At 40.7% G+C, this 71437-nt stretch overlaps 3 protein-coding genes across 5 annotated transcripts in view; 2 read left to right on the top strand and 1 right to left on the bottom strand.

Annotated features, from left to right (window-relative positions):
* The window catches only part of cxcr3.1 (chemokine (C-X-C motif) receptor 3, tandem duplicate 1), a 2219-nt gene extending 138 nt beyond the window's left edge, over positions 1 to 2081 (bottom strand). Inside the window, exons 1-3 of the mRNA XM_038284496.1 lie at positions 1972 to 2081; positions 921 to 1303; positions 1 to 822 (exon numbers count right to left, since the gene is read on the bottom strand). The exon at positions 1 to 822 is cut by the window's left edge and continues 138 nt beyond it. Of these exons, the coding sequence (XP_038140424.1) occupies positions 82 to 822; positions 921 to 1295 (1116 nt within the window). The 5' untranslated portion in view covers positions 1296 to 1303; positions 1972 to 2081 and the 3' untranslated portion in view covers positions 1 to 81. The remainder of the gene's footprint in view (positions 823 to 920; positions 1304 to 1971) is intronic.
* Positions 2082 to 19600: 17519 nt separating this feature from the next.
* Positions 19601 to 34508, top strand: trim35-28 (tripartite motif containing 35-28). 2 transcript variants are annotated; one of them, XM_038284277.1, is made up of 7 exons: positions 19601 to 19722; positions 19803 to 20312; positions 25285 to 25380; positions 25595 to 25825; positions 25939 to 25961; positions 26077 to 26195; positions 33670 to 34205. In XM_038284277.1, the coding sequence occupies exons 2-7, from the start codon at positions 19902 to 19904 to the stop codon at positions 34203 to 34205; spliced, it is 1416 nt and encodes a 471-aa protein (XP_038140205.1). In that variant the 5' UTR covers positions 19601 to 19722; positions 19803 to 19901. The 2 variants fall into 2 exon arrangements, with proteins under 2 accessions (XP_038140205.1, XP_038140206.1); XM_038284278.1 differs by lacking the exon at positions 19601 to 19722 and having other exon boundaries at positions 19902 to 20312; positions 33670 to 34508.
* Positions 34509 to 36203: 1695 nt separating this feature from the next.
* On the top strand, positions 36204 to 64686 carry megf8 (multiple EGF-like-domains 8). Of its 2 annotated transcripts, none has more exons than XM_038284275.1 (44): positions 36204 to 36474; positions 37370 to 37562; positions 40222 to 40385; positions 40520 to 40729; positions 40858 to 41038; positions 41310 to 41398; positions 43505 to 43718; positions 43797 to 43980; positions 44174 to 44319; positions 44400 to 44510; positions 44612 to 44763; positions 44868 to 44969; positions 45264 to 45411; positions 45755 to 45918; positions 46237 to 46440; positions 46711 to 46908; positions 47061 to 47321; positions 47445 to 47563; positions 47672 to 47803; positions 47878 to 47991; positions 48110 to 48193; positions 49952 to 50191; positions 50326 to 50510; positions 51133 to 51346; positions 51452 to 51695; positions 51812 to 51944; positions 52029 to 52279; positions 53784 to 53894; positions 53998 to 54116; positions 54219 to 54456; positions 54558 to 54726; positions 54859 to 55022; positions 55123 to 55258; positions 55343 to 55574; positions 55668 to 55794; positions 55866 to 56076; positions 56829 to 57043; positions 57131 to 57326; positions 57428 to 57596; positions 58766 to 58958; positions 59046 to 59216; positions 59308 to 59438; positions 61516 to 61645; positions 61753 to 64686. In XM_038284275.1, exons 2-44 carry the CDS (start codon positions 37382 to 37384, stop codon positions 63247 to 63249), a joined length of 8634 nt encoding a protein of 2877 aa, XP_038140203.1. In that variant the 5' UTR covers positions 36204 to 36474; positions 37370 to 37381; the 3' UTR covers positions 63250 to 64686. The 2 variants fall into 2 exon arrangements, with proteins under 2 accessions (XP_038140203.1, XP_038140202.1); XM_038284274.1 differs by having other exon boundaries at positions 36204 to 36715.
* Positions 64687 to 71437: the final 6751 nt, after the last annotated feature.

The following is a 71437-nucleotide window of genomic DNA, read 5'->3' as shown; positions in this document are numbered from 1 at the left end:
GCTTTGCAGTTGATGACGGACGCTATAGCCTTCTGGTTAATTTATGTCACTTGTCTTTTTAGCTGGTTTTATATTATACATTCAGATTGCTATGGAATTTGAGGTTTCTCTAGAGTCAGACCAAATGGAGCTTTTCCTGGTGAACGATTCTGATTTTATACGGGTCTTCAGTTTGCAGCTCATAGACTTCAGGATGATAACCAGCTGACGGCGGAACTTCACACCTACAAAGGCGTACAGAATAGGATTGAGGCTGCAGTGAAGGTATCCCAAAGAAGCTGTTACAGTCAGAGCTTCTCCCATGGATGCCATTGAGCTGCAAGTTGAGATGCCTGTTGAGTTGTTTTGAATTGTGTCTGCCAAAAGTACAATATTATATGGTGTCCAGCAGAGAAAAAAAACTCCCACCACAGCTATTATGACTTTAAAAGCTCTTTGCTTTTGGAGGCTTTGGGAGCCACATTGCAGTTGGAGCAAGATGCAGGAGTAGCAGAAAATCAGGACAACTGAAGGAAGCAAAAAGCCCACAGCATGGTATAGCCATCGTGCTCCCATTCTTTGGGTCTGTATTTCTTCGGGGATGCTGGTAAATTTGGAATAATTACGAGTACACTGTTCTATGTTCCGTCTGTCGTCTGACACAACCTCTAAAAACAGCCAGTCAGGGATGGAGAGGAGCAAAGAGAAGACCCACACCAATAAACAGCTCATATGAACCACCCAGGACTTCCTGCGGTTGTACATATGGGTAGCGTGGACAATGGATAAATAGCGATCTATGCTGATACAGGCCAGGAGAAAAATCCCAGAGTAGAAGTTTATCTGAAAGTTAAAAAAAAGGGATATTGAGTTTTTTTTTTTTTATATATATATAAAGAGTATATAATCTGAGCATGCATATCAAAAGGTAAAATCCTCACCGTAAAAACAGTTCCAGTAGTCTTGCAAAGGTTAGAACCAAATTGCCACCCCGAGCTACTAGCAGCCTGTGCAGCCCAGAGGGGTAGCGTGATCAATAGCAGGATATCTGACACAGCCAGGTGAAGGATGAAGGTGTCTGTCACACTCCAACTCTTCCTGCTCTGAAACAGGACTCCCAACAGCAATCCATTCCCCAAAATACCAACCAAAAATGCCAGCGAGTACAGAGTTGGTAAGAACACAGCTTCAAACTTTGGATTTAGGTCACAAACATCCCCTTCATCTTCGTTATAATCAAAAGTATAGCTTTCATTCAGATCTAATCCCATCCACCATTGATATTCCTCTGTTGAACTCTTAGCAGCTCCCATCATTCACCTCACTATGAAAGAAAAAGGGAAATTTTATTTTAGTTGTTTTTGTTTGTTGAGTTTTGGGTCCAGCCACAAGGGGGTGCTGTCTGTCTTTAATGCACAAGATATGCTTTTACATAGATTTTGACTGAAGCAGGATAATGTTTCTGCTTGTAAAGAGAAGCAATATGTTTTATTCAAATAATTACAATAAATCAATTAAAAAATGCTGATGATAGTTTTAGTTGCTTGAGTCATAAAAAGGACATGAAGGTTTACATTCAACATAAGCTAAGGGGTTATATATAAGATCATATTTTTATTAGCTTTTCCATGTGGCCATTGAAATAATCCTACTCTGCTAGAATGACTTTCATTTTTCAGCCTTCTATTATTAAAGGAGGTCCACATGCTTTAACTCAAACCATTTTACAGAACCTCAGGTTAATAAAAAAAAACTTTACAAATACAATCTATCAACTACAAACCTGTTCGATTAAATCACATAACTTATAAGAATGACTCGACAAAACATAGACAGAAAGGCATTTATATTAATGTAATGCTTATAAATGCCTAATGTTAAGCAAATTGCACCAAATAAACTCTCATTAAATTTAAAGACGTTGTTTTTTCTATGTGTATGAGGATGAAGTGCAAATATTCTATAAAAGAAAAGGATGAAAACAAAACTTACTCAATGGCTCAGTTCAGATGTTGCAGTTCATACAGCTGCTCTGCAGAAATGAGCTTGAGAGAATAGAGGACTGCACAGAGGAAACAGCGAAGCCAAAGAAGAGACAGCTGCATCATAGGGTAAATCAAAGTGCCAATGGTGCGGGGTGGGTGGGGGATTAACAATTGTAGTTTTATACATTCATAAACTTTGAATATTTAAAATAGTCTTTAAAGAGGTTGTACAAATTAAGGTTTGTTAAAATAAAAAAAAAACAGGAATAAAACAACAGTTAACAATATAGATGTGTGTACTCAATGCTCAGTATATTTCAAAAATAACAAAAACTGCAATAAAAAAAACTGGATGTTCAGGAAGATTACAAATAATTAGGTTTCAATGACTACATACTATCAATGACTAAACTACAAAATGAAAGAATCAGTCTTGTCTGCTTTTTAAAGTCTGACTATTGAGATTATTTTAACTGGCAAATATTGTTTGCAATAAAACCTTATCTAAATAATTTTTTCAACTTATCCTAACACACCACCACCTTGCCCTTTTAAAGTGAACTGGAACTGGTATATACCTCTTAATATGTGAAGATTTGGCATTGTGACATTTCCCTGCTATAAACACACTCAAACAGAGATTGACTCATTAGTTTCATGTGCTTACAAACTGTGTTTCAGATTCTGAACCAGTTTAAAAGAAATGCTTTGCAAAGAAATACCTGTTCCTGTGTGCTGACATTGAACCTATGTAGATATTTTCATCTGTCATCATAATTAATCCAGGACGTACAACAGAATCTTCCCTTTAGGGCTATTTAATCCTTTGGAAAGTTACATTTGTATTTAAAGTTGAGACCTTTTATAATATTTACAATCTCAGAAATATTGATTAAAAGACAATGGACCACATTCATTGTAATATTTTTTGGAATTTAAGTGTTATACGAACTGTTATTTTATATGATCATCAATCTTTCATGTTAAAAAAACACAACTTTAATTTACCAATAGAATGGTTTTGATCATCTTTTCTTACAGGGACTTTGAATGGTTTTATAAATTGGATCATGACAGATTCTGTCATGCTACACTGGATACAAAGAGTTGTTTGTTCAGCTAAATTAAAAAAAGAAAATAATTGCTGATCGTCCTTTGAACATAATTTTAGAAAGTGAACAAGATTTTTTCACAGATTAGGAAGAGTTGAGAAAAGAAAGCGACAACAGTGTAGCAGAATAGCCAAACAATAAAAGCGGAAGAATGATGACATAACATTAAAATGTTAAAAAATAGGGTTCCATGCATAATGGCATAAAGAGAGGAAATAAGTAATGATGCAACTTCAGCTCCAATTTCAGATCGTTAGGTAAAAAAATCATATTGTAATTTAGAGAGAGGGAGCAAATAGGAGAATTGTATACCAAGAGCTATAGCTTAAGTCCTAGGAGTTAAAAGCTCTTTGTTGGGAGGCTATTCTGATTGTGACCATAGTATTCACGTTTTCCTTTTCAACACTGATATTTAAAATTCTGCAATTGTTGCAACATTCAGGTAGATGTTGTAACTTCTGCTCTCATTCTGACTGGTTGTTTAATCTTGTTTACATGGGTAACTGTACTCCCTTCTCTTCTACCTATGTTCACTTACTTAAAATTGCTTGATCAGATTGGAATGTGTATGGGTAAGCGAACAATTAAAGATCCCGTCAAGACACGCGGTTATGTTGACCAGGTTTTTTAATTCCAATTCACATTTTTATTCCAAATACTTATGTCTATGTTAATATATTTATAGTATATATAGTGTTTTTGTCCTATAATCAGAATCTGTGTTTTTCTTGTGAAGCTAAAATGTTTTGCCGTAATGTAACTGTCAAAACTGTTGGGTGCTTTCATGCCCTGCCATGTCGCTGAATCTCTATAGCTCCAACAGCATTTAGCTTTCTCATTATAGGTAAATAATTGCATTTCCTAAATAATGAATAGGTAACAAACGAAAAAAGATTAAAATAGATTAAAAGACATTTTAGATACTGGAAGAACAATCAGACTGGACATGTCCTCAAATACTGTCCAATTTATTTGATTTTTGTAGAGAGAAAAATAAAGGGAAAACATTTAGCTTTAAGGCAAGGCAAGGCAAGTTATTGTGCACCACAGTTCCGAGCCAAGGCAATTTTAAGTACTGTATATGATTTAAAAAAAAGAAAGTAAATAGAAAGTAACACCTGAAGTAAGTAGTAGTAAAAAAAAAAGGACATTTAAACATATAAAAAAAGATTAAATTATTGATATTTAAAAAAAAAAGATTAAGTGATTCAGAAAATTACAGAGCATTAGAATGGAAACCTAATAAATCATGATTAGACAGCACACGTTAAAAGATCACTCTAAATAAATTTGTTTTCAAACTTGATTTAAAGTAAGTAAGGATTTGGTTCCTTTTACAGGTTTCTGGGACGTAGATTTGAGGGGCATTATAACTAAATTCTGCTTCTCCATGTTTGGTTTTGGTTCTAGGTGTGCTGAGTAGTAGAGTCCAAGATTTTGGACACTGAGACATAAAGTAAAGTAATCCCAAACCACAAGTAAAAAAATGTTTATTCCAAATACAGGTATTCTATTTATGAGCGATATTTGTACATTTTAATGTAAATTGAGAATATTGTTAAGTTATCTATAACAATTTCTACCAACATTTTAAAAAGACTAACAAAAATAATGATAATTGTACACAATGAAAAACTGTAAGAAAAAGAAAGACGACGACCCATTTTAAGTACAATCATGAAACTTAGACATGGCATTTTTAGTCATAACGAAACCTTTTTTGTCTGCAAATGAAACCTGTATTCCTGCATAGGTTCTCCCCTTTAAAAAAATCACTGTAGGTAAGACAAATGTGTTTGACTGTATGGTTGCTTTGTTTTTGTAAATTCCAAATGTTAAAACTTACAGATAAAAAAAACAGGACAGATTGCTCCGCTGTCTGCTGTAACTGTGAGCTACAAAACCTGAAAGCTATCGAATGTGTCCTTGAGAGATGTTACCTCAGCTGTTACGGTAAAACTCTGCCCACAAACAGGCTGAGACATGCTTCCACAAAGGCCATTCATGTAACATATGCTCCATCTTTGATTCTACCATCACCTAAAATGGTCCTGCTAATCTCATTAAACTTTTCCATACAGTAAACTACTTTTTCCATCTGAAAAACTCACATGGAAAAAAAGAGACAATTAGAAGAATTTTATTGATACCATTATTTTAAGACTTTGGCTAGCAGAGTGGAAACATTAGCGCTGAATTTTTCTTTAACATGCATAAGCAGGTGTATGAGAACAGGAATTTCCCCCCCCCAGGCCTGAAACTGGTGGTCTAGTGGCGAGATGATGGCGAGATGATGTGCTTGAGCTGTCTTAGTGAGATCCAGTAAACCGTGTGAGCTAATACTAGTGCTTCACTTAGAACCTGGAAGATAGATATCCAGCTTAGGTAAACACAGGTTTGCATGAACCTGTCCATGATGAGCAAGCATGAAGAGCCAGTGGAGAGAAAAAATTCCCCCTTGGAAAGAAACATCTGGCAGAACGAGGCTCAACATGGCGGTCTTCCGCCTGACAGGTTTTGATGTGACAGGGAATGCAGTAAGAGTCTGTGAGTAATTACACTCTTAAAGGGACGATGATGAAGAAGCACCATGAAAAAGCCAGAAGGAGCTTAGCTACGATGGTGGAGAAGGGGATGGAGGTGGGTTGAATTGGGGTCATCTGAGTGAAAATCAGACATAGCAAAAAACACGGCTTGCGCTGGCTGGGTAGCAGGCAGAGTCGTGGATTTGAAGACCTTTTAAAATTAACTCTGGATGCTGATTCAAAGGTGATTGGTTTGCGTCAGAGGCAGGTGATCCTCTGATGATGAGGCAGGTAGTTTCTTCAGTTGAACTTCTGCCTATAGGCTTCATTTCAATCTGAAAAACTCACACCGAAAGAAAAAAAATTAGAAGAATTTTATTGATACAATTATTTTAAGACTTTGGCACTCATACCTCGGCAGGAAACACTGGCGCTGAATTCTACTTTATTCCTAACCAGGTGTATGAGAACAGAGATGTTTCCTGTTTTTCATTTTGTGTACTCTTTGTTTATACAAAATGACAATAACATTTGTATTAGTCTAAGTCTAACAGGGGCAACATGGACAGGGGAAAATAGAAAAGAGACAGTTTGAGGGTAAAACTAGGATTTTTAAAAGGTATGCTCACATAACAGCTTCAAGAATCTGCTGGTTACCAAGTGGGAGAGCCAGGAGTATATAGTGCTTCTTCCAGGTGCAGCAATTAATGGCAATTGGAACTGTCGCAGGTGTAACTGCTCAGACCTGATTGCCAGTGTAGCTTAAGGAGTGGGAGGCGATGTCATGGGACTGCACACAAAAGCTTAACATGTAGGAACACACAGGATCCATTACAACCTGATCACAAAAAAAATCCTCACACATTTAAAACACAACTTGGCAAAAATTCAATCTGATTCTTTTTTATTTTATTTTGAAATGTAAAAATTGAAACAACAAATATTACAAAAAGTCGCAGTCAAATCCAAAACAGAGAAACTGTAATGAATGAGGTTATCTTCAGGTGATCATACTGAAAGTGCAATCAGTACACTTTTAACCGATTTTCATATCTATTATCTGTGTTAAATCTCTCCTTAAATGATGATATCAAAATACTTTAGAGAGGCTGTCAGGTTTTCCAAAACCCAAAAATATTATCACACTTTTTTTTTCTAAGTATTGCTTTCCTCATCTGCAGAGCCACAGAGGCTTGCATCATGACACCTGTTAGAGCAGTGCATTTAAAAGTCTCTTCCCCTTCACTTAGCTTGTGCGTAAAAGGTTCCTGTTTTTATCACACCTTTTCTCTCCTGCTTTGCTCTGCAGCATTTCTTCAGTTTGTGGTGAGAGGGACAGGTGGAGACGTGAGTATCTGTCTGTGACAGTCAAAGCAGTGTTCTCAAATCTGTGTTGTTTTTTTCAGCCCAGGACAAGACATGACATGTACATTACAAAGCAGACACAAACATTAAGAGAGAAAGTTTGAGCAAAGCTCTTAATATATCTTTGATAAGATCAGTGTTATGGTTAAGAGGAAGACTTGTATCCTCTGTGTGGTTTCAACTGAGTGGATTATCAAAAAAGCATCTTTTACACTCTTTGATTGAATCTGTCACCAATGATTGACTCGAAGATTATCAAGAAGAATGCTATTTTGCATCTGTGCATTTTTGTCTGATTAAACTAAATTGCACAGATATTTAAAAAGAACAGTATGTTTTTAATATCTGCTTCTAGATGACTATAGCTTATGAGGGTAAATCATGAGGTCTCTACAAATAATTTGTAGTTTTGAAACTATGAATATCTATAGCAAGGTGGAAGTGAAAGTACCAAAGCACATGCTAGTTTTATTTCCTAAAATCTAGTTTTGTTTTTAGTAATGTGTAAAATCTAAAAAGACTCATTATCTTTGACCAGATCCTGCAGATTAAACTGATGAAAATGAAAATGATATTCAGTTTTATTTAACTCTCTGCAGTGATGCAAGGTTGGGGTCACATAATCCTAATTTGGCTTTAGTGGCGGCTTTAATTAATCCATGGTATGATAGCTTGGTATTATGAGACAAAGTACATTTTTTCAATTTTCAATTAGCCAAATATTTTCAGTCTCTGTAATCCACAAAACAGGCTTAAATTAGACACCACTGGACTTTTGCTAAATAACTTGCTTAAAATAGCTACTTTATCCAGAATGCTTGTGTAAATTCTTAGTCATAAGTGTCATGGCAATCACAAAACAAGCTTAAATTGGAATTTCTTTTCTGAAGACGTTTCAACATCTATCTAGGAGTCTTTTTTATTGGCCCGCACCAGAACAATTTGTAAATGGAGCTCTGATGCATTTAAGCAGCATGGAGGTCCATCCTTCAAAGTGCATTCCAAGTCAGATACAAATCACATGGCCATCCATCGTTTTCCTAAATTGCTGAAGTCTATTGTTGTGCATGGCCTATCCACTCCCTCTGTTTCGTTTTTTCTCTTTTAACAAAGATAGCTTAAAGGAGAATTCCGGTTTTTAACACTTTTAGCCCATTTTCTGTAGTGTCCAGGATGAAATCGAATGATCGACACCAAAATTTTGACAATTGGTCCTGTCTCTGCTTTTTGGCTCATGCAGAATCCCCCCCTGGCTGCTTCAGAATGGCTTCCATAGTGCATGTCCGATAATGTCCTTAAAACAACCTTAAACGTTCTTTTTTTTAAAATATGCTACTCACCGTGTCGTCAGCGCTGTTCAATGACGTTCCAAAAAAGTTTCGTAAAGAAAAAACGTTCCTGTAGTGTTTTATTTAGCATTTTGTAAATCCCATTGAGTTCTGTTGGAATAGTCAATATTCCCCTGCCACCGGAAACGGAAATGGGGCCTGTTTACACAGTTGTAGTCTTTTCGCTTCACTCTGTGTACTCCGACGTCGAGGTGCTAACGTCTTTGTTAAACACTTTAAAAAACTCTGAAAATGGAATACGAAAGGTGGATTCTTGATTCTCGACGTCGGAGGTCTGCACTCTGGACTCAGTGGAGGAAGTGGCTGAGAGGAGGGTGCTGTCCAAGCTTACATCCATCATGGACAACTCCTTTCACTGCACCAGAGTGTAGAGGAGCCAAGCAGCTCCTTTAGAGAAAGACTTTCACACCCTGTTTGAAAAAAGGAGCGCTACTGCAGGTCATTCATCCATGCTGCAAATAGACTCTAAAATGTGACTCAACAATGCAACACTAGAAACGCAATAACTTGTGCAATGTATAATGAGCAATTTACTATTTAATACCCTGTGCAATAACATGTTTCACTATATGTAACACCCAATGCAATAACTATATATATAAATATAAATATCCATCAATATTAATACCCACATAAACACTCAATAACCCTATAAGGATCCTAGCATAAATAAATAAATAAAATAAAAAAAAGCTGTCATATACGGACGCACTGTATATGTACTTTATATATCCCATGCCCATTTTTCTTCCTTTGGCACAATGTTCTCCCTTAAATATTTGAGCTCAATTCAATTCAAGTCAGTTTATTTATATAGCGCCAATTCACAACACATGTCATCTCAAGGCACTTTACAGTTCAACCAGATCATACAGTCAAATTGATTCAAAGTTTTCTATATAAGGAAAACCAGTTGATTGCATCGACTCATTGACTCAAATACAATCCCTCACACTAAGCATGCTTGTAGCGACAGTTGAGAGGAAAAACTCAATTTTAACAAGAGGAAACCTCCAGCAGAACCAGGATCAGTGTGAGCGGCCATCTGCTGAGGCCGACTGGGGTTCAAGGAGACAGAAGCAGAGATACAAAAAGCAACTGTAAAAGACGGCCATCGATGTAACCATTCAATAGCTGATGTAACGAGTACATTTCTCCACTGTGAGATCAATTAAGTCAAACAATCAATCAATCAATCGACCTGACCTTACCAGTATCTCTTTAGTGGTAATTAAAGATTCAAACCTCAGACGTTCTTGCTGTGAGGCAAGAGTGCTAACCACTGCAACACTCTACAGCCCATTATAGGAGGCTGTACAGACCTCATTCCAGTGGATCTCACAAACAGGGCTGCTCAGCTTTGGTTTGAGGTGTTCTGGCTTTAGGATGCAGCAGTTTCTGTCTGAGTGTGTTGGTTTTTTTTTGTTTTTTTTATATATTATTTTTATTTAGAGTTTTCATACATAAACACAAACAAATGAAAATGAACAAATACTAGACCCCCGACCCCCCTCCCTTGCTCATTCAAAAAAAAAAAAAAAAAAAACACTACAGTAAGTACAGTAAGGCTTGTTGGTTTACACATTTATACATATATGGTCCAAACAAGGTTTCCAAATTTTTGGAAACATTTTGTAGGATTTCCTCAGGTAGTATGTTATTTTTTCTAATGGTGTGCCACTGTTCATTTCTCTGTACCATTTGTTGTGTTTTGAGAAAATCCTTCTGAGTTTCTCAGAAATTTGTGGCATGGAATATGGAATTACAATGTTTTTGTGTCTGTCTGTTTTCTCCTCTGTGTTAGATTATTATTTTTTTTATTTAACCAGGGAAAAAAATCCCTTTGCGATTAAAAAAACTCTTTTTCAAGGGAGTCCTGACCAAGAGGCAGCAAAGTTATATAATAAATAGAGATATATTAAATTAAATGACAGGTAAATATAGAAACATATTGGCAGAACAAGTATGTGTGCATGTGTGTGTGTGTGTGTGTGGGGGGGTGTTGGTGGATAGGTGTGTTGATTAGTTACAGTTTGTGAATGTGCTGGTGTTCAGTCTGTTAGACTGCTACATAAACCTGCTGATGTGGTTTTTTAGATGTAAAGAAAAGGAGACCATGATGAATCATTTCAGAACCCCACCAGCTGAATGACACCTTTAAGATAAAGATATTTTGAGGCTGTTTCATAACTCCTATTTTCAAAATACCTCAGCTTAACATGAAGTAATGTAACATCAGCAAATGATACTGCTTCTACAATACTTTATGGTGATCTTTTGTGTCATCTACACAGTTTTTGGTGACATTTCTTTGGATGCATGCCCCAAAAGTGCCTGTTTAGTCTATTATACCATATTTCAAGAATAGTTCTTGATAAAGGTTCAGACTTGAATCTAAACCTTATGTGACATGTATGTATGTGTTTAAAAAACAGGAAAGGAAGAGGATACAAATCTGGGATAACAAGAGGTTTGCATTAACTTGAGTTGGTCCTAAGTATTTTGTAATTTTATTTCCGTTATTTTATGTAATAGATGAACCCATGTGTACACTCATAGTGTCCATTCAGATTCAGAGGCAATGGAAGTGTTTTGCCTTTTCTATAAACCAGTCATGTCTACCATGCAGTATAACACCTACATGAAAGTGTCCCTGACAGTAAATCCCCAAGTGAAGACTAAACTCTTAAAAAGAACAAACAAAAAAATGTAATTTGTAGAGCCTCACAGAAAGAAGCCACAGCTGTCCTGTGGATTTCCTGTGAGACATTTTGTGCTGTTATGACTTCAAAAACACTTCGTTTTACAGACCTGTCCCAAACACCTAAACTGAAGTTACAACAAAAGTGCTGTGTATGTTAAAGCCACAAACAATGCATATTATTGGGATATTATTGATGCTTTAACAATGCATAATTGTGAAGGTTAAGGAAATAGTGCTTGGTTTTTTCAATTTTATTTTAGAAATAATATTTAGTAAAATATGGCCTGCATTTATGTTCAGCATCACATATTCTGATCCTCCTAAATAAAAACTAGTGTCACTCATTCTCTTATGTGATATACTAAATTAGAGTCCATCTGCACATAACACCATGTAGGTGAGGCGGCTCTTGATTGTTACCTTAAGACCTAAAGGGTGAACAATCAACCACATAAAGACCAATGAACATACCAGGAAGGTAGGGGATGAGGTTTAGATAAGTTAAAAAGGGGAATTGAGTGATAAAATGAGGGATGCTCTATACTGGAATTTTGACTAATATCCTGTATGACCATATTTTACACCTCAATTAGTCAATAATCAATACCGATTATTTGTTTCCTGGACTTACTTTTAAAGACGCATCCAAACTACCAACACTTTAACTTCAACATCTCATGTGGCAAAAGCATACATTAGTTGGGTTCATGTGACCCTCTAGCAATGCAGGCAAAATTCGAACTTGTTTATCTCAAAAACAGTGCCTTTTCTATCCGTGAGTAATATTTTCAAAATAGCTGATATTGAGTTTTCCAGATAATGTCTGCTGATACCAATAAGATGACGATAATCCATTCCATTCATATATAAAATGTTACCCCAAGGTTTGAACATAAGAATTACTTTTTCCAATTCGTCTGAAAAGTTTAAAAGTATAGCTCCAAACCTCCCAATAACCTATGATAGGGTGAGCAATGGGACCATTAATAGAATTAGTTCCCATTGGTCCAAATGTTTCTCTGCAGGAGTTGCAGAGATTTCTTGGTTAACAGAGAAGCTGTTAACCATCCAACTGTAGACATGCTCCCCAGAAGTTTAGCGTTCCTGCAAAGGTTGCAGAAAGGATGTTTCTACCAAAATGAAACTAGATCCTTTTTGCATTAAACCACAAGCTTTTTAGGGGGTTCGCCAAAGATATGAAAGGTGATCTGGTCAAAGGAAACTAAAACTGAAATAATAACCCACATGGTAAATGCTATGTAACCAACACTGCGCATGGTATCCTGACCTCATACCATGGCGAAGCATGATGCTAGAATGCTTTTCTAGCTACAGGGTAATCTAAGAGGAAAATCTGCAGGAAACTGCAAAAGACTTTAGACTGGGCTAAAAGTTTCTTTTCCAGAAAGAAAATGGTCACAATCACATAAGAAAAACAATGAAATGGTTTAACTCAGGTCCAATTCATATTTCCGGTGATCAGGTTAAATTCTAGCTCTAAATTTAGCAAAGGATGAGCAAGACTTAAAGAATATTTCCGGGCAATCTAAGATTAAGTGATTTCTTTACAGATTAATGCGCAAACAAGCTATTTCTGAAGTTGGAAGAACAAAATATGTGCAATCAAATTAGCTGTGAAAGATGTTTTAAGATATAAACTCAGATAGTGCTAAATACAAATGGGTGATACAATTTTTAGATTCTTATTTATAAATAAACAAAAAAGAATAAATGATTTTTCTTACTATGTCACAACTAATCTATGTGGATCCATCAAATTGCAAAAGGATGCACTGAAATTTCTAGGAATGTAATGAATAGAAATCTAAATAGTGTGAAGAATTTGAAGAGCCATAAAACTCCTCTCTGAATATTTAGCCCTGTTAGTTACACATGGCAAAGTTGGAGTGCATGTAGTGTTTGTTTTTTAAAGAATCCATTCAAAAAAGGTAAACTTTTTGTCTTTTTCTTAGAGCATCTTATGAAAGTCTGATACATTTACCACATTTTGCTCCTCTGCCATTGACAAACTATGTTGCATTTTAGAATATTAGTAACTGACTTAATGACTAAAGATTTTATAAACATGATGTTGGCATTAAGCTAATAATTAGGAAAGAGAAAAAAACGGATGTTCTAAATAAATGTGTTGGTGTGTTTTTAACCATCTTATTATAATCGCATCCCTCATATGTGCAAATGGAAATTTAGGGGGTGTAACAGAGAAGGTCTAAAGTACTTAGTTAATAACATCTGCCTTTTTTCCTTTAGCTTTCTGGCATTTATAGCATGAGGTTTAACACATAAACGAAACTCTCCAAAAGCCACATTCATCATCCTGTCAGCGGTGTACTGCTGCACAAAAAACTGTCACCAATAAATAAAGTTTCCTCAGTGAGTAGTGGTATCCTATTTCTTCTGTCCTGCTGATGTAAATCTCATGCACTACTGATTTTTTTTCTTTTTGTTTAAATAAACAGCGAAGCATCTTGTTTTAAAAGAAAATCATAACATTCTGATAAAAATGAAACTTGCCGCTGCCTTTGCATGACTCATTGTTGGTATTTTCCCATGTTGCTCATCCAGATTTTAGTGAAATGTGGCAATACTGCTGCAGATCATCAGCTCAGTGTGTCCCTAAAATGAAATTGTTTAATAATCTACTCAGGAAGCCTGTATTCTTCATTCTCTTTTACAATTCTCTTCTGTGCTTGATGACCAGCTTACAATAATCACCTGCAAATAGTTTCATAATTAGAAGAAAAAAAATCAACTTTTAAAATATCAATTTTTTTTTTTGCAGTAATGCAGATCTAATTTGGGAAACCTTAAACATAATTCATAGAACTAGTTAGGTTCTATTGCAGCTTCTTAACTGAAGCTCTGACTGTAAATTTTAACTAGGATCACAAATGAATATCTATAAAAATTTTACTAAAATAGTAGTTTAAGTGTATTACAAATCTTTGATTTAGAAGATTTAAGATTTTAGCTAGTGATGTTAATTCACACAGTGGGATTTTCATGTCAACTTAATGCATGCAGCTATGGTCACAAGCAATGAAGAGCCCCAACCACAAAAGTCACACCCTACTTTAGGTGCAATACTTTGAGTGCATGGCACTGCAAACATTGCAACAGGCTGTTCTTCAAAAATTCATCAAGAATTAATTTTTAAGCAGACTAGTTGTGTGTCAGAACAAAATAGACAAAATTGCTGCATTAAACATTATGTTACTGGGGGGTTGAAGTTAAATAAGAGAACTATGGGGCCTCATGTGTGTCTTGTGCTGTGTTTTCAGTTTAAGTGAAGAGTGGAAAATTGTTACTTCTCCACATGTCTTTCTTTTCTTACTCACTCTCAGAAAAAAAAAAAAAAATGTGAACAGTGGTTTGGATGGATCCCCCACTCAGTTAAAATGATGATTTACGCTGCCACAAAGGTCATGCCCTCTGTGAATGTACATAAGTTTTAGCTAGTAGGGACTTCGACAAACACAAAATAAGACCAAAAAATGAAAGAAAATAAAAAGGGGGCATGTTTGTTAGCCTACATATAAAAACACCACACAACAACTTAGGCTTTGGTGTTGGGGAGCTAGTTTTTAACCACCTAGCTTGTGGAATGCTGCCTACAGTCCTACAAATAGGACAGATAAGAAAAATAAATTAAGTTTGTGCTAAAAACATTGCAAAATGTTAAAATATTCCAGATGCCCTTTTACATTTTGCACTGAGTTCCCTGAAAAGCAGGAATCTTGCAACTCTGATGTTCTGCTTCAACAAACCTGAATCAAGGAGAATGTGGCTGCATACTGAGGAAGCAATAGGCAACATTTATTTAATTGAGGTGTGCGGAAGGAGAGATACATCGACAAGTTGCAGGACACTAAAACTGGGGGACCATATTTGAGGATCCCTGCTTTAAACCTTAACCCTGGGGCATTGATAGCAGCTGAGAGTTTGGGTTGTTGAACAGCAAATAGGTCATAACCTATATGTTTGACTTCTGCTTAAAAATGTTATGTTACAAGACTTAAATTTAGCATGCTTTATTTTTTCCGGTTTGTTATATATTTTAGATGGCTGGTTTTAACCATTCAAATAAAACTAAACCATGCAACAGCTTTTGAAAAGTAAAATGTATATCTCTGTTTTTTTGTGCATTCCACAGCATCATAAATCTTTTGACATGATCTTTAAAAACAAAGCTATGTTTGTAACATTTTACAGTGTAAATGTTGATCTTTTCGCAGTAGTTCTGCAGTTTGAATAGTAAAGTGGCGCCACCTGCTGACCATAGCTCACTGCGGAAAAAAAGCATTACAATTAGCATTATTTACTAATATGTAGCCTATATAATTTGTGAAGAAATTATTATTGTCCCAAAGAGTATTGCAATCCACATACAAATACAAACTTGTACAGACATCACAAATGTAACAAATGTGTGCATTGTAACTCAATATTTTTGCTTTTAGACTTCTAAACCTGTTAAATAGTTGGGTTAAATGACTACAGTATTAATGAAGTAGGGGTAAATGTACCCCTATTAACACATGCCTGAATCACTTGAAGTTTAAGTACTAAGATAACACATTCTTGCATAGTTTGCATGTACACAAATCGCTGTTTTTATGCTCCCTCCTCATGGTCTCATTCTCTTAATACTGTTTGACATCCTTTTTGTTTATGAGCTCAGTTTGCTTCAGCTTTGTGTAAAACAAAGTTCACACATTTACAAGTATCTTAACATACTTTCTTTTACGCAGAGCACCATGCCCAAAAATGAATGTTTATATATATATATATATATATATATATATATATATAAAAAAAGAAATTATGTTGTTAGGTTAATTTAGATTAGATTAGATTAGATTAGATTAGATTAGATTAGATTAGATTAGATGAGCTTTATTGATCTCACAGGGGAGAAATTCCCTTGTCACATATTGGCATAGAAGTCAAAGAAGGTGCAAACAAGGAGGAAAAGGGTGCATTAAGAATAAACACTATATATACAGTATATCCAGGTATATACAGTATATCAAGATAAATAAGGATTAAGGTGCAAGTGTAATTTGCTTCTATAAATTCCCCTTAGGTATGAGTGTGTTTGTGCATGGATGTTCTTCCTGTAAATGGGTATAGTGTTGTGCAGGGGCATTATTTTTTTCTAAAGTGGAGAGGGCGGGTCTTTTAAAACATTTGCTTGTACCTCTAATTCATAATTTCAACTCTATTTTTACTTATTTAACAGGTCATAATTTTGTATGTTGCATTTTAATAAGGGTAAAATTACTGTAAAATGTAAATTGGTATAAATATAATGTACATCTACCTATTCCGTGGTAAACTTATTCATCTAAAGGGAAATACACATTTATATTGTCTTCATTATATATTATAGTCGATCCCAACCTCCACTTTGGGAAACTTTGCCCTACACCAAACAGTGCACTTATGTAAGTAGTATCTTACTAGTATTAAGTTATTTTATATCTTCCTCATAAAACTCACCCAGTTCTGATTAAATGTGTATTTTACATTTTTAAAAATTCAAAAAATATTTCATTTCCCTTTGGGATTCATAAAGTATTTTTGAATTGGATCAGTTGTATCAGTTGTACCTCTTCTATAGATGAATTTGCTATGAATCCAAATACTTTTTGGGATGGTCATTGAAATTACATTACAGACGTTAATATGTATTTTCTGTCATTTTTGTGAGGGAGCATCATTGAACAGTTATATATCAGATTGTAAAAGTAATGTAAAAGCAAACAATTGTTGAAAACAACAACTTAAAATAAAATATGAAATGTGATTCAGTGAGGAAGTTCTCTGAGGTTAAAAACTCCAAGAAGGTCTTACAGCAAACTAAGGGGGAATGTTTGGAGGGAAAACCTTAGCTACAATAAGTATGGTGGAGGTTCAGTCAGAGGCGCACCTTGTCAACAGGCAAACCAAGCAACTGCTTGGAGCCCCGAGCCGCTGGGGGGCCCCCGAGAGCCAGCTACTGTACACCCGGTAGATAAACAGCAACAGGTGAGCATGAAGTGGCACGCTATAGTGACCGAGGAGATGCACAACTGCATTTAAAAATTCTGATTGGATGGAATGTTGATTGACATTGGCTTTGCCCAGTCAAAATCCAGCCCAGCCCAGGTGGATAACTTCCCTTAATAAAAATGAACGTAGCCTAGCGAATGGGTGACGTTGTAGGCCTATCGTTCAGTAAATTGGAAAGCAATTATGTAACTAAGCTGAAGGAAAATTATTAATTTTCCATGTCTCAAGAGAGACTTTCAGGACTGGTGCTTATTTCTATAGAGTATAGCGTGCGAAGGTCTTTGGATCTGGAGGACTTAGGCCCCGTCCACACGAAGTCAAAACGAACACGAAACGCTAATATTTTCCAGAATGTTTGTCGTAAAGACGGAGACGTAAAATAAATGTGAGCGTCCACACGAATGCATGAAAACGCTGCAAAATGTATGCCAGGCCTGTAAGTGGCACTGTGTTGCCAAAGCAAAAATAGGTGACGAAATGTTGGGCATGCGCACTAATATTTATACATGGTTGCCCTGCAGGTCCATTTTGGTGGTTCAGTCAAACTCAGGTGCTGAACTATGTCGTCGATATTGCTCTGTTCTTCCTGGAGATATTCCAGAAGAAGAAGATTCTGTTGTAAGCCCGACAGCAGGGTGAGTAGCATGAGCAGCAACCATTCAACACAGTACGGCGCCATTGTTGTTGTGATACTGTGTCGCGCATGCGTGTTTAGAGGCGACGCTATGACGCATGCGTGTAAAAAAAAAAAGAAAAATGCGGTTAGAGCTTAAAGATGGAAACGCGAAAACGGCGTTTCAAAATCTTCCCACTCTGAAGGCTGAATAAAAAAAAAAGATCGTTTACAGACCCTGAAACTCCGGCTTCATATGGATGAGAGGCTGGTTTGGTGAAAAATTTGTGCGTTTAGGCCAGGGTTTGACTTCGTGTGGACGGGGCCTCAGTGTCTGCATTTGCACAAGCCAAGGCCCGTAAGCAGCAATTCTGGAAGCAGTATAGGACCCCAATAATTTCACTACACTTACTATACTTTATATTTTGTGCAAAGTTTATATTGGGTTTTTAAAGTAATTTACTGTTTTTTTTTATTTTATTATACATTTATTTTAATTTATTAGTTTATTTTTTACTTTTATTCTTTTATATTTTCCAAAATAACAAGGTTGTTCATGTTTAGAACATTTGGAATAAAAAAATGTTTTATTTAATACATTTTTCATTGGTGTCAGATTATTTATAGCCTAACATAAGGGTGATGAACACGTGTCAGCCCCCTAGGATTTTTTGCTTGGGGCCCCCACAGACTCTAGAATCGCCTCTGGGTTCAGTGATGCTGGGGGCTTACATCTCTCCTAAATCCCATAGTAGCCTTACTATGGCACATTCTAGATTTTGCATACAGATCTTTTAAACTGAAATTTGTGATACACGATTTTCTTCAAGAGGGCAACAATCAAACACAAAAAGAGCTAACCAGATGCTGAATCACTTCACCTTGGTGGCCTTATCTGTTCCCAGACGTAAGGCCCCCACAGAAAATAACAGCAGAATGGTGAAAGACCTTTTCTGCTTGCTCTATAAGTTTGTGAAATACCTTTGGAGCAAAAACATGTTTTTTTCTTAAGCAGCTGTTCTGTTGGTGGATTTTATGCAGATGGTTTTGTGTCAAATATAAACCTACTTACATCAAAATGTTTATTTTGAGCAATTCTTGTAAAAAAAAAAAAATGCAAAAATAAAAGTTATTCATTATTTCTTGTAATCTATTGCTGATATAAATCACAATCTCCTTCAGAGACACCATACATGCAAAAAGATTGTAAAATACTGGCAACAAACATCCTCTGACAGTGTGTGGTTGTGTGACATTTCTGTGTGTTGGGGGGTATTTTCATACCTATCTTCAACTCTTTGAAGCTGCGTCACACTGTAACCTCACCACTCGCCCTTTCATCCCTGACTTACACTCACAACATCGATAACACCCAATTACACATAAGCTCACACTTGGCAGGTCCTGAAAACACACAATTACATGGGCTCCGGACACACATTTTATTAACACTCAATTACACACACGCATGAATCACAGACAAACTGTGCACCAAGACAAACTGATATGTGAGGGACACGGGTTTTTTGCACCTTATAAAATGATTATCTATCTATCTATCTATCTATCTATCTATCTATCTATCTATCTATCTATCTATCTATCTATCTATCTATCTATCTATCTATCGTCAAGGGGCAGTGAGTTTCAGTTTGACAATTTGTACAAGAATAACGTCTGCATAAAAAATAGTAAATATAAAATCTTTAATAAATATATATATATATATATATATATATATATATATATATATATATATATATATATATATATATATATATACATTATTTTTTTTGGTGAAATAAACTGCATCAATTATAGATTAATTAACCAAATTTAATTCCAGGATTTCGTTTTGATGATTTTTCTTCAATAAAGCTGCACACTAGTTTGCATTTTGACCTCCATATCCACCAGGGGGCAGTGTGGTAAAAAGAAAACAGGGGGGAAAAAAACGGTTGGAACAAGTAAGTATGACTTTAGTCAAAGCAACGCGGAAGTGGACTTCATAAACGGTAAAACGTCGGTTCTTATTTAAAAATGAGTTGTATTGTCTATCTGTGTCCCTAGAATAATAATTTTATTGTTTTAACAGAGACGGGAAGCTGTCTGACACCACTTTTAGACACTCTATTAGTATTTCTGCCTGTTGTTTTCTTTAAAAACGAAAACAGGCCTAAACGGCTGAGAGGGCATGGATGAGGATATGCCCGAGATCTCCCTGCCTCTCCGGCAGGATTTGACCTGTCCTGTATGTCAGGCCATCTTCAGGGACCCCGTCCTGCTGCCGTGTTCCCACAGCTTCTGTCGAGAGTGTCAGCAGAAAAGTTGGCAGTTCAGCCACACCTGTCCCATCTGCAGGGTGCCTTACGAAGAGAACTATGCTATCAGTAACAGAGCTCTGAATGACGCCTCAGAGAGCTTCCTCCGACAGGCCAATCTCCGGCCTGTCCAGAGCCAACCCTCTGCAGAGGTCTGCAACCTGCACCTCAAGCCTCTGGAGCTGTACTGCGAGAAGGACGAGGAGCCTGTGTGCGTGGATTGTGTCTCGCAGCATAGCACCCACAGGCTGTGGTCCGTGAGAGACGGCATATCCATGTGCAAGGTAAAGTCACTCATCAGACTGTGATTTAAGGTCAGACCTCATGGGATCCAGGTGCTTTAATGCGTTATTACATTATGTAGAAACTGAACAAATTGATTTGATGGATTTTTAATCTGCTTTTTTGTCCTGATAATCATCTCAGGGTCCCTTACAGTCTGAGAAAGTATATTTATATTAGGACGAGTAAGAACATCAACATAGAAAACAGTATTTCCAGGCATGTTCTAGTGTCCTGGAGTCAGAGGTCTAACCCCTGGTCTTCAGGAAACTCATGTTCTACAGGTGCTGGTCATAAAATTAGAATATCATGAAAAAGTAGATTGATTTCAGTAATTCCATTTAAAAAGTGAAACTTGTATATTATATTCATACATTACATACAAACTCATATATTTCAGATGTTTATTTTGTTTAATTTTGATGATTACAAATGACAACAAATGAAAATCTCAAATTCATCATATCAGAAAATTAGAATATTGTGAAAAGGTTCAAAATTGATGGCCCCTGGTGCCACACTCTAATCAGCTAATTAACTCAAACCACCTGCAAAAGCCTTTAAATGGTCTTTCAGTCTAGTTCTATAGGCTACACAATCATGGGGAAGACTGCTGACTTGACAGTTGTCCAAAAGACGACCATCGACACCTTGCACAAGGAGGGCAAGACACAAAAGGTCATCGCTAAAGAGGCTGGCTGTTCACAGAGCTCAGTGTCCAAGCACATTAATAGAGAGGCGAAGGGAAGGAAAAGATGTGGTCGAAAAAAATGTACAAGCAAGAGAGATAACCGCACCCTGGAGAGGATTGTGAAACAAAACCCATTCAAAAATGTGGGGGAGATTCACAAAGAGTGGACTGCAGCTGGAGTGAGTGCTTCAAGAACCACCACACACAGACGTATGAAAGACATGGGTTTCTGCTGTCGCATTCCTTGTGTCAAGCCACTCTTGAACCACAGACAGCGTCAGAAGCGTCTTGCCTGGGCTAAAGAGAAACAGGACTGGACTGCTGGTGAGTGGTCCAAAGTCATGTTCTCTGATGAAAGTAAATTTTGCATTTCCTTTGGAAATCAAGGTCCCAGAGTCTGGAGGAAAAGAAGAGAGGCACTTCATCCACGTTGCTTGAAGTCCAGTGTAAAGTTTCCACAGTCAGTGATGGTTTGGGGTGCCATGTCATCTGCTGGTGTTGGTCCATTGTGTTTTCTGAGGTCCAGGGTCAACGCAGCCACATACCAGGAAGTTTTAGAGCACTTCATGCTTCCTGCAGCTGACCAACTTTTTGGAGATGCAGATTTCATTTTCCAACAGGACTTGGCACCTGCACACAGTGCCAAAGCTACCAGTACCTGGTTGAAGGACCATGGTATCCCTGTTCTTAATTGGCCAGCAAACTCTCCTGACCTTAACCCCATAGAAAATCTATGGGGTATTGTGAAGAAGAAGATGCAATACACCAGACCCAACAATTCAGAAGAGCTAAAAGCCACTATTAGAGCAACCTGGGCTATCATAACACCTGAGCAGTGCCACAGACTGATCGACTCCATGCCACGCCGCATTGCTGCAGTAATACAGGCCAAAGGAGGCCCAACTAAATACTGAGTGCTGTACATGCTCATACTTTTCATGTTCATACTTTTCAGTTGGCCAACATTTCTATAAATCCTTTGTTTTTATTGGTCTTCAGTAATATTCTAATTTTCTGATATGATGAATTTGAGATTTTCATTTGTTGTCATTTGTAATCATCAAAATTAAACAAAATAAACATCTGAAATATATGAGTTTGTATGTAATGTATGAATATAATATACAAGTTTCACTTTTTAAATGGAATTACTGAAATCAATCTACTTTTTCATGATATTCTAATTTTATGACCAGCACCTGTAGATTCTTCTCTACTTCACCACACCTTCTTCTGTCATTTATGGTAAGCGGCAATTAGGAGGTGTATTCCCGCCTCCTACTGATATAGAGAGGACTATTGAGCACACCTGAATCTAATGGTTGCATGCAGTGGCTTTAATATTGGTAAGCAGAGACTTCAGTTGCTTAGGGGCCCGTCACTGACTCCTGGTAGGCCCCCTATGCAATTGTGGATTAGGACGTCTCTTTGCAAATGTAATGCGAAAAATTCCTCTTAAACCCACCTGATGCTAGTCCGTCCGACCGTACCTTATTTATACCCCAACACATGCCAGATTTCAACATGATGGTGGGTCGTTTAAACACGACACCAATAGCAAAGCAGAAAGTGGTACTTTTAATTACTATGTTAATAACTGTCTATGGTTCATTAGGCGGTTGGTAAAAAATACACTCATATGATGTGTTTCAAACCGCAATAAAGATCTTAGAATGATGTATTTCAGTATTTCATTTTTTACACTACAACTTGGAATTATAGGTAACCCACCGCGTAGATTAAATCCATAACCGTTATGAACAATGTGTTAGCGACCAAAAATAGTTACTTAAAGGAGAAGTTCGGTTTTTTACACTTTAAGCCCATTTTCTGTAGTGTCCAGGATGAAATCGAATGATCGACACCAAAAGTTTGACAATTGCTCCTGTCTCTGCTTTTTGACTCATTTAGAATCACCCCCTGGCTGCTTCAGAATGGCTTGCATAGAGCATGTCCGATAATGTCCTTAAAACAACCTTAAACGTTCTTTTTTTAAAATATGCTACTCACCGGGTCGTCAGCGCTGTTCAATGACGTTCCAAAAAAAGTTTTGTTAAGAAAAAACGTTCCTGTAGTGTTTTATTTAGCATTTTGTAAATCCCATTGAGTTCTGTAGGAATAGTCAATATTCCGCTGCCACCGGAAACGGAAATGGGGCCTGTTTACACAGTTGTAGTCTTTTCGCTTCACTCTGTGTACTCCGACGTCGAGAATCAAGAATCCACCTTTCGTATTCCATTTTCAGAGTTTTTTAAAGTGTTTAACAGAGACGTTAGCACCTCGACGTTGGAGTACACAGAGTGAAGCGAAAAGACTACAACTGTGTAAACAGGCCCCATTTCCGTTTCCGGTGGCAGCGGAATATTGACTATTCCTACAGAACTCAATGGGATTTACACAATGCTAAATAAAACACTACAGGAACGTTTTTTCTTCACGAAACTTTTTTTGGAACGTCATTGAACAGCGCTGACGACACGGTGAGTAGCATATTTAAAAAAAAGAATGTTTAAGGTTGTTTTAAGGACATTATCGGACATGCTCTATGCTAGCCATTCTAAAGCAGCCAGGGGGGGATTCTAAATGAGCCAAAAAGCAGAGACAGGAGCAATTGTCAAACTTTTGGTGTCGATCATTCGATTTCATCCTGGACACTACAGAAAATGGGCTTAAAGTGTAAAAAACCGAACTTCTCCTTTAAGCGGATTCCAGAAAAGAATAAGCAAAGAGCTGCTGGAAGAACAGATAAAACATCCCAAAATAAACACGTTCTTTCAAAGAAACTGAAGAGGGAATGGTGGACGAAGTAGCCTGTTAAGACTAATTTTACAGCAGAATATACTAATATACTATATCCATGTCTAGTGAAGGTGAAGAATGATGAAGAGTGTATGGTTGTCTGCGGCGGGGTGGGTGTTGTACTTCGTATGTGGCCCACCCAGATAATGTTGCTTACAGGCCAATTGTTGTGTCGTTACGTCATTGGTTACATATCATCCTCAGCAGCGTCCAAGGGTTAGAGAGGTCACCCATTTATTTAAGACATGTTTGTGGAGGTAAGGGAACACCTAAAACATGCTAGACTGTGGGACCTGAGCACCTGAGTGGAAGACCTCCGAGTTAAATGTTAGGTCAAAAATAGTGAAAATAAATTTCTCCTGTCCGACTGCTTCTTACACTGGGTTTGACTTAAAACAGATATTTATACACAACATCTTTAAAAAAAAGCTGCACTGTATTGGCTGCATATGGCCAATAATTCCCATTGTGGTTGGACAAGATGTTTTTTATTTTAACGGCTGTTTAAATGTATCTAACAAATGCATACACTGGAAAATAGGATCTAAAAGTTATTTTGAGTGTTAGTAAATTTTAATTCAACAGAAAAAATCATGGGATTATATCAGTATTTGCAAAAAATATTTCCCTAGCCTGATGTTTGCTCAGATTTACAAAATATTTTAGATTTTTAAAAGTCATAGTGCTGTATTTTTAATATCACATCTGTGTGTTTAAAGTGCAATAATTGTTGGCCGGTGTATACTAAGTGTGGCAGCAGATGCTCACATGGGACACTAGTCACAATGTTAAAAAGTGATTAAAGACTTTAGACTAGACTTAGACAAAGTTGAGAGAGGGAAATATGATTAAATATTGCAGTATTTATCAAATATTTGGCATCATAAGTGATGATTTATAATAATGTTCAATTCATCTGGGAACCAGCTATCAGCACTTTGACAAAAACTGTATATTAGGAAGAGATTATTAGGGGAAAATTTATACTTTGTAGACCTGCTGTGACTGACATATTATCTGCTTCTGAAGATTAAATATTTAGAAAAAAAATAAATTGATCAAACAGCTTTAGATGCAGCTTGAAAGATGGTATATAGCAGGACGAGAAAATAATGAACATCAGAGAGTTATGGCACTTTGATATGAATCAGCTCATCACAGCTGACATTGAGGCCCTTTACCTGATCATAGTTCTGACTGGCAGTAGATTGCAGATTTTACTTTGCTTGAATGTGGTGTGTTCTTGTTAAAAACTTCATATACATCCATGTTTTTATGAGGCTGTGAAGCCAAAATCAAATTTTTCAATAACTCTGTATGAATTAAACTCTCATTGGTTGCTATTTTTTTTATTATTATTTGTGTTAAAAAAATATTCTACTTTCCTCTAAATTTTGTGAATCTTCCCTCAAGGGGAGAAAAAAAAGAACAAGGAATTTCTATTCCTTTGCTAAATGTCTGTTTTTCTATTTTTACTTTTGCAGAAGGAGCTCGGGTTTAAAGTCCAGATTTTTGAAAAGAAAGTGGAGACGTACAAAAAAATGACTAAAAAGTTCAGCAATACAGTGGAGTATATCAAGGTAGGGTTACTTTCTCATGGTGCTCATGTTGCATTTCATGTGTTAGATATTTTTTTATTATTATTTGTAATAGAATATCAAAAGAAAGGCAAAGGTTGAAAGTTGCAGATTGATTCCTGTTGTTTTAATTTTTGTAGATGAATATATTAGAGGTTTTCATTATATATATGAAAGTTTGTTTACTATTTTGATTTCCCTATTCAACTGTGCGCAGCATCAGGCAGGAGAAGCCGAGAAAAGAATCAAGGCAGAATTTGAGAGGCTACACAAGGTGCTTGTTCAGGAAGAGGCCAAGAGACTGGAAGCTCTGTCCAATGAAGAGCAGAAAAAGCTTGAGATCATGCAAAGAGCGATTGACATGGCAGAGGAGGATATTGTTAAAATGAAAGAGCTCATTGAAACTGTGAAGAAAGAAATGGGCAATGAGGATCTGCTGCTGCTGAAGGTAAACGAGGGCAGCTCCTCACAGCTTTTTTAAGGCTCTTATATTATATTGGTTTTTATTTTAAAAATATATTTTCTTTAAGGCTAATTTTCAGCACCCTCTCTGTTTTACAGAATTTCCAGAGTGTTAAAAGAAAGTAAGTGACTGCTCAGTGAGTTTATTCATCTGTTGGATGATTTCACTGTGTAAAACCAAATTCATTTGAGCAGTTCTGATTGAGTCTCTTTTGTTTATCTTCTTCTCTGTTTTAGAGCCCAGTGGGATCAATCTGATCTGGGTTTTCCCTATGATTCCCTAATAGACATGGGGAAGCATGTCGGTTCTCTGGGCTACAACATCTGGAAGGACATGAAGGATCACATCAAATATTGTAAGTATCTTGACATAATATTAACATCATTAAAGTCGCATGGAAGTCATATTTAAATGTCAAATCATTCTGGTTTAAACATGTATATAATGTACTCTTTATCAGCCTATATTGTCACAAAAGTTAAAAAAATTCTATTTAAAAGAAAATCCTGTCTTAAAAGCTGTGGGGGGTTTTTCTTCGTTATTTTATGCAGGCCAGTTAGTTATACATCAGCCTGAACACCTAAATTCGGCCAATCATATATCAACTGTCATCTGTCAATCAAATTTTTTCAGGCATAGCATCTTGATTCATAAGTCGCAGCTCATATACGCACCACGGTTGAAATAAGAAATAAGAATCTATGGAGTGATTTTTCTGCCAAAACGTGAACAAAAATGCATGTTGCGCACACACATAAAGCATGTTTCACACAAACAAATCTTATCACTCACTAATAAAAATGTTGCACCGAAATAAATCTTATTGTTCACAGATAAAACTTGTGTTATAAACTCTCATCTAATTTCACACACAAATAAAACTTTTTTTCAAACTGTCCTTAAATGTTGCACACACACAAAAATTTATTTTTCAAACCGGACTCTAACATTGCACTTAAAATATAATTTGTAAATTGTCCCCGAGTACAAAATGATCTCTGCTCGCATACAAAACAGCTTCTCCTCGTGTGTACGAGACAATTCTTCACACTCTGCAGTAAGTTTCTGCCAAAAGTCACGTGATACATGGAGAATTGTCATTCTGACTAACCGACAGCAGGAGGCGCCATAGAATCAAAACAACTGAAACTGCCTTAAGTCGAGCTGCGTTTCCGTCAGATACGGTTTCCCCTAAATCTCCGCACAGCGCAGGCGGCACGATTCACCGCGCAAGCCTATATGAAAGGGAAGAAAGTTAGAAAGGGATAAATCGGGATGGATAGATGGATCAATCGATTTGAACGCCCTGTTAAAAAAAAACCTCACACCCATGAGTAGAGGTAAAGCAGCCTGATGATATTTACACCGCACCAGATACGGTTCCCCCCATGTTAAGAAGAGGGGAACGTTATCTGACGGAGTTTATAGGTCCATCAGTTCTTTTTCATAATATTCACTCGGTGTCTCGCTATGGGATGCAGCCTCCTGCAGCCCTGATAGAAGCATCTATCTCAATCTGCCAATCCTGATTGGCCGGTGGAAGTGCCCGTCATACGCCACGCCCCGTAGCTCCGACTACTAAAGCGTGTGCGGATCACGGCACTCCTATTCAAAACCTCTTCTCACCTGAGAGCTTATCTCACGTCGGAGCCTTCGCTAGCTTAACTGCCCACAGACGGACCTTGCTAGTTTCCGTCGCCGGACGCTAGCACTGTGCTCTGGCTTCTGCCCTGTCCGCTCACTCCAGACCGGACCGGTAACCTTTTGTCTCTCTTCACGGCGGAATCCCTCTCGGCTCCTCTCCACGGACGCTCGAGTCGGACGAGCATTTAGCACACCAGCTACTTCCTCGACCCCGCCACGCTAGCACGCCAGCTAGCTACGGTTCCTTTCCCTACCAGCACTCCAGCTCGTCGGAAAATGGCGGCCGTCCAAAACCCCCACGCCAGGGGAGACCACCGTCTTTGTGGCTGCGGGAATAAAATTTCAGGGAAAGACACCCACCCGGTGTGCGGTACCTGTCTAGGAGTCGACCACGCCAGGTTGGCCCTAGAAATTCCCGGCTCCTGTGGACACTGCAAAGTGTTCACGGTCAAGAGCCTCAGACGCAGGCTAGCCCGCCAGGTTAGCATCTCGGACCGTGATCCATTCCTCCCCACCGCCGCACAAGGTGCAGCCGCGGAGGAGGACGTGGACACAGCTGGGGAAGCCCCGGAGACTGACTACGACTGGGGTGCCCAGTGCGAGCAGCTCCATGCCCCCCCCGTTTCCCGAGGAAGACGTGCTGGAAGTCAGTCCCATGGAGGAGGATGACGACACCTCGTTCCTCATATCAGAGGACGAGGAAGAGGATGACACCTTCATGGCCCCAGCACAGCCTGAGAGGCCTAAACCGCCGTGCCCTTCCGCCATGGAAGACAGGGGAGCGAGCTCACCAGCTCCCTCCCTCCATGTGGACCTGCTCGACGTGTGCAAACGCGCGGCAGAGAAGCTGGAGATTCCCTGGCCGGTCGCAATAGCGGAGCCCACCCGGTCCCGCTACGAAGGCAAACGGCTTCCCCTGGCACGAAATGCGGTGAAGCAGCTTCTCCCTGTCTTCCCCGAGTTGCTGACGGAGCTCTCCAAAACATGGACTAGCTGCCCATACAGCAACAGGAGCCCTATTTCGGGCGCAGCATCCCTCGACTGCGAGGCGATGGACGCCCACGGCCTCCTCTCCATGCCTCCGGTGGAAGTCCCGGTAGCTGCGCACCTCTGCCCAGGCAGCGTGAGCCAGCTGTCTGCAGCTTCCCCCAGACGCCCGACGCTGCCAGCTAAGCCCGAACGGTTCCAGTCTGCGCTGACCGAAAAGGCATACAAAGCAGCAGCCCTCTCGGCCAGAGCCCTCAGCGCCCTCTCCATCCTCACTGCCTACCAAGCGGAGTTGTTTGGCGCGTCTGCTGAGGAGCAAGACCCGGATGCGTGGGAGGAGATGGCGGTCATCGCGGACCTGTCTCTCCGTATCCAACGTGTCGCAGTCCAGGCCACAGGGAAGGTGATGGCAACCCTCGTCGTCCAGGAGCGAGCGCGATGGCTCAGTCTCGCTAACCTGACCGACAGGGAGCGGGATGACATCCTGGATATGCCGATCGTCCCTGAAGGCATCTTCGGCTCTGCATTGGCCACAATGCAGCAAAGATGTGAGGCAAAGAAAAAGGACAACGAGGCCCTCAAACTTTGTCTCCCTCGGAAAGCCCCTGCGCCTTCACCTCCGGTGCAACGCAAAACCTTTGCGCATGCAGCCTCCCAGCCGCCACGTTTTAAGGTACCAAGACGGCCACCACCGCCAGGTCCGCCCCCTCCGATGAGGAAGGAGCGCGGAGCCGGCTGGCAGGGGAAACCTGCCTCCACGACCGCTACGCCGCCGCCGCCCACAGCCGCCGCGAGCTCGGTCCCACAGGCGAGGAAGAAAAAGAGGGCGGCCTGACAGCCGCCAGTTCCTCAGTTGGTGCAGCCTGCTGTTCCCCGTTGCGCAGGCCCACCGTTTTGGCTTGTTTGTGCGCACCCCACGCCACCGTTGCCCATCCCAGAGCCGGTCTGCGAGGAGAAGGACATCGCCCCGGAGGTCTGCGCGGTTGCGCCCCGAGCGGAATGTCCAAAAGCACAGTCACACACCCTTGTTCAAAGAAAAAATGGTGTCAAAATAAAAATAAATCTGTCACAGCCAGGCCACGAGCCGAGGGTGCAGATAATAAAAAAAGCCAAAACAGACGATGCTCTCTCTATAAGCAGGGTGGCCGCTCAGCCCCCTGCAGCTCTGCTCCCGGGACGGGCACCGCCGTCCCCGCGGAGCAGAGCAGAGCGCTCCACCGTGCCTCCGGTGGTGCCCGAGAATCATTTCTCGGTTCCACCACAGGGGGGCGCGGGGCAGGAGCCGCAATATGTTCCCCCGCTCTCTCTCAGATGGGAAAGCTGGAGAGCAGCAGCAGCTCCACCGTGGGTGTTGCGCACAATTTCCCGGGGATACAGGCTTCAATTCGCCACTGTCCCTCCCCGCTTCTCCGGTGTAATACACTCACATGCACAGGGAGAATCAGCTCGAGTTTTACGGGAGGAAATTCTCTCTCTGATAGACAAACGAGCAGTTTCTGTCGTATCTCCCGAACAGAGTCTGTCAGGGTTTTATTCCAGATACTTCCTCGTCCCCAAACGGGGGGGGAGAGGAATCCGCCCTATTCTGGACTTAAGAGCCCTGAACAAATTCCTGCGGAAATACAAGTTCAGGATGCTGACACATGCAGCTCTGTTGCGTCTAGTAAGACCGAACGACTGGTTTTCGTCCGTGGATCTGAAAGACGCGTATTTCCACATTCCCATTTATCCCCCTCACAGACAATATCTCCGGTTTGCCTTTCAAGGGGTGTGTTACGAATACCGTGTTCTACCATTCGGTCTGTCTCTCAGTCCGAGGGTTTTCATACGGTGCACAGAGGCCGCGGTAGCCCCGCTCAGACGCCGGGGGATACGTCTGGCCACGTATTTAGACGACTGGCTCCTGTTAGCGCAGTCAGAACAGGAAGCCAAGGTTCACACACACATTGTCACAAAACACCTGATGGATTTAGGTTTTGTGATAAATATGGAAAAAAGCCACCTATCTCCAACGCAGGAGATATGCTTTCTGGGATTATCCCTGCGCTCTGTTCCGTTCACAGCCCGCCTGTCAGAGGAAAGAGTGACGGTTTTCAGAACGTGCCTGTCACAATTCCGTCTGCACAGGTCTGTCCAGTTCAGACTGTGCCTTCGGTTGCTGGGTCTGATGGCCTCAGACATCCTCGTGATTCGCCTCGGCCGCCTTCACATGCGGGACTTTCAGCGCTGGGTCGCTTCGCTCCGAATGGACCCTGTGCGTCATGGCGCACGGCGGATAACGGTCACAGCGGACTGTATAACAGCTCTGCGCTGTTGGCGAGCCCCGTCCTTCCTGACCCAAGGGGTGCCTATGGGCACCGTCTCGTCCAGGAAAGTGGTAACCACGGATGCCAGCCTATCAGGCTGGGGCGGCATTCACGAGGGCAGGTCTGTGAGGGGTCGCTGGAGCCAGGCCCTCCAGCGCCTTCACATAAACTTTCTCGAACTTTCGGCGGTGTTTCTTTCTCTGAGACACTTCCTCCCATTCCTCTCGGGTCACCGTGTCCTGGTGAGGACGGACAACACGACAACAGTGGCGTATATCAACCGCCAAGGGGGCCTGCGCTCCCGCATGTTGCACAATCTGGCGCGCGACCTGATTCCCTGGAGCAGTACCCACTTTCTCTCCCTGAGAGCGACGCACGTCCCGGGAGACTTGAACACGGGTGCGGACCTGCTGTCCAGAGGCGCGCCAGTGTACGGGGAATGGACGCTGCACCCACAGGTCGTGGAGCAGATATGGGCGCGCTACGGGCGCGCTCAGATAGATCTGTTCGCGTCCAGGGAAAACGCTCGATGCGAGCTGTTCTTCTCTCTGAGCACTCTGAATGCCCCTCTGGGCGTAGACGCATTAGCGCACGCCTGGCCGCACGAGCTGCTATACGCGTTTCCACCGCTGGCCCTGATACCCCCCACTCTCGCCAGAGTGAGGGCATTCAACCACAGACTGATCCTAATAGCTCCGCACTGGCCAGCGCAACACTGGCTGGCGGAGATATTCCAGATGCTGTGCGCCCAGCCTTGGGAGCTGCCGCTGCGCAGGGACCTGCTCTCGCAGGGTGCGGGGACAGTGTACCACCCACACCCGGAGCGACTGCAGCTGTGGGCCTGGCCCGTGAGTGGCTTAATTTAACCACTGCCGGGCTCCCTCAGAGTGTAATTAATACTATCCAAAACGCCAGGGCTCCCTCCACTAGGAACCTATATGGCTCCAAGTGGGGACTGTTTGAGCGGTGGTGTCTTGAACGGGACTACGTTCCTTTTCAGTGTTCTGTACCAGCGATTCTGTCGTTTTTACAGGAACTGATTGATAAAGGAAAAGCTTTTTCCACGGTTAAGGTTTATCTGGCAGCTATAGCAGCATGCCATATAGGATTTGGAGACAAAACGGCGAGCCAACACCCTTTGGTTTGTCGGTTTATGAAGGGCGCCCGCAGGCTCCTCCCCGTCTCCAGACCTTTGCTGCCTCCGTGGGATTTGTCGGTGGTTCTGGAGGGGCTTAAGGGACCCCCATTTGAACCGTTGTTGGGGTCCAGTCTTAAACATCTGTCTCTCAAGACAGTGCTGTTACTGGCCCTGGCCTCTGCGAAACGAGTCAGCGACATTCATGCGCTCTCTGTGAGCCCCGCATGTACCCGGTTCGACCCGGAATACACGCGTATGGTTCTGAAGCCCAACCCGGCCTTTGTTCCTAAAGTGGTTGGTTCTTGTTCACCGATCGAGCTAGCGGCGTTCGCCGCCCCCCCAGGTGAACGGCAAGCGCACACGCTGTGCCCTGTTCGAGCCGTGCGCTCTTATATGGACAGGACGCAGAGCTTCAGGATGAGTGATCAGCTCTTTGTCTCCTGGGCGGAGCCCCGTAAGGGGCAGCTGATCACAAAGCAACGCCTCGCCCACTGGGTGGTGGAGGCTATAGCTTTGGCGTATGGAAGCAGGGGTCTGCAGCCCCCGGCGGGTCTGCGTGCACACTCTACCCGCGGGATGGCTGCGTCCTGGGCTTTATTTCGGGGAGTGTCCGTTCAGGACATTTGTTCAGCGGCGAATTGGTCTTCGCCTCTGACTTTTGTCCGGTTCTACATGCTTGACGTGTCTGGACCGTGCGTGGCCAGTGCGGTCCTAGAGTCATAACTGACCTTGTGGACCTTCCCCATCGGCCGGTTCTTGTTCGATAAGCTGTCTGACAATACGGGAGCTACCATATCCCATAGCGAGACACCGAGTGAATATTATGAAAAAGAACGTTTGGTTATCTAACATAACCCCAGTTCTTAGAATAATATGAGCAAGGTGTCTCGCCAGACGACCCTTCTTGCAGGGCGGCGAGAAGAGGTTTGCTTGTTGAATTGGAGTGCCGTGATCCGCACACGCTTTAGTAGTCGGAGCTACGGGGCGTGGCGTATGACGGGCACTTCCACCGGCCAATCAGGATTGGCAGATTGAGATAGATGCTTCTATCAGGGCTGCAGGAGGCTGCATCCCATAGCGAGACACCTCGCTCATATTATTCTAAGAACTGGGGTTATGTTAGATAACCAAACGATACCGTTCCCCCCATGTTAGACAGGGGATCGTCAGATACTGTTCATTAAAGATACTATCCATCCATCCATCCCGATTTCTAACTTTCTCCCCTTAAATTCACCTTAATAAAAGGTGTAAATGTTTTTTTTCTCTTTGTTTTTTTTTTTTAACTAAAACCAGTAATTAGTTTGCCTATTTTCTGAAGTATCAGTACAGCAACTACTCTTTCATACATGAACGCTGCTGCTGCCTGAGCTGCTAACAAAGATGAGTTCTCATAACAGGAATTCTGGGAATGAAAGTGTTGTTTCTTCTGACTTGTATAATAGTTTAGTAGGGCTGAAATAGGGCTGAAAAAGTAGGGCTGAAATAGTTCATTTGATTAAGTGTTTTATTTGGATAACATATATTTTTCTGGATTAATAGTTAAATACACAGAATTACTATAAATAACAATATCTGCTGCTCTGTTTTAAAGTGATTTAAAGTGAGTGTCAGATTTGGTCTTAAGTCTATATTACCTGGGATACAAATTTGGCCTCAAAACGGTCTGTGTGTGTTTTGTTAGCTTAATATCCTGAACGATATTTTACATAATCATCTACAACCCTGTATCCTGTTTGTTCCTGTGTGTGCAGACCCAGTTGCTTTCGATCCAAACACAGCCTCTCCGTGGCTCTCATTGAGCGCTGATCTCACCAGCGTGAAGGAGAGCCAAGAGCGACTGACCGTCCCTGACAACCGAGAGCGCTTCGAGCCTATCGTCTTCGTCTTGGGGGCTCAAAATTTCGAAAGTGGAAAACATAAATGGGACGTCATTGTCGGTGACAACCCCAAGTGGATCCTGGGAGTGAGCAAGGTGGAGGTGGCCCGAAAAAAGAAGTTCACCGTCTCACCAAATCGTGGGGTGTGGGCTCTGGGGCTGAGTAAAGGGGTGTATACCGTCCACGATGAGAAGCGCACAGAGCTGGTGGTGCCGCAGAGTCCTGAGAAAATACGCATCAAACTAAATATGGATAAGGGAGAGGTGTCGTTTTGGGACGGGGGGAGAGAGAAGCATTTAGTCACCCTTAAATATGAGTTTAAGGGAGCACTTTGTCCTATTTTTGGCCCAGGCCTCCATTCTACTCCTATGCTCCTGGCCCCTGGAAAAATAGCTGTACACACATCATAAATGAACTTTCTTCCCCTGTAAAACAGGCAGGAAGTCTGGGCAGCCAGAATGATCAGACTTCTACATAGCGTATTACGCTCCATGTAATTCAGTCTGACTGTGCCAGGGTAACAGGCGGATGGTTAACACATTTATGCATGATTTAAAAGTTTCAGTACAGAACTCTAAAAAAAGCTTATCAGGCGATTTGATTTAAGATGCATGTGTGAGAAAAATATGATTAAACATATCTAATGGAGATTAATATTTGCTGTTAGAAGTGCTTAAAGTGCAGGTGTGATTCTTTAAGCAATATACAGCAAACATGTTTTCTTAATGGCCAAAAATATCTTTCAGAAATTATTTCCATTTAAAGTACAAAAAGAGCAATGAAGGCTAAAGTTTCAGAAAACAACCAACTACCCCTTTTCATTGCAATCATACCACAGGAAACACTTCACCTTTTGATATCTGACGAAAAGTTTCAATAAAATATTCATATTCAACTCAACAAGCTATGTTGGCGCTTTTCGATGCTTGGGTATTGTGGGTTATATTTTCTTCTAAAATTTTGCTCTTCTATGCAATGTTCTAGTTGTTTTAGTTGTTTTTGTAATGTAATGTCTGTGTTGACTCTTTTTCTAAGGTAACGTCTGTGATGAGACTTTGATGGCTTGTTAATGAGAAAGGATTGTATTAGTAAGCTTTTTATTTCTTGCTATTACAGTGTACACTGGAATGACTTAAAGTGGGATGAATTACAACATAATGTTTTGTTTCTTCAGTGATATTCTACTTGTTTTCTTTTGATCTCATTAAAGGCCAAATACTGAAACCTAACTTGGTTTCATTGTCCTTTTGTTGAAATGGGGAAAAAAATAAATGCGCAATAAGCAAGCTTTCACTCTTTTCTTTTTTGTTTGTTTGTTTTGTTTTTTTAATACCTAGCAATCAAAAATATATTTATAAAAGTTTGTTGATGCTAGTTCTCTTCTCCAGTGGACAGAATATTGGGTATATCATGAACAGATGCAGAAAAAAACTTCTACTTGACAGCGAGACCGGTTGATTAAATATGCATATCTTTGGACAGGGAGGAGTCCCTGTAGTGAGCTTGTGCACTGAGAAACCGATAATGGCAAAAATGTCTTTCTAAATTCCTCACATGTTTATTGATTATATGTTAACCAGAAACTACATGTATATTAAGATTATATGTAAGAGAAAGACAAAATAAATTATTCTAAGCAAAGAAAATCACAGAAAAGAATCTGGAAAGTAGCAGTGTGGTATTTATCCTCCTAAAAAAAATATATATATATATATGTGTGTGTGTGTGTGTGTGTGTTTGTACTTCATATGGGGTGGGGACCCTGTAATTATACATATTGTATATATAATATATATTGTTTGAAATTGTGTAATATCAAACTGGTCCTATAGTCACTCTATTACAGATAGAGTAATGTAACAAAAGTAGTTTACCCTGGGATTATAAAAGTATTTCTGATTCCTGGTTGATGGGACAGGTGTTGTGAATGAAACAGTGTCCAGCTTGAAAGAGCTCCTCTGTCGCTGAATGTGTGCATGGATGACTGAAATACATCTTCTGCCTCCATTTATCTGTTTACTACAGTGTGTTAAATTCGTGTTAATGTGTATTTGAAGACATTTCAATTAGTGGTTTAATCTAAAAAAAAGTCTAATCAACCAAAACTTTCGTGACCCCCATGCAGTACCTACATGGACCCCTAGGGGTCGCGGACCCCTGTTGAAGACCTCCGACCTAGAATATAAGATATATTTTCAGTTGTTTCTTACTTTTTTTTTGTAAAGTATATAATTCCACGTGTTAATTCATAGTTTTGATGCCTTCAATGTGAATCTTCAATTCTCATAGTCATGAAAATAAAATAAAACTCTTTGAATTAGTTTTTTTTTTTTTTTTCCTGGTCATCAAATATAAACAATGCTGCCTTCTCCTCAGCGAGGCACAAAGTAACCTAAACTGATGTTGCTTAATCCGGTTCGATTCAGGTCACTGCAGTAAACAAGGTTCCTGTCCAGATTTTTGTCCTCCATCTCCGCTGGATGGCAGCGCTGTTGGCAACAACATGCTGCTCAGCCTATTGTGTTGGTGATCTATGGTAACAGCTACCAGCCATCAATACCAAAACAACGACGATGGGGTCTTTAAAACCACAGAGTCGCGGAAGTGATGGCATATTGCGGGTGTTTGGTTGAGAACACCCATCGATAGACGCCAGATTTACCCCTTCCATCATAGCATGTAAGATCATTACAGCTTAATTACACCGAGGGATGATTGCAGGTTTGCAGCCACTGACGCATCTGGATTTAGCAGAGCTCTTTTGCTGCCTCTGTCATCCGCATTGAATCGCATTCAACTGCGGCTAGCTAGTTAAGCTAGATGTGAGGTTTCGCCTAGAAGGAGAAGTCCCATGTGGCTGCTTGCCTTTTCAAACCCATCGACAATGTAAATTAATATGCGATCAAAGAGACGGGATTTGGTGAGTTCGGTCACAAAAAATGGTCATAAACTGCATAATGGCCGCCGCGAGTTAACGGTTTTCTGCCAGCTAGCTTAGCAACCCCTCCTGTTAGCTTTGTTATGATATTCTGCACAGACTGCACTTACTTCAGAAATATATATTTCTCATTCCCCCTGTTTTATTTTATTTCATTTTTCAACGTAAACGCGTGTGGTGAAAGCACTTTAGAAGCCATTTATTGCTTGTTTACTTGTTTTGATTTGAGGTCGTACTCGTAATTACAGCCCTTGTTGCATCTGTGGCTAGCATGTAGCTAGGTTATAATGCTTTATTTATCCTGAACTTAGAGTGCAAATATGTATTTTCTCCTTCGGGGTGTAATTTTGTAAATGCCAGAGTTAAGACTCAGTTTAAAATTCTGCAGGGAAATCAAAGGTGCGCAATAAATACTGTATAAGGTGTTTTTAATGTGATTTGTTTTTTACTTTGATGTTTGTTTACAATCAGCTCTTTTATCTTGTGGATATCAACACTTTAGATTTTATAGTGGATCATGCGGTTGATCAGGAAAATGTTGCAGCACACGTAGGCTTATGTTTATGAATGAGTGTTTTGGTTCTGATAATGTCTTATGACTAACTCATGTTGATCAGCCTTTCTTTCTGTTTCCAGGCAGTGCCAGAGATGGCCTCCCCTCTCCCTGTCTCCATTCTCATTCTGGTGGTCCTTCTATCAGCTGAGTGGCCTGTGTGCCAGGCAGGGGACTGCAAGGGCCACAGGCAGGTGCTGAGGGGACCTCCAGGTTATGTCACAGATGGACCTGGAAACTACTCTGTCAATGGGAACTGCGAGTGGCTTATCAAAGGTAGAGTTTATGCAAACTGAGCTCTTATTTCATATTAGAAGTGTAGGCCTTGAACTTTCTAACATATTGTGATGTCACAGCAAAAATCTCCAGTGTATAATTGAGTTTTATGTAATAGAGAAGGGGTCTTTCACGTTTTCCAGGCCAAGGACCCCCAAACTGATGGAGAAATGGAGCGGGGAGCCCCTAATTATAGAAACTGTTATATCAAACTGGTCCTATAGTCACTCTAATATAGATGGAGTAATGTAACGGAAGTAATTTTGCCCTGGGATTATTAAAGTATTTCTGATTCTGATTCCTGGTTGATGGGACAGGTGTTGTGAATCAAACGGTGCCCAGCTTTAAAAGAGCTCCTGTGTGTCGCTGAATGTGTGCATGGATGACTGAAAAACATCTTCTGCCTCCATTTATCTGTTTACTACAGTGTGTTGAATTCATGTTAATGTGTATTTAAAGACATTTCAATTAGTGGAAAAAATTGCAGGGGAAAATATAAAAAAAGTTAATCAACCAAAACTTTTGTGACCCCCCTGCAGTACCTCCGTGGGTACCCTAGGAATCGCGGACCCCCTGTTGAAGACCTCCATAATAGTGTGCAACAAAGTATATGGTTGTAAATATCAGGAAAAGAGAAACATGGATTAAAGATTTATTTAAAAATTATATACAAAAGGAATTGCATGCATTTGTATCCAGCAGAGGTGGGAGATGTGGAGTCAACAAGTCATCTCTCTATGCCATGTGTTTATTTTTTTTATAGACTTAAACTTTGTCATATTGTATACACAATGTGTATTCACAACACAGTGAATGAGCAGCTTAGCAGTGAAATGAACATTTCCATTAATAAAGTGCAGCAGTGAGGAGAATGTAAAGTGTATGAGAAAAGGAAAACCAGTTTAAAGACATGGTGTGAAAGGCATTGTTATGCAAGATTCAGGGAAGTACAAAATAAATTATGGTGCAAAATGCAGTAGAACACTGAGCTGAGTTCTATTTAAAGTGATTTGAAAATTAAAGTCTCAATGAGTGACTTGATTAGAGTTTCAATGTCAGGGTTTGGTTGTGGTTTGATGACCCAACTGCAGAGGCAGAGAGGCTGAGGAGATTTCTTGTTGATTTAATCAGAGGAAACAGTTTAACAAAGGCAGGAATCCAAAAATCCAACTTAAAATGCAAAGCAAACCAGAACCATGGAGTCATCAGGGGAAACCAAACACGAGGAGCCAGGGAGAGACGAGGTAGGAAGAAAACAGCAGTGAGAAACCAGCAACGACAGAGGAACCAACAAGGAGTGACAGCAGAGGGAGAATATATATATATATATATATATATATATATATATATATATAGCTATAGCTGACTGAGACAAAGGCAGGGCTAACGAGCTGATAAGGGGCAGGTGTGAGTGGAGACAACGAGGGAGCCAAGGGGAAAGGAACACACATAAGAGGGTGACAGAGGACAACAACAGAAAAAAACTGAGAACTAAAATAAATCTAAAAACACAAAGTAGGAAATAAACCAATAAAACACACGGATCAAAGTAAAACAGAAAGTAAGACCATCACATTCAACAGTTCAACAGTCTTATGAAAACGGGGGGAAAGCTGTTGCGGAACCTGCTGGTCCTGCATTGAATGCTGTGAAGCCTGTTCCCAGAGGGCTGCAGGGAGAACAGTCCATGGTGGTGGTGTGAGGCCCAATCTGTCCAATCTGCACAGTGAATTGAATTGTGTAGATTGAACTCACCTGGTTCAGTGGCTGGGCAGAACAAACACATGGCATAGAGATGACTTGTTGACTCTACATCTCCCACTTCTTGTATCCAGCCTCATTTTCCTCTGATATACTGAAATGTGTCATAGCAATAACCTGCCTTATCTTTTCAGATGAGACCAAAGAGATGCACTTTAGGGTCTAAATGTAAAAACCTATGTGCAATGGAATGTGTGGCAGATTAATGCTGTAGGGATCCCTTTTCTTTTGCCAGAGATAGAGAAAGTGCTTACTGTGGATGAGAAGGTGGTTCCTAAGGCAGGTTGATCCTGGATGATTATCTGTTAGAGCCTTTGAGAGCTGTTGCATTTTGGGCAGAGGTTCAACATTCAGCAGTACAACATATAACCAACATTTTATTTGAGTCTTTTAAAGTTTTGAAGACAAAAACTATTTTATAGGATGTCTACACACAGTATATACATAATATAATGTTATTGTACATTTAATGTCATTTGGTTTTGGAAATTTGTTGCAATTTTTCTATGGGGAAAATACTAATGTTATGAAAGTCTCCATTTATTATGTCTATACTTAAAAGCATTATAATTATCATTTAGGAATATATTTGACCTTAAGTTCTTTATACCCAATATTAAAGGTCCAAAAAAAAGGTCCCACTCTCACAGACTGCAGAGCCCTGGTTTAGACTTTAATACATTTGAGAATCGATCACATGCAATGAAAAGGCAGGCAAGAAGTTTCAGATTTTTCTATTAGTAGAAAATTATGCTCCGCTTTCCATTGGTCTAATCTAAATAAGTTGGTAAACAAACTGTGGAATTTGGGGCACTTTTTTAAAGTTTTAGGTTAGTTGTGGTTGAAAAGGTTGAAAGTTTATGATCTTAATCAGAATTTTTTTGTGTTTATCTTTCAGCTCCAAGCATCAGCCATCGGATTGTGTTGAACTTCACCTTTATGGACACAGAGTGTACCTATGACTACCTATTCGTATACGATGGGGACTCCTACCAAAGTCCACTTCTAGCCAGTCTGAGTGGCAACTCTTTGCCTGAGCCCATTGAAGCCAAGTCTGGGAAGGTAACCTAACATCAATACATTTTAACTGCTAACAAGGAAATGCATTTTCATTATATAGCCATAATTAATATATAAATAGAGCATAGATAGAAGATGATACTTGTACACATCATCGGTGATTTTTCTTCATCCAGATGCTGATTCACCTATTCAGTGATGCTAATTACAACCTTCTGGGCTTCAATGCAACATACACCTTCTCGGTATGCCCTGGAGCCTGTAGCGGCCATGGTCGCTGTGATTCCTCTACATCCAAGTGCCACTGCCATCAGGGTTGGGGAGGAGCATCCTGTTCAACCCCTGTTTGTTCCCAGGCTTGTACTGTGAATGGACAATGTGACAAGGTGAGGAGAAAAGGAAAGATGATGACTTTATCACCCCTTTTAGCAAACTATTTTTATCTTACTGACAGAGCCTAAAATAATTCACTCTGTTTCTAACTTTGAATGTTTATATGTTTGTTTTATGTCAGAAAGGAGAACGTTGTCAGTGTAACCCAGGGTTCCTGGGCCAAAGCTGTCAGCTTGGTCTCCGTGACGATAACGGAGCAGGACGATGGTGGCGTGTAAGTGAGGGAAACCCAAACGCACCTCCAAGGACTGGTTCTGCTGGTGTGTACCTGTCCTCCACTGGAGCCCTGTATTTGTTTGGAGGTGGGTGTAACACATCATTGAGATAAATTGATAGAATTTTAGCATAACTCTGCTTTCACTCACTCGTATTTACATACTTTAAAGTTATCTTTCTTTGATCATTTTTAGTCTCAGGGGCACAGATTATGAATTAAACATTCTATTTTTGTAGGTCTGTTATATTTCACTCAGTTTTATCTCTTGTCTCTGACTGAAATTGTCTTGAAGATTCTGATAGTTGTTTTATATCAGTAGCTATTATATTAAATTTTTTTTTCTCTTTTACTTGCAGGATTTGATCTGAACAGGGCTCTTGGTGACTTGATCAAGTACAATTTCACATCCAACCAGTGGGAAAGCAGGTCTTACGGTCACTCCCCTGTAAGTGCTTTGTTATGTTTTTAAAAGAATGCAAAATATTTCAAACGAGAGTATTTTATATTCCAACATCTTAGTTATCATGTTTTGTGTTACACATTTCAGTTCAGACCCACCATAAACATGCATCTGCTCTACATATTAGGGGACGGCTTTGTACAGGAATGTTGATACTGTGCCATCAGATCTGTCTTGAATGATCACATCTAATATACCCACCTTATATACCATCACATCATATAGTAGCAAGTAGCTCAGCATCATCATCTGCAGGTTCACTGATGTATAAGTAAAATCCCCTTGAAATTAAATGCATTTACAGATTAACCTCAGTTTTATTTCTCTCTTTCAAAGAGCCACGAAATAGTTTTAATTTTGAAAGGATAACTTTCCTCAGACTATCCTCCAGGAAGCTGCTCTATCCAAAGGAGTCATTTTCTCTAACCAGGCTAATTCAGGCGGTTATGCTGCTGCATAAATAAATGGGCTCATTTTGGGGCTATTATGTAGGGATCTAGGTCAGTTTCCCACACCACTTCTAAATACTTCCTGGAGAGAAACCTTTCTCTATTCTTATTCAGCTTTCTATTGCTTTTTATTTGTGATCAGATCATCCAGCATATACACTATATTGCCAAAAGTATTTGCTCACCTGCCTTGACTCACATATGAGCTTAAGTGACATCCCGTTCCTAATCCATAGGGTTCAATATGACGTCGGTCCACCCTTTGCAGCTAGAACAGCTTCAACTCTTCTGGGAAGGCTGTCCACAAGGTTTAGGAGTGTGTTTATGGGAATTTTTGACCATTCTTCCAGAAGCGCATTTGTGAGGTCGCACACTGATGTTGGACGAGAAGGCCTGGCTCTCAGTCTCCGCTCTAATTCATCCCAAAGGTGTTCTATCGGGTTGAGGTCAGGACTCTGTGCAGGCCAGTCAAGTTCATCCACACCAGACTCTGTCATCCATGTCTTTATGGACCTTGCTTTGTGCACTGGTGCACAGTCATGTTGGAAGAGGAAGGGGCCAGCTCCAAACTGTTCCCACAAAGTTGGGAGCATGGAATTGTCCAAAATGTCTTGGTATGCTGAAGCATTCAGAGTTCCTTTCACTGGAACTAAGGGGCCAAGCCCAGCTCCTGAAAAACAACCCCACACCATAATCCCCCCTCCACCAAACTTTACACTTGGCACAATGCAGTCAGACAAGTACCGTTCTCCTGGCAACCGCCAAACCCAGACCCGTCCATCAGATTGCCAGATGGAGAAGCGCGATTCGTCACTCCAGAGAACGCGTCTCCACTGCTCTAGAGTCCAGTGGCGGCGTGCTTTACACCACCGCATCCGACGCTTTGCATTGCACTTGGTGATGTATGGCTTGGATGCAGCTGCTCGACCATGGAAACCCATTCCATGAAGCTCTCTGCGCACTGTTCTTGAGCTAATCTGAAGGCCACATGAAGTTTGGAGGTCTGTAGTGATTGACTCTGCAGAAAGTTGGCGACCTCTTCGCACTATGCGCGTCAGCATCCGCTGACCCCGCTCCGTCAGTTTACGTGGCCTACCACTTCGTGGCTGAGTTGCTGTCGTTCCCAAACACTTCCATTTTCTTATAATACAGCTGACAGTTGACTGTGGAATATTTAGGAGCGAGGAAATTTCACGACTGGATTTGTTGCACAGGTGGCATCCTATCACAGTTCCACGCTGGAATTCACTGAGCTCCTGAGAGCGACCCATTCTTTCACAAATGTTTGTAAAAACAGTCTGCATGCCTAGGTGCTTGAATTTATACACCTGTGGCCATGGAAGTGATTGGAACACCTGATTCCAATAATTTGGATGGGTGAGCAAATACTTTTGGCAATATAGTGTATATTAATGTCAAATCCTAATAGATTTTAAGTAAAACATCATAGTTTATAGCATATGTCAGAAGTTAAAACATGTAGAATCAATATGATCGGAACATTTAACTCATCTGCAACACCAAACTTGCTGCATTTTCTGCGGTATACAGAATGATGCATAGGTAAGGCTTAGAATTAGACTTAAACCACTTTATTTTAGATTCCTGATTTTATTTCTCCTTTATTTGTCCCTTATGTAAGGTGGCTCGTCACTCCCACACAGCTGTGCAGTACATGGGTTCTATGGTTATCTTTGGAGGAGAACTAGCCAATGGATCCCTGGCCAGTGACGTCTGGATGTACAGGCCTGTCCAGGATGATTGGCAGCAGCTGGGCTTTTCCCACTCACGTGGCGCTCCGAAACTGGCCAATCACGCTGCAGCGGTGGTCGACAGCTATCTCTATGTTTTTGGAGGTGATAATAATGCCTCACTGGTGTCTGTGTTCACATTGTGGTCTTGTTTAGAGTTCTAAATCTCTGCCAATGTTCCAGGTCGTACCGAGGAGGATATGTTTTCCTCGACTCTGTATCGCTTCGGCTTGCACGGTTCAGGACGATGGGAAACGGTTCAGCCCACTGGTGGGAAACCCCCTGCCTCTGCTGGCCACTCTTTGGTGTTCCACAGCCCATCCAGGACCCTGTTGGTCTATGGGGGTCACAGACCTACTAGTGCCAGGTACAAACCTCATACCAAGTATTAGTCGCTCTTCCTTGGCAGATTTTGCACCAGTTTGTTGTATAGTTTTTAAAGGAAAGTGAGAAAATGATAAGCAGGGCATTGAAAACCTCCACCTACATCAGCGTTTTGATAATTTGATAACAAACCAATAAATTACTAAAGTTTAATTATTGCTGTGTATGTTTTTAAGGTTTAGTGTACGAGTGAACAACACAGATGTGTTCCACGTAGACAGACGGTTTTGGACCACGTTTCGTTCCCGCTTTCCAACAACCGGGCCCAGAGAGAGAGCTTTCCATACGGCCACTGTCATTGGAAACTACATGGTGGTCTATGGTTAGAGATGGCAACATTAGAAAACATTATGTTGATTTAAGCTTCTTGTTTTGTTTATCAACGTCCCTCCTTTGTACCAGGTGGAAATGTTCATAATCACTACCAGGAGGAGAAATGCTATGATAAGGAAATCTTTTTTTATCATCTGGGCTGCCACCAGTGGGTGTCGCCTGGAGGAGGATGGTCAACCAGTCAGTAGCGCTGTTTCCTTTAATCTTCTTATTTTATTTTATATTTTTAGCTTTTAATACCTCCAAACAATCCAATTTATTTTGTTTGTTTGCCTCTTTAGATGGGGAAGCAGTGAGGGGGCGGTATTCACATGTTGCCGCGGTGATGGAAGGACGTGTGCTGCTGGTTGCTGGCGGTTACAGTGGTGTTGCCCGAGGAGATCTTGCGGCTTACAAAGTGCCATTGTTTGTTAGCAGTGATCGAGGCGACAGGGTGAGAGTTCAAAGCGCTCCAGCAACTGAATAATACGTAATAAGAAGTGAAAGTTGGGGAGAAATGGAAGGAAGGGGATTTATTTTGACTTTCTTTTCATCTAGGATGCTGTTTGTGCTGAGGCGCTTGATGAAAGCATGTGCCTGAAGAACCCAGAGTGCAGCTGGTGTGAAGGCCGCTGTAGAGAGTACCAGCCCACCAACCCGGTAACACCTCCATCAGAACATTTCTTTCACAACTTTGTTTTGAACAGATTTGTAGATTTTATAGACACAATGATTTCAAATACATCACGCTCCAATAATGGCTCCTCAGTAGGTTTAATCAAAAGAAATTAAGATTTTGGTTTTTCGGTAAATACACCTGGCTCTCATCTTTCTATCCTAATGACAAAAATCATCTTTTTATGCATTTATTTATTCTCTGCAAAAAACATTCTATGTCTTGATGTCAATGCTTCTCTTTTATTCTGTTATATAACACCAGTTCTCTGTTTGCAGTGTGGCAGCACAGGGTGCCTGGGCCTTGCTCGCTTTCTGTCAGACTGTCAGTCCTGCCTGGTGTTCAGCGGAACGCCGGCATCTCTTGCTAGAGCCCCTGGTGAATTTGGCTGGTGTGTTCAGAACGAGTCCTGCCTGCCAGTTTCAGGTGAGACGTAAGGAGGGAGGAAGGAGGGCAAAAGAGAAGGATCAAAAGATTTGTTGGGAGCTGACATGGGAGGGACCGACTTCTGTGTGATTGTGTGATTTTGGTGGAGTTGAGTGACTTGACTGCATCCGGCTCTGATTGGACAGGCTGCTCAGGCTCTGATGTGGGTGTCTTGTCCAATCACGTACTTTCTGTAGACATGTCATTTTACTCCCCGAGAGCGCTCCACACAGAAGTCACAGAATACATTTCGGTACAGTAGTACATTATTAGAAACTGCTGTATGATAATACGAGGTCAGATGTGTTACTTGTGTGCTGACCTCTCCCTCTCGGTCTCACAGAGCAAAGTGCGTGCCGTGCGGACCAGATCTCAGGGGCGTATGGCTGGTGGGGGGAGCGTACCCGTTTCCTAACCTCCCTCCACTCCTGTCGCACCGAGAACTATGTCCCGGGACTGCACCTGCTCACCTTCCAGCACCCCCGCAACGACTCCCAGCCTGACAAGGTACGGAGTCTAAATCTGCACTGCTCACTGTTGTGGTTTTGGTTGTAACCCCTCACATTTGTGTTTATTCCTAATCCTCCTTCCTTCCTTTGAGACTTTGACTCAGCTGCTCCTCTACAACTTTACTTTATTTGATTAATCATTTCTCTGCAGTCTTTTTTCAGTTCTTTCATGGCTCATGTTGTTCTTTTTTCTCTGTTTTGCATTGACATTAGTTTGTACTCCCACTTAGTTATAGACATGTGAAGAAGTTTATAGAGAATAGTGCTTCTTTTGATGTGTTTCCACTTCCATCCATCCACCTCACCTCTCCACCAGGTATCCATCCTCCGCAGCGCCTCCGTCATCCTCGGCCCCACCACAGAAATGGATGTGTCCCTACAGTTCAAGGGCTTCATCCACCCCTTGTGGGGAGGACCTCCACCTGCACCTCCCCCCACAGAGACCGTCCTCATATGGGCTCGAGTCCAGAGGTTCCACTTTGAGGCTCGAATGGCATCAGGACCCAACTCCACCCAAATGGTAAAGACAAATATTATGAAGTAATAGCCTGTAAGATAGCTTTGAAGTTTCTCACAAAATGTTTATTAAAAAATAAAAATAACAAAAAAAATAATAATAATTAGGAGGACCACTTATTTTGATGATCCACACGGAAAAAGAGCATCCTCCACTAAACCTTAAAGTTAGAATTTATAATGTGAAAACATGTTATAAGGGTGTGAATGTGCCCAGCTCTATGTGAAATTACAGAATATATATTTTATTAATAACTTTGCTGTCAAATTGAAGGAGGTGGTTGGTCGCTGGGCAGCGCAGCAGGAAAAGGAGCTGAAGCCTTTGATGCGACCGGATGGAGGCAGACTTTTTTCTAACCTGACCAGGGGGAACCATTACCTTATTCAAGCTGAAGGCTACCTTAACAACTCGGGTTCAGGACAAACAAGCGAAATGGCCCTGATCTGGAACAGAACATTACGTGAAAGGAGTGTAAGTACTGATAATAGTGCAGTTATGAAATCAAACCTGCAATAAAAAAGCATATGCTGCCATTTTAAGCAGATTTATGTGCAAACCAATTAACAATTGTTTTTTGATTTTTACTGAAGCCGATTAACAAAACAAAATTCTCTCCCATCAAGGAGATCTCTTTCCTGTTCCTGGAGCCCTTCCGCTCAGGCTCCTGTTCAGGCTACATGTCCTGTCTGGCCTGCCTCTCTGACCAGTCATGTGGTTGGTGTCCGTCTCTGTCCCGCTGTCTGTTGCGAGACGGCCCAGACCTGCAGTACTGTCCAGAGACAGAAATGGTTGAAGGCAAAGGAGACAGTCAGCGCCATCTGCTGTTGTCACCACAGCATTGTACTCTGTGTGAGGATTACAGAGACTGCTCCACATGCACTAAGGTACTGAATAACTGCTACTTTTAAAGAAAACCTGTTTTCATGGACCATTGTTTTCCAAATATTACATTAAAAATTAGAAAATTCTGCATTTGTATCTGATTCTGAGCTAACTTTGGTCAATAGGATCCTTACTGTGAGTGGCAAATAAACTCCAGTAAGAAAGGAGAGTTTCTGTGCAGCCGGCGGGGAAGGTTGGAGGGATCCATCCGTGACCCGAAGGGGTGTCCAAAAGTCTGCAACCAGTAAGCTGGAAAACTGTTTTAATTTTTTTTTTTTTTTGCTGTATGTTACACAATTTTCTCTGGAATCAATAGTCAGTTGTTGATGCTTTCCTATTTTTTTTCTTAAAGGAGAAAGACATGCAGTGAGTGTCTCTCCAACTCCAGTCAGTGTGCATGGTGTGAATCTGCCCAGGCTTGCTTCTATTTTGCTGCATACCTCACAAAATATCCCTATGGAGAGTGTAGGGACTGGTATGACAGGTAAAGAAAGCTGCGGAATGAACAGTCCTGTTCATTTTTTGTGTGACATTAACTCTTCTCTTTTTCATCAACAGCGTCCATTCAGTTCCTCAGTGTAAGCAGTGTTCAGCTTTAAACACATGTACAGAATGCCTGAGAACATTTCAGTGTGGCTGGTGTGGGGACTACAACAATCCCACAATTGGAAAGTAAGTATGTAGTGCAGCGAAAATTATCAGCAGTTTTTAAATGAACTTAAATTTAAAAACTGAATAATATTTATTAATCCCCGGTCTTTGATTATTCACATTGTTTCCTTTATTTCAGGTGTTTGAGGGGAGACTGGGCCGGAATGGATGATCCATCAGTATATAACTGCAGTGTGGCTGTGGCTGAAGCTCGGGCTGCAAAGTAATTAAATTGTATTTTAGCATGAACATGTCTTCATAGAGTAGATTATGTAAAATATATTATTTATGTTCATAATTCTGTGCTTTAAGTGCTTTATAGATAATAACAGGTTACAGTTTTTTAAAGGAGTAAATTAAATAAAAAAATGAAATCAATCCAGCTTATTAATTTAGTAATCGAGAATCATTGACTGGAGTATAATGAAGCTAAATCAAGCATCACCAACGCGGAGCCCATGGGCACCAAAAGGCCCTCAAGGTTCACATGGGGTGCCCTCATTGTCTTCTGAAAACAGAACACTTTTTTATTTTATTGCCTCTTTTAATAATAGTAATAATAATAAGAGCAATTCATTATATTAATCATATATAGCATTTATAAAGATATCAAAAGAAAAATTTTTAAAAATTAGAAATTAAAAGAAACAAAAATATATTTATGTATATGTATATATATATAGTGTTGGTAGCCCTTCCTATGAGTCAGTACCTATGAAGTAGCCTTCAACCTTAAAAATGTTGGTGACCCTTGCTCTAAATGATGCCTTTAGCAGAACAGAGATACCTACTTAGAGCAGTAATTTGACCAACATTGTAAAACAATCTATTAACATTTTTAATTTAAGATAAAATAAAAAAATTTTTCTGACAATATGCCCTATCCAGAACTCCTCAAGTGAGAAAGTTTTAGTTTCACCATGTTTCATTTCTAAAACGTCTTCTTTAAGGAACCTGTTGCTATCTGCAGTGTTGGGAAAGTTCTCTTTCTACGTGAACTAGTTCAAAGTTCATTTCACACATTTTAAAATGAACTAGTTCAGTTCATAGTTCATAATTCAAAATTTTGAACTAAGTTCACAATTCCAAAAAATGAACTAGTTCATAGTTCTTTTTTTTTTCATATATTGCTCAATTACACCATAGCCTACTGTAGATCCACAGAAGGCAATTATTTTATCAGTTGTAACTCTGAAACTGTGCGTCAGATTTCATCTTCATATCCAGTTTTGAATCCTTATCCAACCAGGGTTTACATTAGCATTGAGGGGACAGCATTTCCCCTTTGTTGCTTTAATGCTTTGTTGCTGTCCATTCACTTCACACTAGTAGCAGCTGCAGCTTTCACCCTTACAGTATATTCTCAAAAACATCAGGAAAAATGTGCTGCTTGGTCTTTTTTATGAGGAATTATTAAAAGAAAAACAGGAAAGTAGTCTTTAAGGTGCAAATGTTTTTTTTTATTTTAATATTTTTTTCAATTTGAAATTCCATTTCAGTACATACTAAAAAGGAATACTGGAATCCTGGAAAATTATACTACGCAGGTTTAACAAACAAGTTACATGAATAGTAAAACCCTCAAGAACATTATACTAACACAAACTGAGGGACCAGGCTGAGGTAGGAATTTAAGGTTACTGAAGTGCGGATTTTTTTCCTGAAAGCCGGCGGGCAAAGTTTGCAGAGAAATGTAAGATTGTTGCCATCATCCTCACCGACCACCTGGTCATAAAACTGTTTTAAGTGATCATACTGCTGCTTTGTCGCCTCCACGGTCGCCTCCATGCTGCTGTGGCTTCCACGCTGCATTTTGTTTTGATGACGCACGCGGGTGTAGGCTACCACACTGATAGCTGGTGTTGCCAGATTGGGTGTTTTCCCACGCTACATATTAAGGCCTGTTTACGGTGTGATTTAGCCGGGGTGTGATTTAGCCGGGGTTTCGCCCTATTTACACAACTCTTTGTGTGTCTTTCAGTCCAGAACCTCAAACCTCTGCCCCACCCAGACCTTTGGACATGGAAATGGAGTTGGAGATCTTCGACGATGAGGAGAAAGATGCCATCTGGTCTTACCCCACATGTCCTGACGTGGAGGAATGCAGGCTAGGCCTCCACAACTGTCACCCTTTTGCTACCTGTATCAACACTCCAACCTCATATGAGTGCCACTGTGAGAGAGGATACACAGGCGATGGCACGCTGCATTGCAACCAGACGTAAGTTTCAAGCATATACGCTTTTCTCTTTAAACTTTTAGGTGTTTGTTTACTCTGTCATTGAAAAGATGGTTTAGTTTGACATTCTAATGGAAGGTAGCATTCCTTTTATTCTTTATTTAACCCTTCCCCAGGTGTTATAATGAATGCCGTGAAGGTCAGTGTAGCGGCAGCCCAAGGTTTGAGTGTGAATGTTCCCTGGGCTGGACATCCGACCCCGCTACTCTGGTTCTGAGTGGTGTCGAATGCGACGTGGACTGTGGCTGCAACTTCCACTCCACCTGTATCACTGCTCCTGGGATCTGTGATGAATGCCAAGGTGAGGACTTTATCTTTTTGATTTCACGTAGTCAATATTTTCCTAAAGGCCAATTTATGCTTCTGATGCATAGCCTCTGCAACCGTCAAGTGCGTTGGACGGTCACAAACCCGTGCAAACCTCTAGCGGAAGTGCGCAGACAAAAAGCAGCTGAGATGGTCCTTGGTAGGCCTTTCCGGCTGCCTGTGTTGTCGTCCTTCTTGATTCTGTGCCAGGGCGCGCCATTTTTAAAAACCGAGGAACAACTACAGTGGACAACTACAACGAAAGATTAATCGAGGAGGTTCGGAAGTACAACCACTTATAAGATGCCTCAGATGAATTATATAAAGATGCCAAGGTCTCTGCCAAAACGAAGTTGTAGTGACCATCTGCCGAAGTTCTCGCGAGTTCTCGAATAGGCTTCCCCTTGCGCTTTTGTGAGAAACTACTGTGCGTCCCTAGAAATTCCAGACCTACGGTGCAGAAGCATACCAGCAAAACTGGTTCAAAACCAGACCCAAGAAACATTTGATGTGTGCGGTTGCAGAAGTGCAATCTGCCCTTAAGAAAGAGCAAGGTACTGTTGTGTTATTGTGTGGCTTCATACTTTGTTTACAATTGTTTTTCATTCTTGTTGTAGATTGGACCACAGGACCTCATTGTGAACACTGCCGTCCAGGCAGCTTTGGTTCGGCCCTGGCTGGCGGTGGTGGCTGTGTCCCATGCGAGTGTAATGGACATGGTGACCCCCTCCAAGGTTATTGTCACAACCAGACAGGCCAATGTTACTGTACTCATAACACGCAGGGACCACACTGTGAGTCCTGCCTACCTGGTTACTATGGAGACCCGAGGTAAGGATGATTTACTTTTTATTGGAAAAACTAAGTGATTCTTATATCCTGGTGTTTTCTGTAATAAAAGAATGAATTTAACTGAAGGATTTTTCTGACAAACAGAAACAATGGCACATGTTACCGGCAGTGTCAGGGCCGCTCCGTCCTGCTCTCCTCCTCATCCTCCTCCTTGACTATCCCCTTGTCGTCGTCTCTGGGGTGGAGGAGTGGCACCGAAAGGAAAGGAGGACTTTCTCACTGTCTTTGGGTCTTGTCTGTCACTGAGAAGCTTGGACCTTGCAAACCCAAACAGCTCTGCCCCCCAGTAGCTCTCACCTTACACCCAGACTCCCACACCTACTGTAATGTGAGTTCTAACTTTTCTTTGGAAAAGATTCAAGTTAAAGTCAAAGCTGCTTTGTAGCAGAAAAAAAGGTTTTTATCCAGTAGTTAGATCAATTCTGAATGTATGTTATTTCACAGACCTCTTATGTTTACGTGTTTGATGGCCTTCCTCGTTTTCTGCCAAATGGAGTTGTTCATTCTGATCACAACCTTATTGGAGCGTTTTGTGGCACCAAAAGGACTCAGCCAATCACTGTTGAGGCCACCTCAGGTAGACATCATTCATTCTTCTTTGCTGTAGGCAGTTTATGCACATTCAGCATTAACAATGATCCATCTTCTTTTTGAACAACAGGTGTGATCTCAGTCTACTTTGAGGCCAACGTTTCTTCAAATATGTCACAAGGCTTTAACGCATCTTTCTGGGTGCGTCGATGTCAGCAGAAGTCGGATGAGGATGAAGAGGGCTCAGCTGTCTGTGCAGGTGGAGCCCAGTGTCAGAGTGGGCTCTGCAGGTGTCCTCAGGGATATGGGGGACCGTACTGTGACCGACCCATGTGCCCCCAGGATTGTGGAGCAACAGAAGGAAGAGGAGTTTGTAACATAGTAAGTCTTCTTGTCTATGTAATCTTGTGATCTTGGAAATAAACTCAAAAAGTTTTTTTTTAAATGAATAAATACATATTTGTTTGTATTTTAATCATTTACCCTACCAGCTGGTATGCTAGTAGGTTATACATTTTGATTTGCTGTTGATTTTTACTTTTATTTTCTCTTTTTTTGTTTGTTTTTTGTGTATGTGGACTATGGATATGATAAAACTGAAGCCTGAAGTTACCCAAATCTGATTTTTTTGCCCATATGCAACCTCTATCAGATCTTTTCATGGCAGCCTGAACAACACAGATCCAATGTTTTCCATTGGGACTAAAGCCTCTTTGCTATGTGGTCCTGAATCTGATACGAATCTGATCTTTTCAAATGCAATTTGTGTCTGAACGGCCAGGTCGCATTCATTCGACCTGAAAGTCATTAATACCCGACAAAGGTCACTATTCTGCATCTTGCTACGCATAAGCAGGAAAAAAAAACAATCATGGTGGATGATAATGCGGAGAGCAGTCTTTTTTTTTTTTTAACCACCTTTAAAAGTTTTGTTTTTAATGTTGGGAAAGATGGCTAGCTGAGCTCCAGCCTTACCATGCATGTTTACTTCCGTAAACACAGGGCACGATTGCTTGTGACGTCATTGCGTCCTCTGCTGCGCATGTGGGACACTTAAGCTGTATGAATGCAGTTCACACAGGAGATCACATACAAGTCACATATATTTGAGAAATGTGAACGGCAACACAAGAAAAAAATAGGATTTCACAAAAATATCGGAATTGAGCATTAAGGCCTGCAGTGTGAACGTAGCCAATGAATCTGTTTTGAAAAAAAAATATCACATTGGAAAATGTAACTAAACTCAGCCCAAAGTTTGGATTACCCGTGTTAGTTTGGGGTCAGAGGGTGGTGAGAAATCTCTCTAAAATAGATTATTTTGTTGTTGTCATTAAAAATTATTATGGTTTAATTACTACCCTTCTGATAATATTTGGCAACCTATTTCGTTTTAATACTTTCTCTAAAGTTTTACAAGATTGGAGCAGACAATGAGATTAGATAGTTGTGTTATTTCCTTGCGTCGTATTTCCTAAAAAAGATTGGACTTTATTAGGCTTCCATTTCTTATTAAAGTCAATCTTAGTGACCCCAAAATGCCACTTTCTAACACTTTATGGCGGCCGGTGGCTAAAATAAACTTGCCTCCATGTCAAGGAAACAGAAAGTCCTGGATTAACTTTTAATAAGAAAAATGAATAAAAACTTCAGCTCCAATTTTCTTTTTAAAGAGATCGTTAGGATGTCAACCATTGTGCCACCAGTATTTTTTGTTAAAAACAATACTCTCCTAATACATGATCCATTAGATAAACTAGATCCAATTAAGGGTTGGTTTTTATACCTGTATTAGATTATATGTGATAAAAGCTGACATATTTTTTTTCCCAAATGGACCAGCTGTTGCATGTTATAGATAACTATCACTATTTATGTGTTCTAGCCTCTGGGAGTCTGTGTGTGTTCTGAAAGCTGGGCTGGCTCAGACTGTTCTGTTCTTCGGGACCCAAACAGTTTGATTTGGGAGACTCTGTTTGACACCCAATTGACCATGGTAGGCCCTAAACAAATTTAAACTAAAAAATTTACATTTTTATTATCTGAGCAGTTGATAAATTAGAAATCCTCTCTGACGTTGAAACATTTCTGTTTTACAGAAACAGGCTCACAGGTTCCTCCACAGGATGGGACACTCTCTGGTGTCTGGACCTCAGGGCAACCTTTGGATGTATGGCGGGTTTTCTCTGTCAGATGGTATTCTCGGAAATGTGTACAGGTAGGACTCTGAGATGTTTTAAAATTTGGTGATTTTTAAGCAGGTTATTCGTTATGCGGTTTATGCCGTATGGAATAACGAGATCCCTACTGGTTGGTTTAGATATTCTGTGAGGGAGCGTCGATGGACCCAGATGTTGACAGGTTCTCTGGATGAAGGGACAACTCCAACCGCCCGCTATCATCACGCCGCTGCACTGCTGAACACCTTTGAGCTGGACTCCGGGAGCCATGAGGGTGGTCACAGCTTTATGTTAGTGGTAGGGGGGGTCACTCAAAATGGCATTGCCATGGATACTTGGAGTCTTAATCTCAGCAGCTTGGTCTGGAGAGAACACAAGGTTAGCTTTAGTATAAAGTGTATTTAGAAAATAAATATATATATATAAAACAGATTTGAAATGTGCCACACTTAAATCCATTGATCTCTGCTGTCTGACAGAGCTCAGTGCTGCCCCCGGTGGCTGGTCACACTTTAACATTACGTCGGGACTCGGTGCTACTGATTGGAGGCTACTCTCCAGAAAACGGTTTCAACCATCATCTGTTGGAGTTCAGCCCTCATTCAGGGAACTGGACAGTTGTTCCCCACACAGGAACCCCTCCCGCAGGTTTATTGCTGCTTTTTTTTCTTTTGTCATATAATATAAAAGTGGATAGAACAGAAAAGAGAAATGAATGGATGAAACTAAAAAAATGTTGTCCCGCTCAGAATTCTGATGCTATGTATCCCCCTCTGTCAGGTTTATATGGACACTCAGCAGTGTACCATGAGCAGACGGATGCCATCTACGTGTTTGGAGGCTATCGCTTTCATGTGGAAACAGTGGAACCATCGGGGGAACTCTATAGCCTGTATTACCCCAACCTTACCTGGTCTCTTCTGGTTCCCACACAGGGCACAAAGGTCAGTAGTTAGCCATGTTCTTTTGTTTTTATATACCTTTTGAGTATTTTTTTTTTATAGATACATTTTTTTAATGCTGTATCATCTCTTTGTTTTACAGCCACTCTCCCGTTTCTTCCACGCCGCTGCTATGATTAAAGACACCATGGTCATTGTGGGTGGGAGGATAGAAGAAGAAGACTACAGTAACTCTGTGTCTCTGTACCAGATCAACTGCAACACCTGGATAAATCCTGGTAAGTCTCTTAATCTTGAACTGCTGATTTATTTTAAAATGTCATATTGTGCAAGCTTATTTTCTTTTTCAATCTTTTATTCAGTTTCAGCAATAGGAGATCCAGTTAATCAATCAGTTTCCCTTGCCATGGCAAGCTGGGGTGGTCGCCTTTTCCTCTCTGGTGGCTTTAATGGGGTCACACTGGGTAGACTACTCACTCTGACTGTGCCCTCTGACCCCTGTGCTGTCCTGCCCACACCAGAGTCCTGCAACAACAACACAGGCAGCTGTGTTTGGTGCAGGGGTACCTGTGCTTCTTCTGATGCCGCAGAAAGGTAACATAGACAAAAAGCATCTATGATTTAAGCTAGAAGTTATCTGCACCCCCTGCATTATGCAGCTTACCAGACACATTGATTCTCCCCCAGAATGGGCTGCCTCATGGGACATTCCACCTGCTCCCCGATTCCTCATCAACCGGAACAGTGCCGCAGACTCAAGACCTGCGGCGAATGCCTCGCTCGTCACCCTAAAACCTTTTCCGGTCCATCTCAGGTAACCTACTTCAATTCCTATGCACCACCTTTACAAAAACCTTCATTAAGCCTTTTTTCTCAATTCCCCAGCCTGCTTTACCGTGCAAGTGGTGCGCAAACTGTCCAGAGGGAGCTTGTATCAGTAGCTCCAACAGCTGTACAACAGAGCATGACTGTCGGATCAACCAGAGAGAGATTTTCCTGTCCAGCAACTGCAGTGAGACCAGCTGTGAGGCTTCAGACTGCCCCAAATGTACTGCATCTGGAAAATGCATGTGGACCCGCCAATTCAAGCGTACAGGTACACAGACTTCATCTGGAGATCTTAATTTGATGAAAATTATTGTTTGTTTCAAAAAATGTCATGTTGATTAGATTTAGACATTAGTTTTGATACGCACCATATAGCCTCATTCCCGGGGTGACCCAAGTACCCCACTGTACTTTATCTACAATGTTTAAAGGCCACCTGCTCTGTTTCTTTCACAGATTGAAATCTACTAAAATGCAAAACATTACCTCCAACACAATGGATTGTATATAATTGTTTTTTTTACCCTGCACTCTGATACTTAGACATAGACAGCTTTATTTGTCATTTTGTTTAAACAAGTGTAAAACAAAAATAAATTTCATTTGGAACAGCTATCTGGACAATTCCATTTTTTTTAAAAGTTAAGCCTTGAAAAATAGTAAAGAAATATATATATTTTATATCCATTGTAGTATTAAAATACCCTGTGGATTGCATGTGAATTATAAACTGAAATTTATAATCCAGAGTCAAATAAAACAAAAGAAGGAAATGGGACCAAAAATGTTAGTAAATGTCATGCCTTTCTTTAAACAAAATGTACGTTATGGATCATCTTAGATTTACAGATTTCGTTTCTTTAAATCTTGACATTTTGTACAAAAATCAGAATACAAAGGAGAGGAATGTAAGAGTTTCTGTTGTTTAAATAAACTGCATTCTGTGTATGAAGTAGTTGAAAAATGGCTAACCCAGGTCACTATTTTGTTAATGAATTCAGTCTAATGTTCCTCCTTCAGGTGAAACAAGGCGAATCCTGAGTGTGAACCCCGCCTATAACTGGACATGTTTTAGCTACGCGCTGCTCAACGTTTCACCAATGCAGGTGGAGTCATCTCCCCCTCTCCCATGTCCCCCTCCCTGTCACACGCTGCACAACTGCAGCCTCTGTCTGGGCTCTAGGGGCTCTGATGGGGGCTGGCAGCACTGTGTGTGGAGTATGGCTCTCCAGCAGGTAACAGCAAACTGCTTCATACATTCTGGCCCTGATCTTCTTTAAGTTATCCTGACGTTTAAAAAAATAATTTGTTTCATGTTTCAGTGCATGAGCCCGTCTTTTGTGCCCCTTCGCTGTGAAGCAGGCCAGTGTGGCCGAATTCTCATTGGGGGAGACTCCTGCTCTCCAAAGTGCTCCCAGCTCACCCAGTGCTCCCAATGCATTGCTAGACCTCAGTGTGGCTGGTGTGCTATTAGCGGAGGCAATGGAGCTGGCCGCTGCTTGCAGGGTGGAGTTGACAGTAAGAAAAGAAAATCCTTAAGGAATTCGCAAAATATTTATGTTAAATGCAGTCTCTATGATTTTTTTTTTGGAGTTGTTAACATTGATCTCTCATTTTAGGTGTGAGTGAGGGAGTTTGCCCCGTGAGAAACAGTAGCTGGTCTTTCCTGCATTGTCCAGAGGAGGATGAGTGTGCCAATGGTCATCACCATTGCAACAACACTCAGGACTGCCACGACTTACCTGAGGGATACCAATGCACATGCAAGCAGGGTTACATTCTTAACAGGTACATAATAACTGTCAGTAAAGCTGCTTTTCTTGCTATATCACCACCTATAACTGCATATCAAATGTGCTTTAATCCAGATTAAAAGATAAAACATGAAGGCCTGTCACTTCAAATCAGGATGTGTTTCACACATGATCTGATCTATATAATAGTTGCTGATTAGGATATATAGACTTCTGCTGGGTTAGGACAGAGTTAGTTACTTTATCTGCAACCCCTTTGCTTCATTGTTGCTGTTTCCTTACTTCTGTCCTTTATCTAACAATCATTTGTACAACTTAATGAGTATCTAAAGTATAAGCAGACAAATATTGAATTAATGAGAAACCAGGTCCGGCTGCCCTGCTATGAAAACCAATTCAAACATTTGGCATGCAGAGGTGAGAGTAGTCATCGTTGTAGACCAGGCATCCCCAAATCCAGTCCTCAAGGCCCCCTGTCCTGCAGGTTTTAGAGGTTTCCTTGCTCCAGCACAGCTGATTTTAATTGAAAGCTGATTAACAGGCTTTTGGTCTACTGCAATCATTATAACCAGCTGTGCTGAAGCAGAGAAACCTCTAAAACCTGCAGGACAGGGGGCCTTGAGGACCGAGTTTGGGGATGCCTGTTGTAGACAAAATAGATCATTGGTCATTTGTAGGGATGCACTGATCGATCAGCCTTGATTTTTTTACATTTTGGAAGATCAGTGATCGGCCAATACTTAGATATGATATTGATCTTTTACACCAAATCTAAATTAACCCTGTAAAGGTCTGAAACTCACCCACTGTCTATGCTTTAAACTTTAAATTATAGTAGAGAGTAGTTGTTTCATCGGCAATGAATAATGTTTTTTCAGTAAGATAAAAATAAATTATCTTGTGTATATACAGTGGCAGTAAAAATAAATTAGTATTAGTAAAAATCGTAATCGGCATGTCGGGCTTTTTAAAGATTGGGAATCGATCATCAGACAGAATCGCGTTATCGGTGCGTCCTTAGTCATTTGGTCATAACTTATTTAAATGCAGAATCTGACAGACTTAGCTTGAAATCCAATGCCATAGTATTAAAGCTGCATATTCTTTCATACTATTGAACTGTTTTATAGGGTACCACTTCTTGCTTTAGAGTGATCTTGATGGTTTGACCATATCTTCATCTCCTGTGTTTCTTCTCTTCAGTGTTTCTGGGCAGTGTGAGCCGGTGTGTGCACAAGGTTGTGTGAACGGGACATGCGTGTCTCCTGGAGTTTGCTGGTGTCACTTTGGTTTTGTTGGGGACAACTGTTCCTCTGAGTGCAAATGCAACAAACACAGCAACTGTGTCAGTGTTGACAAGCCCGACATTTGCCTGGTGTGCCAAAATAACACCAAAGTAAGTGTCAATAAAAGTGTACCATCTGCACACTTAAGCTTTTCCATACACAGCAGTCATCAGTGGTTTTGCTTGTTTGAATTCTAGGGAAAGTACTGCGAAAAGTGCAAGCCTCTATTTGTGGGTTCTGCAATAGATGGCGGAACCTGCCGCCCATGTCGGGAATTTTGCAGGGGAAACGGAGACGTGTGTCTGTCCAGGGATGAACATAACAAGGCTATTGAGAACCCTCACCTCTTCCCTGTGGACCCTTTACTTGTAAGTCTGAAGTAATTCCTGTTATTCCCTTAAAATAAATACAACAGGAAGTTTAATTACGTTTTTTTATCTCTTTTTTTCCTTTGTTGAGATTCGGAGCTGGGTGTTTGAAGGTCCTACAGAAAATACTGCAGTGTGTGTGAATTGCCAAAACAACAGTGTTGGGGATCGGTGTGAGGGCTGCCGTCGTGGCTATTTTCTCCTGCATGGGAAATGTGAAAAGTGAGTAATACGTTGTGCTCAGGAGACAACAGATTCCCTGTTGACTGATGTCAAAAGGACTGTTTATACCTCTTGATTTTTTTTTTCACATTTTGTTACATTTTCCCCCAACTTAAGCAGATTTTTAACAGTAGACATGTATAGCAATATATATGTGTTTTCATTTTAAAGAAAAACAGTCAAGAAAAGTTTCCTGTAACTGCAAAGTGAAATAATATAGAATATATGGTTTTAAGTATCTTTTAAGCAAATAGAAATAACAAAAACCTCTTGTCTTAAAGTATTTAAATCTTGATGCTTTTTTCTGATGTATAGCACATAAAAATGTCCTGCCATTACCATTTGTTATCAAGCAGAGGTTGGCATGCGGAGTTTCCAAGTAATCTCAATACTACCCTGTTCAGTGGTTAAGCACAACTAATACATGGCGTGGAGAGGACTTGGTAACTCTAAAATAAATAACTAATTACCGTATTTTCACGACCATAAGGCGCACCGTACTAAAAGGCGCACTCTCAGTTATGTGTGCCTTTTTTGTATTTAACACACACATAAGGCGCACCGGACTATAGGGCGCGTTTTTTATATACAGGTACATGTCCTCTACTACGTTTAAATACCTCTACTGTGTATTTAAAAATAGAGTGGGAGCAAAACTGAGTATGATTGTGCTTTATTCATGTGTTTATAACAAAGTATTAATCGAACCCATAAAGTCATCATCCTTAGATTGTACCAGCTAGTTCTGACGCGCGGCTGAAGCAGCTTTGCTGCTCTGCCTGCGCGGTGCAAAAGTGTGTCTGACGCGCGTTGGGCGGAGCTACACTATCCTTTCTATGCCTCGGAGCTAGATTTGCTGTCCAGCAGCAAAACTTCAATTTTTCCATCTCGAGCAGCAGCAGCGCGTCAAGCGCGTCAGATGCTTGAACGCTCCCGACGCGCTGCGCCTGCTGCACAAAATGCACTGCGGGACCTTTTGCTGCGCCTATACACGCGTCAACCATTGACTTTGCATGTAAACTCGCTGCTTCTGCTGCACCTGCTGCGTCCGGTTCACACAGATGTCGAGCGGTTGAAGTTCCTTTGTCAGATCTCCCGCAATAAGCACAGCGTTCATTTGTTTCACCATGTTTTTTACATCAGCTGTGTGATGGGCACGCATGGAGTCACAGATTAACAGCGATGGTGATGAGTGGAAAAAAAACACCTGGTCTCCTTACATTCACCTCCCTCAGCCACTCTTTCATCATCTCCTCAATGAGGAGATGAGGAGTTCTGCATGGTGCATAGTGGTCTTAAAAGTCTGCAGTAACAACACACATAGGGCACACCGCACCAAAGGGCACGCCACACATTTTGAGGGGGAAAAAAGAAGTTTATATGCGCCTTATAGTCGTGAAAATACGGTAAATAAACTTGCCTTGCACTAATGGATATATCTCTGGTCCATGTCTTGTTTTATTTTATCTTCATCATTTAGTTTATTCACTAGGACAGAATGAGAATGTACATTTATGCTGAGATTAGATAATGTATACTTTGAACTGCTAATTGTGTGGCTTTTAGAGTCCGTTGTCTTAAATGGACTTTATTGTTTTTTAATCACATGAAACTGAAAACAAATGCATAACCCATTTTGATTTTATATATGTTTTTATTCTTTACTATGTAAATATTATTGTGACACTGAGCTTTTAAGCAAAGTTTATTGCAGTTAGTGGCTGTAACATGAGATCACCTTAACATATACATATAAACAATTTTCCAATTTAAAAAGTATTGTTATTATTTATTTTAAAACATAAACAATGCACTATTACTTGTATTATTGAAGGGCATAATGTTAGGTCTGCATATGTATAACCTGTCAGGTTATACAAATGTTTTAGTAACAGCACCATCGGGGGGTATTTTTCTCTCTGATCTAAGTTAATTAGAAAAGTTAGCTAGACAACAGGAATCATTTGGTGTCTAAATACTAGAAAGCTGACAAAGACCATAGTTACCTTTGATATTGATACTTTTAACTGCTGTTGTGCTGCTTGTTCTTTAGATGCTAGTTAACTTTTCTTTGCAGATGTCAGTGTAATGGTCATGCAGACACATGTGAGCCAGATGGCAGTGGATGCCCCTGCCAAAACAACACAGAGACCTCATCCTGCCTCAGCAGTCCTCAAAATGATCGAAAAGACTGCTACAGGCAGCAGGTTTGAAAAATCTGTTTTTGTGATCAGCATTTATACCTCATTCTTTCTTAATATGTGTTATAGTAACTGCATTTTTTATGTATTTGTTTTCTTTCTCTCTTATTCAGTGTGCCAAATGCAAAGACTCATTCAATGGTAACCCTGTGAACGGGCGTCAGTGCTACCGTCAGTTTAACGTGGATTCAGAGTTCTGCTTTGATCCTACGTCCCAAACGAACTGCTTCCATGATCCCACCATTCGCAACCTACCCAAGGGTCGCACCGTGTTCTTTGCTGCCCAGCCCAAGTTTACAAATGTGGACATCCGGGTCACCATTGATGTGACGTTTGGAGAAGTGGAGGTTTATGTGTCCAATTCACATGACACTTTTATTGTGAATGTGGACCGCGCCACAGGGATTCATACTATTAAGATAGAGGATGAATCAGCAAGTCGTGCGACAGCAGCAGACAAGGATTCTCCTCCATCCCCTATTAAAGTGTTCGCCAACGCCACATCCAACATGGCAGGTCCCTTGCTTTCCCACAATCCCCTGCAACTGCAAGCCAAACCCCCGGGGGCGGAGCGAGAAATCAGAGAGGAGCGCGCCGAGGGACTCATCTCATACATCACCGTGTGGAAGCCGCAGACGGTGCTGATCGTCCGTGGAGTTCGGGATCGCGTGGTCATCACCTTCCCGCATGAGGTGCATTCCCTCAAATCCAGCCGCTTTTACATCGCTCTCAAAGGTGTTGGAACCGGCGACAGACAGGGCGAGTCCCAGGGCCTGCTGTTTGTGCGACAGGACCAAGCCCACATAGACCTCTTTGTCTTCTTCTCTGTTTTCTTCTCCTGTTTTTTCCTGTTCCTCTCCGTCTGTGTCCTCTTGTGGAAGGTCAAGCAGTTCCTAGACTTCCGCCGGGAGCAGCGCCGCCACATTCAGGAGATGACCAAAATGGCATCCAGACCATTTGCTAAACTCACCATATACCTCGAACCAGAGGAGCCTCAGCTCATCTACCTACCTTCAGCCGGTGGGGGGGTGGGGGGCAGCACTGTATCCATCGCTCATGCCCGCACAGGGAAGTTGAGCGGAGTGGTGGTGGGCCAGAGAGGCAGAGCGGGACCTGTCTACAAACACGACCAAGGTTCCGGACCCACAGCGCACCACCACCACCATCATCATCATCACCTCACCTTAAGCAGTGGAGGGAACAGCGGACAGCATCTGCCGCTTCACTACTTAAACACCCATCACTATGCCAGCACCACAGCAGGCACCCAGTCCTCTCACCATCACCATCCATCCACGTACTCTGGCTACCAGCAGTTTTGCCGCTCCGACCCTTTCCTCTCGCAACTCATGGGTTTCTCCTACTCCTCCTTTAAGGTGGGGCCGATCACCCTAGAGCCCACCGAGGACGGCATGGCCGGGGTGGCCACCGTCCTTTTCCAGCTACCTGGTGGTGTGTTGGCACCAAATCGCGCCTGTTTGGGTTCTGCACTGGTCACCCTGCGACAAAATCTGCAGGAATATTGTGGCCACGGCGGTGGGGGCGGGCATCCGGGGGGCGGCGCCGGGCGCAAGGGTTTGCATCAGCACCTGACCACAATGGCTATCTAAGAGTGTAAGTAACAGATTACAAAGAGATGTGGAAGCTTGTAAAGTGTTTGGAATATTATAAATGAACTTTTTGAAAGAATCTTAGCTATAAGACAAAGTCCAAAAGAAAGTTACTGTACATTCAGTAAGATTAGCTTTTTGAACAGACATGTACATACACTGTATTATGAAATAAGTGTCTTATATTGTATGATGTATTGCTCTATGATATTTCAACACTACACATGACCAAGTCAGCTGTATCTGCAATGCACTACAATCTGTTACTCTACAAAATAACCCTTTAGTGATCCCAGAAGGGGTTGAACCACACCGAACGCGGACTCTATTAAAAGTTATTCACCCAGAAGATGGGACAGAAGAAAATTTAGAACCAAATGCACGTGCTTTAAAAAAAAAGCGACAATCTTTTAGTGCAAAAAAATAAAATAAGATTGGAACAATAATGTGCATATTAGTGCTAAAACCGTTGCTTGTGAAATGGTTACTTTATCAGTCAATGTTTGCGATTTATAACTGACTCTCTACCTGTTTTAGTTAAATAAACCATTGGGTATGTTTTTTTTTTATATTTATCCACCTTTTCTGTTTATTTTGTCTTATCTGCCTTCACTTTATGCCTTTTTCTGCAAGTCAGCAGGCTAACACTTGAAACTCTCCTGGTAAAGGTGTGATGCGCAGCTGCCGGAGAAAGTTAAACAATGTTCTACATTTCAAAACTTGTTTTGCTCTTTTAAGGAAGTGACATGAGATAATGTTTTTTGCATTGGTGTTTTATTCTTGCCTGTAAAACCATGTATCAAAAACTACAGGACTGGTCCATAATAGATGAAAAAAACTTCCTGTTTAAACCTGTTTTTTTTTTGTTTTTTTTACAAGATATCAGTTCACAGCTACACTACATGATTGTAATTGCTAAGTATTAATAAGGTTTATAATGTAAGTTTGAGAAGCTCTGAGAGCATTTGAGCCTGAATCACTTAACTGTGCTGTGTTGGCATTAGTGTTTCCTTTCCTTTTTGTTGTTTTCTTTGCACTGCATGGAGCCAGCGGCCTCCTGACCAATATTACCCATTTCGCCGGTAGCACACATTGTAAAAAAAAAAAAGAAGAACTGACAGTGATGTTGCTGGATTTATCTTATCAGATTAAATGAAACAGTGTTTGTTTTCTTTCATCAACTGAATAATAATGAGGCAAACAAAATCTCAAACTGAGACTGTTGTTATTTATAGGAGCCCATCGTGAATAAACATTTGTCTTGTATCTTTGTGCATGAATAGATTTTTGTTTACATGCTTTATTTTTGTACATAACCTCTGTTGTGTTTGATTATTTTTTGTTTGATTTGAAAGAAAGGGAACAGTATTGTGCAAAAAGACTGAGTAAAGCTTCAATGTCCTGATTCAGCTGAAATAAAAAAGTCTGTGGAACATGTTTTGCTTTTGTGTTTATTCTTTGTATTACACAGATGGTAGCTGATATACATTACTGAGGTTCCTCAGTATAAAGGTATTGAAACACATTTTGTTGCAGAAGTAGCTCATTACATTAAGAAAATGTATATTTTGTGTCTGTGTCAGGACTCGGCCTGCTAAGCCGTGCGGCTTGCTGCCGGTTTTGTCTCCTCTGTTTTTCTTGCACAGGTGTCTGTCGTTTGACTGGTGGGCGGGGCGCGCACACCTGAGGGTAGTTCAGCAGCACCGGCCCTGCACTATATGAACAGCACACGGACGGCGGGAGGACGTCAGGGTGTTCCCGTTGTGGTATGCCAGATTTCAGAGTTAGCAAAACTATTGTCTTCATCGAAGCCTTCAACTTGAATGTTAGATCCAGTTCCAACCAGGTTATTTAAGGAGGTATTCCCTTTGATATCCTCCTCCATCTTAGATGTGATTAATCTATCTCTCTACAGGGGTATGTACCAAAGGCTTTTAAGGTTGTTGTAGTTAAACTTTCGCTTAAGAAACTGTCTCTTGACCCAGATGACTTGGTCAGTTATAGACCTATATCCAATCTTCCCTTTTTATCTAAAATTGTTGAGAAAATAGTTGCCAAACACGTGTGCGATCACTTCCACCATAATGAACTTTCTGAAGAGTTTCAGTCTGGCTTTAGAGCTCATCATAGCACTGAAACAGCTCTGGTGAAGGTTACTAATGATATTTTCTTGGCCTCAGATAATGGACTTGTATCTGTGCTCGTCCTGTTGGATCTAAGTGCTGCATTTGATACAGTTGACCATAATATTCTTTTAGAAAAACTTGACCATTTTGTTGGAATTAAAGAAACAGCACTAGACTGGTTTAAATCTTATCTATGATCAATTTCAGTTTGATAATGTTATTGACAAATCTTCCTCATGCTCAAAGGTTACCTGTGGAGTACCACAGGGAGCAGTACTTGGACCAATTCTCTTTACTATATATATGATCCCAATCGGTAGAGTTATTAGACAGAATAATTTTCACTGTTATGCTGATGATACCCAGCTATATCTGTCTATAAATCCAGATGAAGCTAACCCATTACATAAATTACAGGCATGTCTTGAAGACATAAAAACCTGAATGACTCTTAACTTTCTCTTTCTGAATGCAGACAAAACAGAAGCTTTAGTCTTTGGACCAGAATCTTTGAAAAAGAAGCTGATCAGCCAGTCACTTCATTTGAATGGGATTGAACTGATTTCAGATAATAAAGTAAAAAATCCTGGTGTTGTTTTTGATCAGGACCTGTCATTTAAATCCCATATCAAAGAAGTTTCTAGAATTTCCTTCTTTCATCTGGGGAATATTGCAAAAATTAGAAATATCCTGTCCAGGGGTGATGCTGATAAACTAGCCCATGCATTTGTTACTTCAAGGCTGGACTATTGTAATTCTTTACTATCAGGAAGTCCACAAACTGTATTTAAAAGCCTTCAGCTGATCCAAAATGCTGCAGCCAGAGTTCTAATGAAAATGAAAAAGAGAGATCATATCTCTCCTATCCTGGCTTCTCTTCATTGGCTTCCTGTTAAATCCAGAATAGAATTTAAAATCCTCCTTCTCACATATAAAGCCTTAAATGGCCAAGCTCCATCTGATATCAGAGATCTGATTGTTCCTTATGTTCCTAACAGAGCACTTCGCTCTCAATCTGCAGGTTTACTAGTGGTTCCTAGAATTTCTAAAAGTAGAATGGGAGGCAGATCTTTTAGTTATCAGGCTCCTCTCCTGTGGAACCAACTACCAGTTTTAGTCCGTGAGGCAGACACCCTGTCTACTTTTAAGGCTAGGCTTAAAACTTTCCTTTTTGATAAAGCTTATAGTTAGTGTGGCTCAGGTTATCCCAAGCTATCTCTGAAGGTATGCTGCTATAGGCTTAGACTGCTGGAGGACATAGGGACCCCTATTTCATCATTGTGCTTCATTCTATCTATCTATTCTCCCCCTCGGCAGAATCTGTTAGTTCAATCTCTAACATTATGCTCTCTCTGCTTTTTCTCATAGTAGCTTCATCTGGTCTGTTCCTGAAGTGGCCTGGTTCTGCTGGAGGTTTCTTCCTGTTTAAAGGGAGTTTTTCCTCTCCACTGTCACTGCAAGCATGCTTAGTGTCAGGGATTGTATGTGAGTCAATGAGTCGATGCAATCAACTTTTTTTCCTTAGATAGAAAACTTTTAATCAATATGATCTGGTTGAACTGTAAAGTGCCTTGAGATGACTTGTGTTGTGAATTGGTGTTATAGAAATAAACTGAACTGAATTGGAATTGAATTGAAAGGTTCCTACTCTGGGCTTTAGTAAGTATAAGAAATGCATTAATTCTTTTAACACATTTAAGTTTTAATTAATTTAATTTATTACATTTCTTTAAACTGAGTAAGGTGGGCTGTATCTGTACATCCTGTCATGCAAAGGATTGTGGTTTTGGGACATAAACCATGATAATATTCTTTGACAGTGAGAACCAATATCCATAAAACAGCTGTGAGACCTCACTTCTCTGCTCTGCAACCTCCTCTCAGCCAACTGGCTCCACAGCACCCCTCCCAATGGCTCGCTGCGTCGTACCCCCACAGAGCTGAGAACAGTAAAAAAAAAACACAACAGAGAGGATTTCTTTCTCTTTCGTCAAGCTGCTGGGCGTTCACATTGGATGAGGACAACACCATGGCATTAGGCCCAAAAGGCCCAGATCACCAGAATACCCAAGGATAAGTCATGGTGCTTGACATTTCAGAGCCGAACTGCTGCAAAAGAGATCTTTTTAGAGCACATTTCACAGATTTTCAGAATTTAGCGCTCACGTTTTTTTCTCATATGCTCATTATAGTTCGATAACCAAATAATGACCATAAGTTATTTAATGGAATCCTCATGTCTGTTCGCTGCTAGCTATTTCAAAGAGGATAAAAATAATCATTTAATTACAGGTTACTGTTTCATGATTAAGCAAATCATTGAATAGAACATTATTTGGTTAAATAATGTTTTATTCACGTTCACATACGGTGTATATATATATATATATACATATACACGTTTATATATATCAGAGATGGGAAGTAGCGAAGTACAAATACTTCGTTACTGTACTCAAGTAGATTTTTCTGATATTTTTACTTTACTTTACTACTTATTTTTATGGCGACTTTTTACTTCCACTCCTTACACTTATACACAAATATCTGTACTTTCTACTCCTTACATTTTAAAAAATTGTCTCGTTACTTTAGTTTTGAATCATTTCAATGGAGTTACCGTTATTATTTTTCACGTCATCAATACCAAATTCAATCTAATTGGATGGGAATCTACGTTGCATTTGACGCACCACTACAAGATGAATCGACAGATTCGGCGGTATTCATTGGCGGCAAATCATTGCAGCTTGGTGGCGGTGGCGTTAGCATAGTAGCATGGACGACGAGATGATTGAAAATGAACACAACGTAGATCTAGTCCTATTGGCAGACATCCATTTAAAATGTAGGCAACGGCATGAAAAAAGTGGTTTCTACTTTTACTTTTATACTTTAAGTAAATCTACAAGCCTGTACTTTGTTACTTTTACTTGAGTAAAGAAGTTTAATCAGTACTTCCACTTTTACCAGAGTATTTTTTAACACAAGTATCTGTACTTTTACTCAAGTACGGAAAGTGAGTACTTTTGCCATCTCTGATATATATATATATAATATACGTTTATATATATACATGTATATATATATGTATACTGTATATATATATATATATATATATATATATATATATGCATGTATATATATATATACGTATATATCCATATACGTATATATATATATATATATGCATACACATATATATATATATACGTATATGTATATATATATATATATATATATAAACATTTATATATACGTATGTATATATATATATATATATATATATATATATATATATATATATGTGTGTGGGGGGGGGGGTATAAGTGGGAGGGGTTTGTGTGGGCATAATATGACTTCAACATTCTAAACACTCCCTGTGATGTCATCTTTTAGAATCCTTTGCCAATTCTCATTGCTTGCTACACCACTGACCAGTTCAGACGTATGCAAAGCGCTTTCCTGTTCGAGATTCCAACCTTTCGAGATTAACCCAACCTTGAACAACCGTTTTTTGAGTAAAAATGCCACATCAAAAGCAGCGTTACTCCAACGGTGGTAGGAGACATCAGCCGTATGGACGGGAAACTGCACAAGATTTGAGACGCTGCATTAACAACAAGCAGCTTGATAATCATTCCCAGGAAGAAAACCTAGATAACCAACAACTCAGCTCTCTTCTCGAATTCGTGAAAGATAAATGGATTGAGGAGAACATAAAGGTAAACACCCTGAAGGAAGAGCTCCAAAAAACTCAATTGGAGTTGGAAATGCAGAAAAAACAGCAATTTGAATCTGACGATGGACAAGATTTGAGACACTGCATTAAGAAAAGGCAGCGTGATAATAATTCCCAGCATGAAATCCAAAGGCTCAGCTGTCTTTTGGAAAACGAAAAAGCTAAATGGGTTGAAGAGACCCAAAAGGTAGCCGCCCTGGAGGAAGAGCTCCAATATACAAAATTTCAGTTAGAAAGACAGAAAAATCTCAAAGACATGTTGATTAACAAGGACAAAGAAACCAAGAGAAAACTGGTGAAAATTCAAACCTCTAATGACCCAGAAACTCTCAGCCCTGCGACTGCCGCCTCCGAAGTTAACAATGAAATCAAATATAAGACTGAGTTGGAGCAAATGAAGGTCGCTTACCAAGAACTAAAGTCCAGATATGAAACAGACATTTCTGCACTAAAGCAGAAAGCAGAAAAATGTCAACAGGAGAACGAGAAAAGAGCAAAGTCTGATCTGCAGCTCATTAATGAACTCAGAGCTGAGAACAACCATCAGAAAAGGGCTCAAAACTTTGAATCCCTGCATCAAAAATCCACAGAGATGGTGAAAAACCTGCAAGGTGAACTGGAGAAGGTTCAAGTTTCGTTCCAGGAACTGAAAAATAAGTATGAAACCAACGTCTTTGCTCTAAAACGGCAAAAAGACACATTCAAGCAGCAGCTTGATAAAGAGACAGAAATGAGGAACAGCCTTAGAGCTAAGAAGGACGCTCTCCAACAGCAAGTCAATTCCCTTCAACAATTGAACTCTGAGTGTGAAGGCAGTTATAAAAGACAGCTGGAGTCTCTGACAGCTGAGCTCGAAGACAGAGATGACTTCGGTCCTCCAAAACGAAAAATGGCCAGGCGCCAAGAAGCAAGATCCCAAAGAGACTCCATCCCTGCGAAAACCACTTCAGACCCTGCGTCCATGGGTCTTGACGACCTGTCAGAAGAAATTCAACTTACTGATGTAACCCAGATGGAGCTAGATGAGTTTGTAGAGGAGATGCTGAGAGAGGCAGATATTCTTGATTCTAAATCCATGGAAGCGGAAGCCCGCTCTTAGGAGACCCTGCCAGAGCAGAGGGACAGTCCAGATCCTGAACCAACAGGAAAAGGAAGCTGGGGAGAAAAAAAAAAAAAAACCTGATTAAATTATACACATAAAATAAAAAAAAAACTCTCAAAAAAAAAAAAAAGCCAAAAAAAAAAAAAAATTAAGTGTGTGTCTGTGTGCAAATGAATGCACATAGGTGAGTGTGAAGCGTCTCCTGCAGTAGTGTCGAGGTCCTGCTTCGTGCTTGCAGCTCTCTGCATTCAGCTACTGCAGCTGGCATGTCCCTACATTTGGGCTGAAAAGAGGAGCCAGTGAGCGATTCTCCTCCTGCCGGTACATAGCCTCTCCACCACAGAACTCCAAGCAGTGCCTCCACGTGGCCACACACGTCAACTGGGTACTTTACTGTACAAGGCCAAACTGCAGGGGATCTCGGAGCAACAGTGGGCCCCAGAGACGGGACGAGACGAATCCCACCACCATGAGGACGTGTCTTGGCATCCGTCAACCACTGTCCCAGCTATGGGTAAATAGCCTTACTACCTTGTAAGCAGTGTTAAGCACTATAGTTCAAGAAAATAACTAGTCCCCAATTCCTGTTTTGGAACACCTGTCCCCGACTAAAGCTGTCCCCGAAAATGTCCCAGATTTTACCTTTTTATGAATGAGGGGGGAAATGTTGTGTGTAGACTGTTATTACGGTAGAATGAGGGCATGAGCATGCTGCATGCAGTAAAATTTGTCAGCTAGCTGGTTGGCAGCTGTTAACGTATAGATGAGGATTATACCGGTGTTACAACAAAATCTGTGACCCGTCATATAGTGAGACCAAAGCATCTGGTGAGAGTCTCTTCACAACTCTGCTATCTACCAACCCTAACTTCCCTGCCTTCATAGCTACACCTAAAGAAGTCTATAGTGATATAGATGTAGCACATCCTTGGGTCACAATGTATGAAGGGTCACAGATTTTCTTCCTCCACCTGAATAACCCCAGTATCTCATCTAAAAATTACCAGCTTTCAACAGGTGTGTAAAACAAGGATCTTATTCTAACTATTAAATTTTTATATTGTATGTACTAATGTGTTTGGAAATGATTTTGATTAGTTTGTTTCTGTTTTACATTAGTGTAAGATTGATAGAAGAGGAGAGGAAGAATATCAGAAAACGGATAGAAAGAAGATGGAATGAGAGCAGAGAAGTAAGAGGAGTCTACTTAATATAGTT

Source organism: Cyprinodon tularosa, unplaced genomic scaffold (assembly GCF_016077235.1).
Source record: "Cyprinodon tularosa strain WSP-4 unplaced genomic scaffold, ASM1607723v1 ctg2, whole genome shotgun sequence".
Classification (NCBI taxonomy): domain Eukaryota; kingdom Metazoa; phylum Chordata; class Actinopteri; order Cyprinodontiformes; family Cyprinodontidae; genus Cyprinodon; species Cyprinodon tularosa.
The sequence above is the reverse complement of the archived record's forward strand: the minus strand, read 5'-3'. Positions and strand labels throughout refer to the sequence as shown.

Bases quoted from the DNA above. Each gene is read 5' to 3' on its own strand.
- trim35-28 (XM_038284278.1), top strand. From the start codon at position 19,902: ATGGATGAGGATATGCCCGAGATCTCCCTGCCTCTCCGGCAGGATTTG. The intron at 25,381-25,594 runs GTAGGGTTACTT...AACTGTGCGCAG, and splicing joins ATACAGTGGAGTATATCAAG to CATCAGGCAGGAGAAGCCGA. The intron at 26,196-33,669 runs GTAAGTATCTTG...CTGTGTGTGCAG, and splicing joins GAAGGATCACATCAAATATT to ACCCAGTTGCTTTCGATCCA.
- megf8 (XM_038284274.1), top strand. From the start codon at position 36,692: ATGCGATCAAAGAGACGGGATTTG. The intron at 50,192-50,325 runs GTAAGTTTCAAG...ACCCTTCCCCAG, and splicing joins ACGCTGCATTGCAACCAGAC to GTGTTATAATGAATGCCGTG. The intron at 58,959-59,045 runs GTAAGTGTCAAT...TTTGAATTCTAG, and splicing joins TGTGCCAAAATAACACCAAA to GGAAAGTACTGCGAAAAGTG.